Source organism: Falco peregrinus, chromosome 4, assembly GCF_023634155.1.
Source record: "Falco peregrinus isolate bFalPer1 chromosome 4, bFalPer1.pri, whole genome shotgun sequence".
Taxonomy (NCBI): Eukaryota; Metazoa; Chordata; class Aves; order Falconiformes; family Falconidae; genus Falco; species Falco peregrinus.
This window is the reverse complement of record NC_073724.1, coordinates 20,524,726-20,596,814: the sequence shown is the minus strand read 5'-3', so window position 1 is coordinate 20,596,814 and position 72,089 is coordinate 20,524,726.

Here is a 72,089-nt window from a genome sequence, read left to right as displayed (position 1 = left end):
GGCTGCTTTCTGTCTCTGGACTTGCTAAACCTTTATAGATATATCAGCTCTTTCATCTTTTTCCAGTGCCTGTTTTAGAAAGGGATTAGATGTGACCCTGAGTAGGGTAGGACTTGCTGCACAAGTGATAAGGTTATCAGACTCCTAGCCCTTCTCCATGCCATCGCTTACTTTCACCTTGTTAAGTCAAGTTGCTTTTAGTGTTTTTTCTGTTCTCTTTTCCTGCTGTGTGACAGTAGTCAAAACAAAGATTTCTTGAAATATTTACAAATAATGATCTTCAGCATAAAAGCACCCCTCAGGTTTTTGACAGCCCATCTTTAGCATATAGCATATGACAGAATGGGTGGCTTTAACCACATCACTTCAGTGCTTCCCTGCTGTGTGTTCCCTTGCTGCCTCATTCTCCTGCTGCCATAGCTTGGGCATGACCTACTCCATGGTCAGAGAGGTGAAGCAAACAGGAACTTAAAAAAAAAAAAACTGGTAGAGAAAAGCACACCACCACATCCTCTGAGGCTAATACCAGCTTCCTGACGTTTCTGGGGCTTCTGAGGGAAATCTCATTTTGCCAGGTGCTGAGCAGCTTCTAAAGGCAATGATTCCACTCACATCTCTTCATTCACTCATCAGCCAGGACTTGATTTAAAGACATTTCAGTACTATAATCATATATGTATTCTGTATAATTTTATCATCCTTATTCCTTAACCAGGATTTTTTGTCTCATCCTGATGTTTCAATCTTTATTTGTAGTGGGTTTATAACTTATCTAGTTAAAGTATTGGCTTTACCATTATCAAACAGTAACATTGCTCATTTCTTCCATTTGTTTTCCACAGCAATATGTTTTCGAGCTGACAGAGCAGAACATTGACTAAGTCTGTGAATGTGAGGGAACTTATCCTGCAAACAGGCTGAGATGGGGGAAAACTGACCGAGGACTAGTGGGGCCAAGCGTCCACTAAAGCAAAATAATGTATGATATTCAGTACCCCTTGAGGACTCTGCTGCTGCTTACTGTGTCCTGTGAAGTTCTCTGGGAGAGGTTCATAAGTGCCACAAGTACCTTAAGGTATTATCTCTTTGACTTTTAAATATTTTGTACATGTGCTACATTACCATTCTCATTAAATTTGCTTTCTGCAGCACAGAATACTTACTCAATTGATTCTTCCTGTTACAATCAGCATATTTTTTCCATTGAAATCAACTCTAATTGGATTGAATCTCAGTGATAAAAGCCAAATTTAAAGTTGTTTATATGCTGCCAGAGAAAATGTTCTTTAGTCAGTAAATCTGGTTGCACACAGATGACGTTACTGAAATAAATAATCCCTCACAGATGTATTAATTTCATAATCTAAAAATGCTTTCTAAAGTGTTTTACAGCGACAAATAAAGACCAGCTTGATGATATGGTTTACAAGAACAATGATAAACAAAACAAATGTTAGTGCAAGTCTGTGAAATACATTTATATATATAAATATGTAAAATAATATATATAAATATATATATATTTAGAACAATAGCCACTTCCACTTGATCAAAACTTTTAAACACATCTTTTACTATAAAATTTCTCTCTATCCATATTTATAAACCTAGTTATTTTGAAGAATTATGGCTTGCCTCTAGGTGCTTCCCATCCCAATCAAAGCTTAGAAGACCTGCAGGAAATTTTGTTGTTTTCTTGATACTTGGAGTAGCTGGCATTCACCCTGGTGTTCTAAGGTTTTACTGCCAAGGGAAAAAAATATGACATGCATCCTTGTAAAATTTGTGCTGCTTTCTTTGGCATTCCCCTCTTTCAGGGCCTGAGTCCATGTGGTAGTTCTGCTTTGTTTTTTCTAATTACTAGCAGCTGAGAGAGTTTGTGTCCAGGGGGAAGAACTTTAACCAGCTCTAACAGGTGCTCCAAGGCCAAAGCTTTTATGCAATGATGTGTCTTAAATGAGATGTTCGCTGCACGTGACCAACTAGTGATCAAATGAAACAAAAATGGACAAGAAAATACAAGAATGTTTGTCTAAATACCTACATTTTCCAAGACACTGTGCTGAAACAGGCATGAAAGAGTGCTTATCTTTAATAATTTTATTCTTTGTTTTTTCCAAAGTCTCTGAACAAATGAGTTGAAATCTGTTATCTTCATGGGCATGTCCAACACACTGTAAATGTTTTGGTACTCTGGAGAACATGTCTACCTTTCCTGAAATGCATCCTTTAATTGGCTCTTCAGATATTCCTGGGATCATGGAAGTGGGCAGCTTTACCTAATGTTCCTGAAAACTACTTATGAACCTTTTTCCTCTGGAAAATTGTACATCAACATCACTCGTTATGCAATGAAAAAAAAAGTTTGGAAACAATTGAAATGTTTATAACAGATGATAAGAAGTAGAGAATACTTTCTACACTTCTATTACAGTCAATAATACCTATGTGAATTTGAGATAATCTCTTTTACAGTATGCTCTGAGTGAGGTCTTGACTGTGCACTCAGGCATTATTTTCACTTATTGCAAGTTATCCATAAAGTCAAACATGTAAGTGATAGTACCTGCATTTAATTCAACTCTGGAGGACCTTAGTATATCTGTGTGGTGTTTCAGGCCATGTGTGTGCAGTATTTTCATAACTGGGCACAGGGACCCAACAGTTGCCATGATGATTAGAATGGAATGACCTTGACATTCTTTCACGAAGAATCCAAACCCTGACTTCTTCTGTCTTCTTAAAGGAAACCTTTATCTAAGCTCTATGGCTTACCCTGCTCCCTCCAGGAAATGCTGGTGTGGTGCCTGCTCTGTGCTCTGGGTCTGTAGCACCCTTTCTCCCTGGGGCTGGGATGGGAGCCCCACTGGAGGAGGAAGCTCAGAGTAGGTTGCAGCAGGCTGGAGTTGATTTGTCCCTTTGCAATAAATATTTCGGGAAAAAAAGTAGGGAGGACAGTGCAGAACAAATCAGTGTAGGCAACAGAGACTGAGTAATGGGAAAGGGCTGGCTTTTCCATGCTTATATGCTTATATGTTTGTGCATAAGGTCATGTTCATACGTGCTGATGCCTGTTCATAGCTGTATGGTTTAAAGCTGTTGTGACTTCCTGAGCCTGGAAATGGAGATGTAGTGTAAATTAGACAAAATTACAGCAAGAAACAGCAAATTCACTGAAGACAATGTGATTTATTTTTAACATACTGAAGTCTTTGGCAATGTTTTCCCCTTTCATATTAGTGAAGATATGAACCTACTTACTTAACAGAAGAGGTTCAGGAGACCTGAATTCTAACCTTCCACCCAGCTTTTAAAATGTGAGTTCAGTTCTGGTGGTAGAGAACACAGCTGGTTGACTCTGACCATGCCCACTGCTCAGGCACAAAAGGTGAGAAAAATGAGATCTTGGGGGCTGGTGGAATGCAGATCAAGGAGAATGAGGCAGAAAAGAAGTTAACTTTATTTTCTGGGAAGGGGCAGGGAGGGGATGGAAATTATGAGCATCTGGTCAAGTATAAAATATGTTTAGCAAATAACTACAGATTGAATACATCAAGAAGTGCCAGAGTGGCTCATTATCTGTATCCCATTGAGGAGATATGGCAACTGGCTGGTTCAGGATTTGCTGGCAGCACAGTGAAGCTGTGCACCGCTTGAGTCTCTGCAACAGCCAGAAAGAAGTTTTTTTCCAGTGAAATCCTGTCTGTCCCCTAAATGATGGGACCTGCCCTATTCTGTCATCCCCCTTGACTCAAGCTGCAGGCGCTCTATATTTGGCAATTTATATGGGGGTTTGATGATTTCGTATGGAAGCTTTCTGTCATATGGCTGACTAGGGTCTCAATTTTTTGTCTCACAGGTTGATGTCCACTCCTTGACTGAGTATGGTTTACTGCCAATAGAAATATTAGCCTTGCTGTTGTTGCAATTTCTATTAAATTCATTAAAATATTATTAATACTAAACCAAAATATCTACGCAGAAATCACTGTCATGTTTCTCTCAGCAGATGTACTGACTTTGTTAGCATGATAAATATATTTTGTAGCAAAACCAATAATTCTGCAGACCAGGGCAGGATTCCACTGCCATCCCTACTAGAGGTAATCAGTCAACCTAAAGTAGTAGTAGGCAGTCACACCATGAGCACCACTGAGGTACTCTGTGGTCATAGGTTTTGCTGGTTCTCATGGGTGTCACTAAGTCTTTGAGAGCAATTTGCACTGGAAAGTGGGCACCTGTATGGATGTTTTAAATACAGCTTATCTGCCTTTGTCATACAGAGTAATCGTGGGTTAGCACAGGACTAATTCAGTTAGGCGATACATTCTTCATTTTGCGGGGTACTGTCTTAAGTTAATGGTGTAACCATGCCCCACCTGCTCTCCATACGTGACCCAAAGGTAAAAGATTACCTAGCTTGGGTGAAGTTTGTGGAGAACAGAGTCAGAGAAGTGGAAGGGTGAAAAGAAGTAAGAGAAGCAGAGAAAAAGTGAAGAAGACTTGGGAAAACAGCACTATGAAGTTTAATCTGTCTGGGCCAAGTGGTGCAGTTTGCTTCTACTTTGGAAGTGATGTGTGTTAAACCTTTAGGAAGCATGGCCTTGTAATGCAACTTGCGGATCAGAGTGAAGTGTATGAATGGATTCACTTTTGTTCACCTCTTTACATCCTTTGTCACTCCGTTGCACCATAAAGATCAAGAATTAGTCATTTACTCGGGTTTATTCAGTAATAAGAATTCAAGTAGACCTGCTTTAAAAAGAAATTTAAAACATTAATGTGCAAGTAATTCATGATAGGCTGTGTCACATAAATGGTGATTGAGATGAAAATGTCTGGAACAGCAACATGAGGAAACAAAGTAAATAAGAGAAAACCCAAATAAACATAAACAGTGATTGACAGTAACCAAATACTTTCACTTCCTGTCTTGCACTAACAGTTACTAGGATTTAGCTGCAGCAAGCAAACAAGGTAAAAAACTTGCAAGGGAGGGGGTATTGTCCTAAAGACAACAGGGAGGATGCTTAAAGCAGGATATTACACATACTTCTACCTTCAGCTGTGACTGCACCACAACAGGAAAACATGTCATTGCTTGCTCCCGTTTACTCTTACTGGTATATGTCATTGCCTATTCCCGTTTACCATTACTTGGGATTAGTAGCTATTTGACACAAGGGCGTAGCTTATTAAAGAGGATCCTGCAAAGAAAAGGTATCCTGAAGCACTGGTCAACAGACAGCAACGCAGGGAACTGTGAACTATTAGACAGGCATGGGCTGTGTCTGTGTTCGCAAGTATTTTAGAGCAATAGGAGCAGATCAATAGATCAGAGCACGTGGGGCCGAGGTCTTTCCCCTACATGTACCCCGTATGAGGCTCAGGTTATAATTTGGGTTTGATTGAGCCCATTCCCTTTGACTGAACGTCCCCCCACTGTGCATATAGTTTGGAGCTGCCTAAAGAATCAATTACTGTCCTAAACCTTTATGTTTGCAGCATGGTTAGTGCAAACATAAGACATAACTTGTCGATCATGCCATGCCTACATTAGCAATTATTGTGGTCCTGTAGGAGCACATCCATAAAGCAAACAGCTGGATTAAGCCTATATGAGATCTGTCAGTGTGCGGCAGTTATTTTCTCTTAGCTCTGGTCTGGTTCCAAGAACTAAGTGCTGGTTGGTAGGTAAGTGCATGGGATGTTTTCCTGGAGGTCATCTCCCCATGTCTTTTCACGTGAAAGGAATACAACTCACGTGCTCCACGGACCCTCTCCAAAGTGAACCAAAGCACAGTAACCGGTAATATTTAGGAGACAGACTTCAAAACTGCACTTCTGGTCCAACTCAAATGCTAATGTAGAGGTGCCCTTTAGTCTTCTCTGGAAGGAAAGGCATGCACCAAAACTACTCTGTGAGCCCAACTCACATGTGTAAACAGAGGCAATCAGGGGCTTTCTTACAGAATTGCACTGCAGCTCTGAAATTAATGCTAATATACACGAAGACAATGAGAGAAGCCTCAAAGCAAAGAAGGAGAGATCCAGAAGAAGAAAAAATACTGGCTTGTAGGCAGAATTGCTAGTGTTCTGGCAAAGACAAATACAGAAATGACTCTACTGGGGAAAAAATAGGGAACATTTGGAAGAGAAAGCACAATAACTGGGGAAAATTGGCAACAAAAAGCAATCTTAAATTAACTGTAACCTTGTGTTAAATCTTCTGTTTTGTTGATTCTCACTTCAGATCTATGTGATCACCTGAGAAATTTCTTAGTTTCTAAATAAAGCATACTCTTACATTAAAATAATGTAAAAGAGAGAAAAAAATATTTTGTTAAGATCAAGATATATATAGGCACCTGAACTGTGTTTGTGTGTGTTGTATTTTCAGAGTGTAATAACAAATATGCTTTATAACTGTTAACTATTGAAAACTGTCTGTTAAGCAGGATACTGTGTGCTTTGCTTTAAAGTGTACAAACAAAACAAGTGACTACAAATCTTCAAATAGATTTATGAAAGAGTTAAGCAGCTAATAAGGACTAAAGTAATGCTTTTAGAATATTTATGCAGTAAGTTCACCTATTGCAAATGAAAGGAATGCAAAAGGCAGAGAGTACTGGGGTCAGGTCTATGGCATTCTTTTCACTTTTGAACAAAAAGCTTAGCAAGCAGTAGAAAGTAATGTTCCCATGTAGGGTCTCCTCCCACATTTTTGTCTAATAAATGATAAATGAGTTAGCACTTGTCTCAGAGGTGGCATTGGTAGACTCTTTCCTAGGCATTGTCATATTTTCTTCATCTTGTAGGAACTCAATATTTTGCCAGATCTCTATGTGAGACCCCTTATATTTGATTGGAATTAGAAAACTGTGATTAAGGGAAAAGTTCCTACATACATGAACACACACTGACCTCAACAGCATGATTTTCTTACAGAATCAGGTTAAAGTATTGTTCTAAATTACTTATATTTACAGAAACTTGGAAAGGCTCATGTACCTTACTGGCATCCTACTGTACTGTGCTGGGCATTCTGCTTTCTCTTAAAATTTGCCATCTGTATTAGAATACCAACTCCTTTTGAGTGTAGGAGTCTGAATTGTCAGCTAAAGTTTATCTTCATGGTGTACTGACACTCAAACAGGTGGCAGAAAAAGGCTAATGATAATGGTTCACACTGGATTTCACCCTCTACCACAGGCATTTGTTCTGAGCATTTTACATTTTGGAAATCTGTTTTATCAGAGTTATTTAGTGATAATGTCATCAGTGAAAAGTCTGTGATCATCTGCTAGGTATGGTCAAATAATCAGTGGAAAGGACAGGTGTCAGGTAAGGATAAAGGAACAAAAGAGTCCTTTTTTTTAAGGAGATGTTTCTCCTGCTTAAAGCTATAGGAGCTACCTGCCTGCTCCCTTCCTGCCTGCTCTGTCCCTTTGGCACGAGGTGCCCTGCCTCTCCCACCCCATCAGGGGGTGAGCCAGAAAACCTGGGGACATGGGAGTTAGGGTCGCTGTCTTGCCCATTCTTGAGTATCTACCTTGACTATTATAGACACCATATATCAGCTAAAATGTCCTCAGTAGAAGCTCTAGTCAAAATATCTGGATGCACATAAAAGCTAGTGGTTACTTCCACCCAGTTTAAGCCCTATCTCCTGCAGTGTTACTGCACAGAGAGAATGTGAGAGGATGTGCTCATCCCATTTCTTCTCAGTCAAGTGATCAAAATAGTGTAATATAGGTTTATACCAAGTACTATAGAATTTGTTTGATTCCAAGTTCATCTGCGATGCTTCTGTTGTCATGAAACATTTATTGGAGTTGTGCTTTTAGAAACCTGCAGTACCATCAAGTCTCTAACCAGTGTTATTGATCTCTCAGCAGATACAGGAGTATTCCTCTAAGGCCATATCTGACTTCTCTTTGGTGTGCTGAAGAGAGAATATGTGTGTGTGGGGGGGGAAAGTGGATATTTTTTTCCTTTCTTTAAAGAAACAGCTATTGGCAAGCACATTAAACTATTCCTTTCACATAAGGCATGTTTTCTGTGGAGGCCTGCCATGTTTGTTTCATATGAAGAGAATCACACTACTTTTTTGTTGTTGTTGTTTTTTTGTTCAATCAAATGCAGGAAATGTCTGCTCATACCTCCTAAGCTTTCCTCCCACAGCAGTGATTAATCACTCCCTTTGAAGTTCTTACACTTTTACAGTTAGAAGGAAAGTATTGATAACTGATTACATTCCAGTTCTTCAAACACAGCATATATGACAGCAACAACACACATAAGTAATTACTTTGCTTTTAGTGTGACTTGCCTGTAATTCATGTTAAAGTATCTGAATACTTGGACTCTGATGTTACTTTGGGAGTTTGGAGCTATTTCAATCGTTATTATAGAAGACATATACTCAGAGTGGCAGTGAGTAAAATGTTCTTTAAAATATGAGTCATCAAGAGTATGCATTCATTCACATAGTGATTTTAAATGTATTGCAGCCAAGGCCATCACTGTTCAGATGCACTTTTCAATTTTTATTTTTCTGTATGTGTTGCAAGGAATTTTTTGCTTGTCCATAGAACTTTGGGTATGATTTGGTATGGTGCTATATTTGATTCACAAATATAAGTTATGGTTAAATATTTAGGAAACAACAAACAAGCTATGTTGGCTAGCTCTATCACTCTTGAAGGGGTAAATTAATTTCCTACAGGTCAAGATAAGATTTCCAGTTTAAAAGGCACAGATTAATACACTGATAGGCATCTTATGAGTGCTTTGTTCAAAGCAACCTGATCACAGACAGCAGTCACTCAGGTGGGAAGGGCCCCCCGGAGGTCTCTCGTCCAACTCCCTGCCCTGAGCAGGGACAGCTCTGGAATCAGACCAGTCTGCACAGTGCTTTGTCTGGGCAAGTCTCCAGGCTCTTCTCAGTACAGCTGCTATTTAGCCATTCAACCTGCAGCCCACATTGATAAAAATCAACAACCCATCCCAGGTGCTGGACTTCACATTTTCCATTGCTGAATTCCACGAGGCTCCTGGTGACCCATTCCTGTAGCTTTTCTAGATGCCTCTGAGTAGCAGCCCTTACATTAAGCCTATCAGTTGCACTGTCTGGTTTGGTAGTGTCCTCAGACTTGGTGAGGGTGCACTCTGTCTCCTCCTTCAGGTCGCTGGTAGAGATATTGGACAGGATAGATCCCAGAACAAGGTCCTGGAAGAATTCCATTGGTAACTGGCCTTCAATCAGGTGGCCTGGCCTCTAGCCATTACACTTTGAGCCTGATAAATTTTTTTCACTCATCTAGAATTCATCCATCCAGTATGTAACATACTGACTTGGGTATGTCAGTGCTGTGAGAAACAGCATCAAATGTAATGGTGGAAATAAACTCGAATTCACTAGTGCCATCATGTGAACAGAGTGATACTCGGATTCCTATTTTTTTAACAGGATTAACTGAATTCTGTTCTGTAGACTGGATTTCTTAAGGCAGGCTGAAAACTTATTTACATTTCAGTACAATATGTAGTCTTTTTTCTTTACAAAACTTTTGACTGCAGCTGTGTGCGTACTAGAAATCAGCTGTCATCTGGAGGTCCTGTAGAACAACTCCATATCATTTGTTTCCCTCTTTTCATTAGGTAGTATATATCCTACACTCTGGCTTTGTGCCAAATATCATTACTTATAATAATAAATAACACACACATTTCATGAAGAAATACTCCCAACTTTTCCCAAATGCTGAGACTTGTGTACCTCTGTTAAAACTTAGTGGATTTTCCAAGATTTAAATTTCAGTATAACTCATAGCAGAATTTCTTCAGTGACTTCTTGACCATCTATTGCTTGTAACCTAGCTTTTCTTATGAGTGATTTTTTGGACTATTTTTCCTAATTAGAAGAAAGTGCTGAGACTCTATCCTGTAGACTATGAGTTACAGGTGTCTCAGATTCTGTAATAAAGGGTAATGCAGGAAGGATCATGTCTCAAGTGCTCCCTGTGGAAGGGAATGTCTCACCTTTTAGCTTCCTCCATCAACACTTTGGAATTTCAAGTTACTGAATTAAAACGGTGTCAGAAATTCACCACCTCTTTCTGAAATTTCAGGTGTAGCAGTTAAAGTATCTAGCACTCTCTTAACACCCTACACTGAAATAATAAAAGCTCTCAGAAACAAATTACTGATCTCACTGAATATTACTGATTTTCTGTCTTTAGCATCATGTGGGCCAGAATTTTTTTGTGGTGTTTCGTCTGCTGGATAGTTACACCACATGACATCCCTCTGTACAATTTACAAATGTTTATATATATTGCTTGAAATGTTATGTAAATAAAAACTAACTCCACAGCATTATCATGATTTATAAAACTTACACTGGGATTTAGAAGCCTATTTTGCAGCTTTGTGTGACTGCACAATTTGCAGTGCAGTACAAAATGGACCTAGAACTGAGTTTGATCTGTGCTAGCACGGATCAGCTACAGGCTAACTTCTGTCCAAGAAAGTAAAGGAGCTGTCATACTCAGGGTAAGAAAACAGCTCAGAGTCAAAACCTTGCTATTAAAAAGCTGTTCTTCATGCTTCCCTTTTCAGCCCCACCACTCTACATTGGGAGGCAGTGTAGCACAAGACAGATATTACTATTTTAACTTCTTGATATCTTAGACCACTCTACTAGAGAAAGAAACCAGTAAAAGTGAGAGGGAGCTAAGCTATCAAGTCACAGACTTTGATAGCTGCAGCACTCTGGCTTTTCTCTTGGTGGCCTCCTGTCCCAGCCCAAAACAGGCTGCAGATGAATCTTTTCATGAGTTTGTTTATGCCCTGCATACTAATGTAGATAGTATAAGCACTTCTAATATACATTGCTTCTAATGAGATTTAAAGAAATGTGATTTCAGAGATTGGTTCATAGAGAAGGGGAATAAGTGACTCCGAAAGGGTGAATGAAAGGGAGCATAAACAAATGCTTACAGGAGAAGAACAGACTGAGTGCATGGAGCTTTGTATGGCAGTGGGGCATGCTTTCTTCAGGCACCCTAAAATTCTTAGTACAATCTAAATGTGAAAAGCAACGTCGAGACTTAGTAATGTTGTCCTACCGCTCAGCTGTATGCAGTGTAAGACAAACATTAAACATGTTCTTTGGCACCCTGATGTTACTGTCCCATATCCCCAGGATGAGGTAAATTTAAAGACTTCATCTCGTTGGCAAAGAAAACAGATGGGCTACTCGGGAACTTGTGAATTATGCTTGTTCAGTTTTTCCTTAAGACTGATTGGACTAAAAACTGTGCTGCAAGTCTTTACGGTGTGACCTCATGCATAGCCAAGATTTGGTCATTTTGTGTTTTGTTGAATTTCACTCTGGAAAGCTCATACTGTGATTTGATGCCTTGACCATTATTACCCCCCCCCCCCCCCCTTTTTGTCAAATCACATGGAGTAATTCTTGAATTTTGCAATGGTTGTGAGAAAATAAATGTATTCAAAGGGCCAGATATGTTAGGAACTGTAGGAACTGGCAGAGCTCCATTGACTTGCTGGGGTTATGCCGTCCCAGCATTCATAAAGGTCAGATGGTTACAGACTAGTGAGAGTAACATGACATTTAGGGCTTTGGCCATATTCCAGTTTCATGTGGTCAGCTTTGCTTTTTTTTTTTCAGAATTTGGGGTTTATTGGCTTATATCTAATTACCCTTTGTAAATATTCCAAATAATCTTTTAAAATGTGGCCTACTTAGATAGCAAACCAGAACACTTGGCTTGACACAATGTGTCTGCTTTACTCTTGTAACGCAATGACTTTGTACAGAGTACTTTCTCAATGATTTTCAACATGTAGCTTTTATAGTGTGTTGTATTTGTGAATACTAGTCTCACAAGTGTGTGAGCAAAACGGAAAGTCTGCCAACTGAAATCAGTAGTTGTCATGCAAATGGGAACTGTGAGATGCTTGTGAACCATCAGCCAGGTTAACTAATTGAGGATACAAAAGAAATGAAGAAAAACATTCAAAGGAAGATTCTTACAGCTTCTTAGATTCTTGGTTCTGAGACTGCAGATGAAGATTTTCTCTGACTTCATCTGAAATTACAGACAGAGAGAGTCAGGATGATATAACATTCTACAGAACAGCAGCACCTCTCTTAAGGGCCTCATTTTCTTGAAGATGAGAACAAAATTATTAGACTAAATTTGGCTTGTTGCAAGTGTCAGAGTGGCTCACTCTTCCATGATTTCATTCATCTGCCAGGGTAAAACAGCTTTTGGATTCAGTAGCTGAGATGGAACAAAACTAATGATGATTATTTGTATAATCTAAAGCACTTTCTCCTCCTTTCATTTGGGAACACTTGCACTCTCTCTCTCTCTCTCTGTCCCTGAGTTCAGCTGAATAGCAGCCAAACTACATCACTCAGTTATCTCATTAGTCTTTTATAAAGGGCAAGACAAACAAATGAGCAACGCTGAAGTATGAAGGGCTTAATTTCAGGTCGGGGGGAAGGGTTTTTCTGTGCTTGGAGATAAAGTTGAAAAAAATGAACTTTAAATTAATCTGTGAAACACAAGAAAAATATATTTAATATTCCTGACTATAACATGAACAGGAACAGAAGAAATTTCTTTAGTTTTTTTCCTCAGAGTCAAATTAGTAGAGTAGCAGAAAATAATGCATATAATTTTTTAAATTAGTGAATACATTTGGAGCAGAGTTTTCTGGAAAATGGTATGTCTGACTCCTTGTGTAAGGCAAACCTGTGAAGCTTTCTCAGTAGCTTCTGTGTCCATAGCCATAACTTCTGACTTTTTCTCCTGGGTTCTGTAGGATTAACTAGATAGTGAGACCTCAAAAAATGTATATATAAATCTCTCTTCATCTTTCAAAATTTAAAGACTATTTCAGGAGGTTTTTTTTACCAATATCATTAAAAACACTGTAGGAAAACCAACACTATTTTTTTCTGTGCATCTTTTCTCAAAAATCTTCCTCTTATACCCCAAGGAAAAGGATATACCACATAAATAACCCAAATACAACCCAGCATAATCCCAATGGAAATCAATCAATTACCTGCCCCGCCCCCCCCCCCCCCCGCCCCCCCCCTTTCTTTCAGAATATTTTGGCTAAGACTATGTTGCTGCATCTTTGGTTGATTCCAAGTAGTTACCATTACGGTGGAGATTTTGTTACAAAGGCATCCTGTTTACATCTTAATTTTGTATCTAGTCTCAACAAAATTGCTACAAGACTGCCACTTGTGTGAAAAAAAGAGGTGGGTCCTTTAGGCATAAAAGAATAAAAAGGTGAAGGATGATGAATCTTGTGTTATTATGGTCAGTAACTCATGCTCTGTTAATGAAAGTCTTTATGCTTGCCTATTGCACATTGAGAATAAGCATGCTTACGTGTTTTGAAGAATACGTGTTTTATTATAAAAGAAAAAAACCCCAGTTGTTAATCCTTACATGATGATGTGTGCCTACTTCAAATGGAGATGTACAAGTGATGAATTATAGCAGTCTCAAACATCTGAGAGCAGAGCCTGATACTTTTTTTCTAGTTCGGTAAAGCGGTCACTAATGAGAAGCAGGCCTTATGGTACATTGCATCATTATAGAAAACTGTAACATGGGTCCTGAGTACTAAAATACATCCAATATTGAAGTAAAAGTATGAATGGGAATCAAATTCTGTTAAAACTTCAAAAATTGTATGCTATGCTGTTGGTTCACTGACTAGCCTTTTACTCATATGCATATTGTAGTTTCGCAAGAAAGGCGGGAAGAGATCTCACAGCAGAGATTTGCCATGTGAATTAGTGTTTGACATCATTAGAAGTAGCGCTATTTCCATTTCTGATGCAAAACTAGGTTTTTAAAACCTACAGTGTTCCCCATGTAGAGTTCAATCCAAAACTGATTTATGTGATCTTTATTCTGGAAAGATGTAGAGAGGGTAAGTGTGTGTACCATAATGTGTTAGTAATAGATCAAAGCTGTTGCTCTACATGCGTTGTAAATTTGTCTTCTCATTGCTTCAATACGTTGCAGGTACTGTACAAATAACTTTTGGATAGTACTGTGTCTGAGGATAGTACTGTGTCTGATGACACAGACTGTCCTCAGACACACTACTGGAAGTGCAAAGTGGTTTTTCTGGTCTACAAGTTTATTAAAAAAAAAAAAAAAGAGAGAGAGAGATACAACTTGCCATCAGGTGGTTCTTGTTCCCAGTGTGCTGGTAATTTGGACTAATTGTCAGCTGCACATCTGCAGCAGATGTTGTTGCTCTCTGCTGCCTCCTGCTGCCCCCCACCCACCCACCGGGGGAGATGTGACAGGGTATTTATTGGTTTGGTGTCAGGTTTATCAGTAACAGAGGCAAATACAAATGTGGTTACCCGCAGATAAAAAGCCAGACTCGGGCTTCTTCTGTAATAGGAAGCAGAGGATAAGGAGATGAGCTAAGCATGGAAAAGGAGGCAAAAAATGAGACCTGGAGGATCAGGCTTGCAGGTCCTTCTGCAGGTGTAGAAGCGTAAGGGCTGGGATAACCATCACTGCTCCTAAGTGGAGCTGACTTTGCTCCCTAAAAATAACTTGTCATCCTTGGCTGGCCTGAGCAACAGGGACAGCACCCAGCCCGCTTCCCAGTGCTCAGCATAGGTAGCGTAAGTTAAAAGTAGCATGGCCTTTCCTCTACCCGACTGAGGTACACAGTCCCCATCTAGCTGTCTACATTCCCTGCCTCCTCCCAGTAACAGTGAACAACATTTAGTGGTGATAGTGGAGCTGAAACCTTGAGGAACCACATCAAGAGAAGGGAGGACAGCCCACAGTGCCTTGCAAAGTGTGCTGAGTGATTAAGCAGCTGCTTTTGCAATTTCCTACTAAAGTTAAGCAAATTGGGTTGAACTGTGATGTGGCCCAATGTTCTGCTTTTACAATAAAGATTGATAATTTCTTGGTGTTTTCTGTTTGGTAATTTTTTTTAAGTATTTATCTATACTGTTCCTCAACCGCATGCTGTATATCCACACCCATCGTTCATTAGCTCTTCTGTACCGCCAGGAGGCTTTCTTAGTTATCCTTTTGCCAGATTGTTTCAGTACAGATGTGTTTCAGAGGTTTTGGTATGAAAAGCCAAAAGAAAAAAATCCACACTACTTTGTTGCAGTTTTCCAGGCTGTGAATGGCAGCAATGGTGTCACTGATGCCAGCATCACAGCACAGAATGTGTAATTATGGTGTACTTGGCTGTGTTTCCTCTGGGGTTCTCTGTATTTTGGGTCATGGTACCTTACTGCAGACTGCAGGGAGGAAGGGAAGCAGTACTTTTACTCCCTCTTATTTCTTCCCCCATCAAATTGGTTACCTGTCACCGGCTGGAGGTGGACAGCCCTGCCTGCCTGGTGCCTCTCCAAAGGACAAAAACAAATGCTGCCTGTGCCTGGCCATCATGGAGGGAGGAGGGTGCAGAGGGAATACTTGTTTATCAGAGGCTTGGAAATGGCTGGGGGTCAGAATAACTCAGACTTGTCTGTGTGTTAGTGTTCAGCTCTGCTTAATATCAGACAGCTGTACTGCTTGCACAAGGCACAACCTCAGCAGATCAGCTATCTTACTTTACCATGCAGGAAAAGGCCAGCAAGGATATTTTTTTAAAATGGAAGTGTGGTTCTGCAATTTATAAACAAAAGCTAATCAGAAATCTTAAACAATAATTGCACTTTAAGTTGTTTCTTTGTTTTGTTTTCATTTCAGGGTTTTTTGGTATCCTTTTTAGTGCAGGGTTTGTTAATGTCTGGTACAGTGGGCCAAGAAAAAAGGAACAAGCCTGAAAAAAACCACATCCTCTCCTAGGACTAGATTCTTCCTTTGGTTGTGATTCCTATTACCTTCACTAGATATTGTCCAAGTGGAGCTAAGCACAGAACTTGACCTGCTGATTTTGCAAGCCTAAGTTTAAGTTTCATATGTGCTCTTATCCAATTAAGCAAACAACTACTTCTACCGTGAGATAAATGGTCTCCAGTGAGAGATGTCCTAAGCCTGTACTTGGCTGCTGTAGCTTTTCTTCTTTCCCACAAAACCCTTTGTCTGACCACTGGGTGTCAGTGAAAGACTGTGAAGTAATTTTCTGTAATTAACTGTACAGGAGTTTCTCTGCAGCTTTGTGGGTGTTCTTTAGTTAAGGTGGCCTGGGCAATTTCAAGCAAGCTGACTGACACACACCAGGTGTGTGTAGTAACTAGGAAAACCAGCTCAGATCAGTGACTTGCTCCTCAATCACTTCATTATTTTATATGAAATAATTCATACTATCACGGGCAGTTAAGAAATTAAAGAAAAGAAGTTTATCTTTCTTCTTCAAGTAAACCCACTATTCCCACCATAATACAATCACACGGTAGAAAGCTGGCATATTTTACTCTATTGATACTCCTTGTGCCTTAGCCACCAATGTGAAACCGGAGGTCCAAGTTCTGAAAGTTGCTGTCCTCATGCAATGTGGTCAGGAGGAATATGCCCTTATAAATGTATGAGAATTCAGGGTGCTCCATACCTTAAAGTGAAATATATTTTTGAGGCTCTGCTCATTTTCACCAAGGGGAAAAAATTCTGCTGTGGACCCTTCTGCAGACTGGTCTTTGACTGTCTGATATAAGATGAGAGAGAAGTTGAAAAGTCAGTGACAGTTTTTTAAAACTGAGGAGAAAAGAGAGTTCAGTTGAATGGAATGGGTAAATACATGCATCCACATAATAGCATCTCTATTTGCATATCACATTTATTTTATGTTAAAATTGATTCCAATTTTCAATACGTTGAAGGTGTAATGGCATTGAACAGGCTGTTGGAAGGAACCTTAAGAGTTTTGGAAACCTGGCAGGAAACCAGTGGCCTTTGGGAGCTGGGCAGGTGTTGCAAGGGTTGGGGGTTATAGGCACATTGATTGTATACTGCTGTGAAAATGATCTGCTGTCAAATAACTGGGTTTCAGTGTCAGTCTGGTACTCCCTCCTTAGGCTTCAGAGTTCTCTGACCATTGAAATAAGTTAAATAATAGCTAAATGCTTGTGATCTGCTGCTCCATACTGCTGACATGTTCAGGAGGGTTTTGCTGCCTTTGTTTGAACACCACTTGTATTTTAAAGGACAGTTTGCAAAATTAATGGGTGTAAAAGACTCTTTTAAAATCATCTGTTTTGAAGGTCATTCCTTAGAAAAAATACCTGCAGCAAATTCTTTGGTCATAGAAATAAATATATATTTATATAGTATAACTATAAAAGAAGAAAACAAGATTTGTGCCAAAAGTTTTCTTTTGCACACTACAAAATGGAATTTCCTTGAATTGCCTTTTTAGGTATTTTTACTATTTACAGAGGATATTAGAAGGCACAGATACTTGGGGTCTCACTTGAATCATAATTGTGGTAGAGAGCTGCCCTTCAAGCAAGGATTTTTCTAAACTTAAACTACCATAAAAAACATCTTAATTTTGTGCGCTGCATGTACACAGAACTTGTGTTTTTAAATGAGGGAAAAGTAACAGCTGAGCACTGCTGAATTTCTTATTTGTCCCTGTGCTCTGCACTGTGCTTTGCCCACTGCTCAGGGACCGAGCGGTTGCCGCTAGAGGCCCGTCTGTGCCAGCGGGATGCAGCGGAGACATTTCACAGCTGCTACCCCTATCCTTGCGGGCTGAAGTTGTGCACATGGAAAAGAGTTGCAAAGTTTCCGTTATTTTCAGTGATGTAACAGCAGGTCTGTAGGTCAAAGACAAAGTTTCTAGGCAACCCAAGTGAAGAATCAGTGTTATTTTACATGTATTGACAATAACGTACTTTTACTGCAATTAAAGCCAGTATTTTTGCTTTATTCTAGAGCTGAAGTGCTCAGCCTGTACCCCCTTAGGTGTTCTAGTGAGATGAACTACATGTTTCAATTATGAGAATTTCAGTGATACTGAAACATGTTTAACTGATGCTTGAAAAGTCATGCTGTTCTGACTAGAATGCTCACTTTTTTTTTTTTTTTGAGAAGGTTTTTTTTTGGCAATGAAATATGAATATTCTTTACTGTTCTATTGTCATTGATAGCAGTTAGAATGTTAAATATTTTTCTGCTTTAACAGGATATAGTATTGATAGTGTTCTGTGTGTAACATGCTCTCAAATGTTTCAGATCAAAGTCTATAAACTTAATGTGTTTCAACATTAAGGATTGCAGATAAGCTGGAGCCACTGTGCATTTACAAAAGCAATTTTATTAGACCTAAACAAATCACATCACAAGTTAGTTTTGCATAGTGGCAGAGTCCCAGCACTCTGGCAAATGTGCATATTAAATTTGCAGCCCAGAAAGCTAATATAATTCTTTTCCTAATAGATATAATCTAGGGCTAATATTTCTCCATATATGTAAAATATGAAAAATTTGTAAAACAAAAAAAGTTGCTCAGTAACAACATCATAATTTATTATTGTTGTGCATTACCTTAACATATTATCTCCACAATGACTTCAAAGGTGAGCTTCCACCCAAGTGAAATGAATGAAGGTCCAAGCGTTTCAGAAATATATTCATTGGGAAATATGAACAGGCTTCTCACCTGTGCAATGGTACAATACACACCATTCTGTCTGATTTTATTCATTTTTAATAAAAGTTTCAGAAATATATTCATTGGGAAATATGAATAGGCTTTTCACCTGTGCAATGGTACAGTGCACACCATTCTGTCTGATTTTATTCATTTTTAATAAAAGACACCAATGCAAAGGAGGAGACTTGCGGACTTGAGCTAAAGCTGCGGTTTGAGAGAGCTTGTCCAGTGGCGGGGCTCAGCTTTAACTTTGTGGTGATAAGAAAATCAGTGTGAAGGACCACCAGCTGCTGGGACCTGGGGAGCAGCATAGGCTGCCTCTGGGAGCACCCCTCCTCCCTCCAAGACCCAGCCGCCCCCCCTCCCCCCCAGCAGGCAGGGACACAGGCAGGGTGGCTGCAGGGCAGCTGTGGGAGCAGCTTTTCTAGGCAGTGCATCGCTTCATGTGTTGGGTTTTTTTTGTTTCTGGCTTCACAGTGACATGGCTGCAGGGCTTGCTGCCCTCTCCCCAGCCACAGGACCAGGGAAACGTGGGTTTGCTGCTGCTGCCTTCTGACTCAGCCTGCATCTCCTCATTTGTGGGGAACGTGGGAGCCCAGTTCTTGCTACATGTTGGTCTACTGTCCAGTAAGTCAAGACCTCATGCTCTTCCAGGCCTGCAGGCACCATGCTTATGTACCTACATGGGAAAATATTGCAAAAGAAGGGAGCGTTAAGATGATTATCAGGACATTTGCTGGGCTGGGTTCCTGCCTAGGTGGGAAGGAGGACTACAGAAATCAGGACAGTAGCACTACCTGCAGCCATGGTGCAGGTCTGCAGGTACGCCTCGAGGCAATGTCTGAGGTTGCCTCTGCATCGGTGAGACAGCAAGTGTGTTGTCTTAAGCATAATTCTGTGGTAAAGTTGTTGACCACATGAAAAACAGCATCGACAAACTAGAAAAGAATTTTTTCTCACTCTGAATTTGTCGGGTTTTACTCATTTCTGTAGGACACTGTTAAATTACATCAGATTTTTCAGGAAGAACCCATTGTTTCCAGAGAAGGAATCACCTCATGCTATTCTAGACATCTGTGACTGGAGACTTTTACTCTACATTTTATACTGAGGTCAACCATAGAAAAAATCTAGTCTAGAAATGAGTCATGGATTTTAACAATGAAGGCAATTAATCACTGGACCACCCTGACATGGCTTGCGGTGGTCTTTTCATCACTAGATTTTTCTATCAAAGTATAATGTTTTTATAAAAGGCATGCACTTATTCCAACAAGAATTAATTTGGGAATGTCCTATGACCTGTGCTGTAAAGGAGACCAGTCTCAGTTACTCCAGTGGTCTCTTCTGGCTTTATGATTTATGAATGTATATGTTCGCATCTATTTGCTTCAGTAGTTATTTAAAATTTTAATGTTTGTATTTTCAGTGCTTTCTTTCATAAAATTAAACCTTTTGTGGCCGCGGCTCTAGTCATGTTTCCCTAAAAGCAAACAGCATAGAAACAGTTATTGTCTTTGGCTACTTTGAGACTAAATAAATAAATCTTTTAATTAAATCTAAAGTATTAGTGAATGTAAAAGGGAATAAGAACAAACATACAAGTAATTTAGAAAGATCAGATATACAGCCAGCTAACTTCAAAACATAGTATTTACAAAGGCCAAAAAAGTAGCTTAAATTTTAAAAGTGGAATTAAAAAAACCCACAAAATAGCTCTGAATAACTTTCCAATGTTAAATTAATTAAACATTTTTAATTATGCCATGAAACCTGGGGATTACTAAAAACTGACACAGTCTATAGTCTGCTTTAAATAATACTTTGTTGTTTAGTATAAGTAGTAGGGACTAAATGCAGTTTAATATAAATATATATGTATATACACATGAAGATCCACCTTAGAAAAAAAGAGAGTAAATCTGTCTCATAGGAAGTAATCTGATTATTTCTGAGGTAAACTTAATATTTATTAAAAAAAAAAAAAAAACACCAAAAACACTCAAAAGCCCCAAAACTGTATATCTATAAATGTAAATTTTATAGAGCTGACAACCTGTGGCTGATGTGCACGCTTTCTTCCAGGTGAAGAGCAGGCATGGCAAACAAAAGCTGGGACTGGTCCATAACTCTGTTGGGTCAGGTGCCCCATTCCCTGAGGCGGGAGCAACACGTCTCCAGGATGCAATGTATCCATCGTATCGCTTTCTCACCGCAACTGACAGGCTGATTGTAAACCAGATAGCAGGGAGGCTGCTCTGCCGTTGCTGGGCTTGATAAACTAAACCTCCCCTGGGAAGTGCCATTAGCATTCAAAGCATGCAGTGCAGCGTCCTGACCTCACATATATTTTCAGAAGCGCTTCATGGAAAGACGTGGAGCGGAGGTGGCTACCTTGGCCTCTGGCAGAGACCCGCTGCCCTGGGAGCACCCTGTGCTGCTGCTTGTGAAGAGCAGCATCCTGCTGGCAGGGTGTTAGCCAAGAGGTGCCTACCAGACTTGGATGCTCAGGTGGTGTAAGACGGGGAATGACACTGACGAGTGACAGTGCTTTCTGGCTGCCTGAGGTTCTGCCTACCACTCAAGAGCACTCAAGAGCCTTTCTGTGACATTTGTCAACCTCCTTTACTCTTTCAGTGAAAAAAGTTTTGGCACTAGGGTGTGGGTCAGGCTTTCAAACCAGTCTTCAATGGTTCAGTATTCTGTTTCAATGGAAAAGATTAGGTACACCCTAGTCAATACCGCTATATTTACTGATGAGGTGTGGATTGATAGGTAATGTGTAGGGACATAAGGAAGCTGTGTTTTCCAGTTTTTCTTGCTCATTTGCTACCTCTCTATCATTTACTTTCAATTAAAAGGTTAGTGGTATAGTTCAACCACTATGGTATAAAGTTCCTGCTTCTCTAATTGCAGCTGAGGGACTAGGGATAAAGAAGTAATCATGTAGGTTTGGATAAGGGATAGCTATCTTCTAGCAAGTGATCTTTGCCCTGAACCTAGCCATGGACACTGAAGACTGTGCTGTCAAGAATGTGTCAAGAAGAAAGTGCAAATTAATATTTGCATCTCAGTAAAACTTACTGGAATAATACACATTTTAAGGTTTTAATTGAATTTCATATGTTGCCAATGTATATACTTATTTATTTCAGAAGAAATAACATCCTCTGGAAGTGAATATTTGGCCAGTAATACAGGCCTGCCTCTGAGAGCAAATCCTCTGAAGGAGCTGCAGATCACAACACCCAGGCAAGCAGCTGCATGCAGAAGGGTTATTTTCTTGGGCTTTCTTTTACCTTTTTAATCCTCTTTTCTTTGCAGCTCTTTTTTAAAAAAAAACAAACCTCTTTTTTTACAGCTACAGAATGGTCCTTTCTTTATAGGATATACAACTGTTTCTTGAAAAAGGATGTTATGGCTGCAAGCTTTCCAGGTCAGTTTATAAGTAATATGGATAACGTGTGTTTAAAACTTCCCATCTGATTTGGTAAATTCTGTCTTACCAGGCCACCTGAAATTGGGCTAGTTAATTGGAACAACTGGTTCCATAGCCTTATTATATACAATGGGGCTGCTGCTTCTCTCTACTGAGGTAGTTTGCACAGATGTGAAGGAATATAGTGGGTCAGCTGTACTTTTTTGTATAACATGCAGGTGTAGATACAATAGGAAATGTTTTCGCTGACTTTCTTAAACTGCTCAATAGGAAGCCTAGTCACATTAGTTAAATTTAGCGTGTCAGTAGTAGCTCTAATTTTCTCAATGGCAGGCAATTGAAGCATTTTTTTCGATGTTTGGCTTTGAGATTCTAAACCCACTTATTTCCTTGTTTTATCTTACTCATAAAACTGTCCATTCTTTAAGACTGCTTATATTGGTTTCATGGCCATAAGGTTAGCAGCTAGGTTCTCCATGACAACGTGGGTGGCATTCAGGTATCTGAACACCAGAGTGACTTCAGGTGTTCATTAGTGACACTAGATCCCTTCATTCTGAATAATTCAATCACTTCTCAGAATAAAGTATTAAAATATGTAATTTTCATACAAATGCTCATTTGGGGGGGGAAACCAACCAAATAATCAAGCAAACCCCAAAGCAATATCATTAGTCCAATCTCAGCTCAGTGTAACTGAGCTGGAAAAGAGCAGTACATTGCAGAACAGAGATTCTCAGAATTACGTGGAAACTACACAGGAGTTATCAGGAAAGTTTAAATTAATGATGTCCTGTTGAAAAGTGTCTTTTCTTAGAGTGAACTTACAGACCAACTCACCAAGCTGGAAAGTAACAGAACAAGAAGGAAAGATGATAGCCAAAGCTGTTCAGCTGTGGGACAATCAACAAAATGCCTTAAATTCACGCTTTATCTGACGCTTCTCATCTTTGATCCCAGTCTTTGTGCATTAACCCCTTTGGGCAGTCATTCACGAACATTTGCAGAGCAAACAAAACAATGTCTGCATGTTTTCAGATTTAAAAGTAATCCATATAATATCATTCAAAATGCCATTTTCAGCAGGGATTGGTGATTAGCTTACTTCATTTTAAAATAAATGTAAATTTATTTAAATAGTGTTTGAATCTGCAGCACTGATATCATGAAACTAAAGATTATGGCCTGATTTGCTCATTGCATGTGTTCTTTCTTCTTTCAAAAGCATAGGAGCCTATATTATTTTAAGTATCCCCCAGCTATTACTGGACTTTCTGATGAGAGTCTACTGGATTGTCTCTGATGAGAGTCTACTGGATTGTCTCCCTTTAATCAAGTAAACCTATGTCCTCTTTCTTCCCTTCAATTAAAATGAGATTAATCAGTTTACATTCGTGACTTCCTTATGCCAATCCGTCAAAATAAGCTACCATTAACTTCATAAACAAAGTAGCTTCTGTAGCAAATTTCCTCCACCTTTCCCACAGTAAAGATGGATCTGGGAGAGACAGCCTACTTCTAGGATTCTCCATCAAGATATGAAAACTATAAATAGCAAAACAGACCAAAAAGAGAATTCTTAAGGCAGGCTTTTTTCTACTTGGTCGTGGCTAATACTCATCACAACCAGTGTCAAGAAAAATGTAAATAGGATTTAAGGTGAAGAATAGCTCCCCTAAAAAAGTCAGCAGTTGCCTCACAGAGCTTCAGCTTCACTGCAGGTGAGATTCCTGATGCAGATCCTAGAGGCATGCCTTCCAATACAGCTTATTTGTTTATAACAAAATACAGATCTGGATATTAAAGCAAGAATTATAATAAAAATCCTGCTCTACAAATCCCATAAATGTACATCCCACTTGTCAAATGTGTCCCTAAGTAATGGCTTTCCACTTGAGAGCAGAGGTGGCAGGGGACACTGGTCTTGGGAGTGGTGGTTCCCAGCCTGGGGTCAGTCACTGAGCTACTCTGAAATGGCCTGTATCCTACTAGTGACACTTATGCAACAGTTTTCTCTTCTTTTCCATTTATTAAGATCTTTGGGCAGAGTCCGTAAAGACAGCAGTGAGAGAAGAGGGGAAGGAAGCCCCGTTAAACAGTGACAAGACATTTGGCACCTAGAAATTACACTGATTGAAAAGAGTTAATTTCTTTTTTAGCCTGGCAATAAATTTACATATTGCAAACAAAACTAGGATGTGCAGGGGGTGACTCATTTATCATTTATGGAAAACTGAAGTGCTTCTTTGGTCAAAAGTGAATATGCTTCCATGCTGGGAGGCAGCTTGCACACATTTTTTCTGCTTCCTCAGTGGCCTGGGACCCAACTAAGAGCTGCTGTTTCTGTCAGGGCTGAAATGCACTGAAAAAGCTCTTTCGCCCTGCTTCCATCTCACATGCCATGCGCTAACAGCATTCCTGATATATGCACGGCACCACTCAACTTCAAAAAGCCGGGCTTTCTCATGTGCCAGTCTCCACCTGCAATTATTGTGGCAGCGCAGGGTGATGCTGCAAGGGAACCAGCATAGAGACCCTTTGCCTATTGCCAGGGGGAGCCAGGTTATCTATACAGCACAGCCTTGCACTGTGCAGGGCTGCTTACATGGGCCTGAGGTCAAAAAAGTTAAACTGAAGCTTCCGTGAGGAAATGTAAGCCTTCCTCTCACCTGACCTGGCCAGATTGCTGCCCCAATGCACTGTGGCTTTCAGAGCTAATGCAGCCCGTATCAGCTGGTTCATCTTTCCGTCATCCTTCACTAATATTTCAGCTTTTTTTGATCATTGTGCACTTCCTTGTGTAAAAAAGTAGATTGTTAAACAGTTTCTGTTAGCTTTTTACTCAGTAATCTTTGTGGGGTTATTTCTTTATTAGTAACATAGGGTAGTACCATTTAGTCATGCTCCCACACTGCTTTATAGTTTGTAAACATGCAACGTTAAACATGCATGGAGCAGTATAAGCTCCTCTAGGCAAGACCTGCATCCAGCTCTGTTTATTCTAAAAACAACATTTTTTTTAAAAGGGTTTAAAGTTCCTTGAGTGCCATCCTCCCTTGCCAAAGCAAACCCATAAAAGCAAAGAGATGCCAAGCAAAGGGACATTGCTTACCAATACCCTCTCACAGCATATTTTCCTTGACAATGATGGATTACATCTTTTCAAGGAATTTTTACCTTCCTCAGATAAAGAAACAGAGCACAGTGAACATGTTAATCACTTTTTCTGGCTATTACAAACCCTGCCTTAAAACCTTAAAAATGCCAGCGAATACCGAGTCCTAACAGATGGTCACAGGCTGTGTGCAGTGTGTTTATCTGAAGATGAGGTATGAAGTCACATGTGTGTGTGCGCGCCTGTCATGTATCTTCACTGGGCACTGCTTGCTCACCCTTTGAATATCAGCTTCTTGAGTGATAAATGAATGAGAACATGGAATATACCTGGCTGTTTTCATTGAAAATTGTGTCCCGTTAACAATTATTGCATCCATTTTTTCTCTTTGTGGGTTGTTGTGTTCTGAACTCAGGGTGAAATGTGTGAGCACAGGGATTATTTAAATGCAAAAAGGAGGCCCCAGACAAGATTTAAACCTTCAGAGTACAAAACTGTTAGAAATATGTGCAGCCACTAAAGCCCTCAAGTCTTGCTTCTGTTCATGTCTGCTAAAGGTCTGTGTGCCTTCTCTGCAAAAAGGTGGAACACTGAGGAAGCTGACAACTCCAAAGTCCAAAATATATGTTGTTAATAAATACACTATGAACTATCATATCAGGGCATAAACAGAGCACTAAATGGGACTGCCAAAAAAAAAGAACTGCTTTTTATTAACCACTAACAGGACGATTGCCAAAACCAGAAGTCATAACCATATGAGAGAATTTCAGCTCTGCTTTCATAAATTGGTAGTGATACTCTTTTTTTCTTTTTAGGCTTTTGTTTCTGTCAGTTTGTAGCACAAATTATTGCACTTCTGTGGTGCTGTGTTCCATACAATGGATCTTCTTGAACCAGAAATGAGAAGAAACTCAGCTTTTTACTGGGAGAAGACTTGGAATGCTCTGGCCTGTCCATATCCCTTGCTTTGCAAATGATTGACATCACTGTGGCTTCATGCAGTGAAATAATCAGTTATGGAGGAAAATGGTCTCTGTCTGAAGAAACACGGTCTGAAATGATCAGGGTGTAAATAATACTGTGTTTGTCATCAAGTGTGACTGGGAAAAGGTCATGTTATGCCGAGATTTACTGTAAATTGTTAGGGAACAGGATGGGTTTGGATTTACAGTTGGCAAGCTTGACAAGGCTTGGAAAACTAAGGGCAGGAAGCCGCCCTTAGGGCACACAGGTGAGGGGTGGCACAGAAAAGTGAAAGATTTTCTCCTGATCAGAAAAGTTTCTGTAAAATCAAGATTTTGTTCTCTTGAGGGAGGAAGTGTGTTATGTTCTCATTTTAATCAACAGTTAAGTTACTGTTATGAGATAGATTTAAACTGGACAGAAATGTAGTTACTGAAATATTTCCCTGTGGAAGGACGAATGTCTTGTAATGGTGATAACTACCTTCAAACACTGTAATAGCCTTATTTTTTCCGTGCTTCTAATTGTGTATTCTCCAAATGATGACACCTAACTTTCCAAATCTGTTGTCACCCTGAGGAGCAAGGTGTTACTGATAGAATTAAATCCTTGTTCATTCATGTAGAAATTTCTCACCTTCAAGCTGAAAATACAACCCACTGCAGGATGTGGAAGCACCATTACAGGACACTACTGCATGTTGCCATCACTGGCTCACTTTTCTAAACATGCAGGTGAGTTGCATTACACTCAAATGGTAAAGTCTCAAACTATATTTAAGCATTATTTTTTTTTTGGTGTTTTTTTTTTTTTTTAATATTATATATATATAAAACAAACTGCTGTATCAGGGCATAAGAGAAGTTCCAATAAGATTGACTAAAAAAGATGGTGCCTTTTGGGGATTTTTTTGACCAGTAGCAGGATAATTGCCAGATAATTGCCTTGAGATACCTGGTAGATTTTATGAGAACTTGTAACATCGTGCACCAGTAATTCAGATGACCTGTGATTTTACTGTGCAAAACAGTAGTGAAAGGGACTAACCCTATACTCAGAATAGATGCAAAGACTTTCCTGTATTGAAAGGTATTAATTTAGTCACTCTTTAAACTGTTTTATCACCTCTTTAAGTACCTCTGAAGTTACTAAATACTGTGTAACTGTGATCAGCAGTACAGCTTTTTAATTCTGTCTTATAAAAACCCACTGTACATAGTGAAAATTGCATTCATCTGTATTTAGGTATTTGCCCCTTAATAAAGCATTGTAGTAAATTGAGAATTTGGCTCATTGGAAATACAACACTAAAACTAGAGACTATCCAGTTCATTAGAGATACTCAACTCTTACAAGATTGGCGTACTCTGACCTGTAGATCATAAGTTACTCCCAAATTCAGATTAAAACATAAAGAATATATTAAGCAATCTCAAAACATTAATGTTTCCAATTAAGGATCCACTGCAGTTCATTTATGTTGACTTCAGTAGGTGTAGTTATCAGCCATTAAGACAGAGATTCAACTGTTTAACTGATATAATACAAGAAAAAGGTTAGTTGTTGCACAAGTTTAACATTAAAGTTATAAATTGCAAAAGTATACAGTCACTATTCAATGACCACTACTATTACTACATATGATCATATAAACCCATCTTTCAAGTAACATTTATTTAGGAATGTTTATCTCTATTTCCTATTTTTATTAGATTTCTGTTTATTTTTTACTTATTTTATTTTAATTATCTTAATATACCTATTATATTTACTGTATTTACTATTTTTAATCTTTATATGGCCTGCACAATGCTTCAAAAATCACCATGTTAACTTTTCAGGTAAATTGTGCAATGCTTATCTCCTCGTGATTCTTGTGGAATAAACAAGTAGCAGTGTTACCTGTCAAAACATAAAAATAATGGGTGTCTGAGGTTTGTATAAGTACCAAACAGCCAACCTGTGTTTTCCTCAGGTATGAGTTCAATAGAAGTGTGATACAAAATGCAGCAGAAAGCTCTTCGCATTGCTGGCCCCAAGCAAGGTGTTGCCAGCGCAAGACATGTTCACGTCGGAGATAGTCACACTGAGCTCCCTTTATTGTCAGTAAAGCGAAACAGGGACTTTTAGAGGATTCACCTGACCTGTTTTAAACAGTTACTCAAGTGAGATGAATCATGTTCCATTCTATAGAAACTCGTGATAGGGTCTCTACTAACTAGCTGAGATGCAGTTATTGTAAAACTCCAAAGTTTTTATTACAGTAGAGTACCTTTGCACTTGAAACTCTAGGGTACACATTGCTAAACTGTGGCTCTTGATTTTTTATTTTATTTTTTCACCTTCAATCCTGGCTCACCTTCATGGTCAACATGATTCAGCTAGAAAGGGACCTCTGTAGCTAGTCCAATTCAAGTGCTTCTGGGTTATCCCAGTTCCTTACTCTAAAAGGAAATTGAGTAACTTCTCCACCTCTACTGTGAGGAGTTTGCATTGTGCAGTGTGTCCTACAGTACTGGTTTCCTCATTGTCCTCCTTAGAGAATATACATGGCTCCTCACATACCTGTATTGCTGCTCTGAAAAGGAGAGAGAGAAAGAGGGAGAACGAAAGAAGCAAAGAAGGAGAAAAAAAAAAGGAAAGAAGGGAAGGGAGGCCTCAGGGTGTGGTGGTGCATGCTTAGGTCTCACCTTCACTGGCTTTACAATGTAAATAGAATTTCTGGAATAGCTGAATAGTAAACCTGAGCTTGCCATGGGGTCGGAAAGCCACAGCTAAACTATGAACCATTCCCAGAGAGAAGCCTTCCCTTGATCTTTTAGGTTAGGCGGCACTTGTTGGCTGTATGAAGACTTTTGTACGCAGCTCAGAAGGGCAGAGAATCTGGCCGCTCCTCGTCTCCTAATGTGTTGAAATCAATGGAAGTTTTGCTTGGGAGCTACAAGTTTGACCCAATCTAAGACTGTGAATGAAAATGTCTTCTAAAGTATTTTAGCTTTTCCGCTCAGTGAAAACGCAAATTTGTTTAGTAAATACAGTCCTTGTGTGCATACTGCTATGTTCTAACTATTCAAGTAATGAGGGTTTCTCATGATTCTTTTAAATGACTGTATCACAGTTTCTTGTAAGTCAACCTTTTTAGGAAATGTTGTCTAAGGATTCAGCTTGAATGAAAATTTCTTCTGCTGGGGAATACCAACCCCTAGGCCAATGGGGCATCAGAAACCCTGTCTAGACTGTCTTTGAGGCATTTTAATGGCATTTCCTAAGTAACAAATCTGATCTGATGTGTTCAGGTTTTACTGTGAAACATCACTTTTCCTTAGAGAAGTCAGGCTTTTTTCTCAATAAATTTTTCCTCAGGGTTAGTTGTCTCAGGAAAATTTTGGTCAGTCAAGTCCTTGGTGGAAAAGACTTTCTGCTGGAAAAGACGGTCTATTTAAAAAACTGAGACAATTTTTTCAGCACAGTAAGGCTCACTAAAATATTTTGTTTTAATAATGACATGAATTTTCTATATTTTATATTCATCTGTAGCACTTAGACAAAATTGTATATATTTCCATGCTTTCAGTTTTCATGAAATCACTTATTTGGCCTAGCATAACTTTAAAACTTTCCAGCTTCCATGGATGGAGAGATCATTACAAATTCTTTTCCATTGATTTGGAAAGCATTTTATTAATCCTTAAAAAAAAAGAAAAAAAAAAAACGTTTTCATCTTACAATAGTAAAGCTTTTGGTTTTTTGCAACTGTAAAATCTCTCTCTTTCCTCTGCTTTATTCTCCTTGCCTTTGTAAAAGTTCCCCAGTTAGCATGGACAATTTACCACCCAAAACACCTTTCCAACTGCATAGTGATCTACTAATCTGTTTCATTCATTCATAGCGATATCTTGCTCCCCCCAGTGAAATCCCAGATTCCACACAATTCCTGTTTCAGATCACCAGTTTGCAGAATCTAGTCCACTTTGTTCAACGACAACATGCAAATATTATTTTTTTCAGCAGAAATATGAGTGTTTTGCACTCAGTGACAGTTTCTATAAATGCAGATGTGTGTCTCCTTTTCATTAGGTTGTATTCCATTTCCTCTCAGAAGGTGATTTCACCATACGTAACCCAGTGATAAAGCCCTCTCTAGCCAAGGGAGGTAGACAGACTTGAAGATTCCAGCTTCCTTTTCAGTAAGTGTGGAGTTTTTGCCCATTTCTTATTACAGAATATCCTATGCTAGAGCCCAATCAAAAGAACCTTATTAAATTGAATGGGATTTTTTTTCCATAGACTTTTCTAGGTTTTGGATCAGTATCCACCAAAAACCATCTAATAAATTTTAGAATAACTGATAGTCGATGACAAGAGTTTCAAATGCAGACTCGCCACATTGCTGCCAGCACTCCCTTGAAGAGATAGAAGCTATATAAATCTAGGAATAATGAAATCATCCATTTTTTCCAGAGAGCAATGCAATCCAGAATTGAAGCCGTGAAACCACATCTGATTCTAGACAAAGGGAATATTAACATACATATGTTTCCAACTATAGGGGTATTTCTTGAATTGTATGTGATTATTCTTGCATTTCAGCCAGCTTTTTTTTCAAACCCAGCTTTTCCAAGTGAAGCACTGTGCTGCACAGGTGAGAAAAAGCTGATGTAAATATGTTAGAGGCTGTTCATGCAGCCAGACACTGAGGCTTTGCTGATTTCATGTGTTTCTCTGAAATCCAGTGATATCAGAGGCAGAATTTAGATGTTTTGCTGCTAATATTACTTTGTTCATCAACCTTTGTCATATTGAGTCATCATTTTTGGGATACCTGCTTTTCTGGAGTTCATTAGTTTTTTGTTGGGCTGCTACTTTTGAATTCTGAAAATGTTCATTAATAAAATATTTACTCTGAAAGCTCAAATATTTGTGGTTGCATGTAGCAACATACTTGTACAATCAGACAAAAAAAAGTCTGACAGCAATGCAGAGTTGCATAAGCTGTTTACAGTGATAAATCTTGCATATAGGACCAGGGTTCCCATTTTTATACATAGGAATTAATGCAAGTGTTATAATAAGGATGTATGAAAATCTGAAAAAAAATAAAACCTGAAGATTAAGGATACACTTTTGCATTAGAATTGATGCTGATCTGTTTCCATGCCTACTTATGTTGATCTTGAAAGGTTGCTCACATTCCCAAAATATGTTTGCAGAAGCAGGAGTTCTCCCCAGTACAAAAAAAAAAAGAAAAGTAAAAATGTCCTTGGGATTTTCAAAAGGCAATTACTACACATCAGTTTTAAGTTGTAAATGTGCACAGCCACACTTGGCAAGTGTCATGTTATAGACAAAGAGGAATTTGTGGATTTTATTATCATTTAGGCTCTCATTTTTTGAGAACCTCTGCTCTGAGAGCAGGTGAAAGGAGGTGGCTTCTGTTACGTGGTGCTGCCACTGCCCACAGATGTGTATTTCATCATTCAGTAGATGGAAAAAAAAAAAAAAAAAACAAACCCACACAGGGTAAATATGAATGTTGTAGAACCTTTTAATTTTCATTACGATTTTCTGCAGATATTTTTGTTTCCTGTGAATAGAAGATTTACCAATACTGAAATAAAGATGTTCTTTCATAAGCAGAAGACAGGGCTTGATTTATAACTTGTCCTTTTTTTTTTTTTTTTTTACTTCATGAATAGTTGTTTACCCATTTTGATGAAATGATCCAGATTTCTGTGTAGAGCAAGAAAGATGGTCACATCTTCCCCTGCTAAGTACAACAGCCACTCAGAGTTATAGTCCTTAGGTCTCACACAAAGAAAGGGGCAATAGGCTTTGAAGTGACCATGAAGAAGGGAGGGGGGTGGGGGGGGGTCGGATGGGGCGGGACGGTAAGACCATAAATGAAGACCACATACAGACACGGGATGATGCACCAATAGAAGGAATGTAAAGATTGCCCTTTTATCATCATAAGGGTGTAAGCTAAACACTATGATACAGAAAAATTGGTGATAATTTTGGAGCACCTGACCTCCTTCAGTTTCCATGGACTGTTACTTTAACAGAGACTTAAAGCAGCAAACATTCATCTTCAGAAGTGCCTGTAATAAGATATGCATCAAACAATATCAGTTTGAATTAAACTCATGTGACTGAAATCACTGGATATCTAAATTACATCCTATTAATTTGCTTAACTTGTTTGTATGACCTGTAAAATTTATTTTCATGTAAAATACAGTATAAATGCCATGAAGCCCTTCAAAAGGATATTAAGTCCATGCTTAACTGTAAATGCTTTTGTGGATTTTAGACAGACCCTGTAATATATGTGATTTTAAGTTATTTTATATACTATATGATTATTATAGATTGCTAAAAGAGACCCATCTTTAAGAAAATTAAAAATAAATTAAAAGGTTATTTTCTTAGTTGGTGGCAGACGTTCAAAATCTGCTTGTAAATGAGTGTATTTTTAAAACCAAATACAAAGGATCTCTTTAAGTATATGTTTTCATACCTTGAGGCTCAGACTGAAGTTTTTGTGTATGATTTGTTGATACAAAGGTTAGATCTGGCTTCAAAAATGGCAAAGTATCTTTACGTAAAGTCCAAATACGTCAGTGTTCATACACTACCCCTTTCTAAGACCTTGCAGAACCCAAATCAAAATGTTTATTTAAACCTGTTCCCTCACTTCAGAAAGCCAAAAAAAGAAATACAACAAAATTCAAACTGCAACACCTCAGTTAGATTTTTTTCCATGATGGTCAGGCAAAAAAGTTGTTTCCAACATTTTTACAAGAAACCAGAACTCTTAGCTTATCTTGGTACATGGTATATTTCCATGAAAAACTGCAGCCTCTGTAAATTTTGTTTTATATGTGTGCTCTCGGTTTGTGTATGTATATGTAAAACTTCACACAAGCTATGTGAAAAGATAATGCAGGTACATTGTATGGGAGGTGTGTGGAATGTTTGAATTATGACCGAATGGTCACCATAGTGTAGTTAATGTTGTTTTCTGTTTATAAGAAAAATTGTCTAGCTGATCAAAGTTTTCAGAAAAAAATAGATTTTTTAAAGCAACAGAAAAAACCCCTCTGCTCAGCAATTAAAAATGCTTTCTCAAAATTTATCAGTTTTAATTTATACTTTCTGAGTCTCCTAGTACTGTAAGAAATGGCTGAATGAAAACATTTTCTAGGTTATGACTTCTGTCTTCTGTACAAGCTGTGAATGTAGGATCTGTGACACTGCAACACCTCTTTTCACAAAGAGCTTTTTTTTCGGGGAAATAATTATATGTATGCAATCCCCCTAAAAGAAATGGAAAATTAGTTAACAAAAATGTACATTTATGGATCAGTTAAAGTTATTCTACCTAACAGATTGAATACAAGGCCAAAGAAACAATAAAATTTAACATCATCCTATGTTCACCTAGCCAAGGAAAGTATCTCACCAGCAGTAACCTTTATGTACCATCTCAGACCTGTGCTGGGAGGGATAACCATTCTTCAGCAGTGTGCTGTGCACACAGTGTGGTGCAACTGAGAAGGGTGATCTATGGGACATCACCTGTTTGTAATGCAGTTAGATAGCAGTAAACTGTATTTTCCCATTACTTTTAAAGGTAAGAACATCCTGCTTTTGTCTGTCTTCACAAAACAGATTTTTTTGGGGGGAGTGGTGGTGGTTGGGTTTTTCTAAAGGATTGTAGTGATGGATATTTTATATTGGTTTTGGATACTGACTCAGGTTTATTCTGAAGAAAAAAAAAAAAAAAAAACAACAACACCCCATAGCCTAGATCTAAATCTCATGTTTAGATCTCAAAGTGCTGAACAAATGTATTTACTGCTTTGGTTTGGACCTGGCACTATCTGGTACTTTCAGGGAGTATGAAATATTTCTGCTTTTATGTATTGGCTAACTCCTTCCAGAGTTGATTCATGTAAATAACTTCTATCCTCCCCTGCCTGGTTTTCCTGGCTGCTTCCATTCTGTTCCTGTTTTAATTCAGAGTGTAAACTCTTCAGTGCAGGGACTGTTTGCTTGCTGGGTGTTGGTAGAGTGCCTAATCAACAAAATCATGCTAAATCTGGCCTCTCAGCACTCCTGTAATTCAGAGATAAATGAGAATAAGGTACTAACCCGGAACCTCAGAATCTTTAAATTGCCAATATATACCTCCTAGATACAACATCATGAAAGCACCTAGTCTTATAATCTTATTTGGGTTTGTTTTATCTGTGTCCGGAAACTCTGACTTTATGAGCATGACTTCTCTCGGTTCATTGCATTTGTTGGGATTTAACATCATCCTGTAAGAAGTCACTATCTCTCTGACAAGGCCAGCTAAACCACTAAAGTGGGGGCCGTCTCACCCTTCTCAGTCAAAATCAGCCTCTTTGATCTTAAACAGGTGAGATAAGTGATTGCCAGTCTCAGCTATTGACTGAAAGCTGTTCAATAACTATTATAATAGGCTGCTAGTGCAGTGAGCTCTGGGCACACTGGGGATGCTCATGTCTTCTGGTGGGACAGCAAAGGCCAAAGAGATGTCCTGAGATGTATTCAACTCAAGAGCCTTGTGATACCCTATGGCTAGCCTCTCTGCTGGTACAAAAAGATAAATATCTGTGAAAATCAATACACTTTCACCCATTTAAACATTGTGGAATTTGGTCTGCATTTTTCAAAAACTTCTGATATACCAAAAGAGGTTGTCCTCACGCTAGATTTTTAGTGGTATGTCTTTGAGCCTGTGTGCCTTAAGTTTTAAAGTACGTGAAGTTTATTTTCTTTAAAGAAATGCTTATGGTGTATAGCTAAAGCATTTGGCTTTTGACTTCTGGCTTTCATTCCACCAGTTCAATCATGAAGTGGTTAAGTGTTATTTATAGCTCTTAGACATTCTTTAAGGATGAACACATCTACTGAAAAACAAACAGTCTTGGTGCTCGTGGGTAATTTATAGCAATTTTAAAGTTAGGAGAAAACTGTGATCTCATACTACAGGCTAAAAACCTGTTCATTCATTACTGCATGGTAATGGAATTTGGTTGAGAGGTTGACATAATCTGAGGAAGCTGAGATATACAGCATCCAGGTACAACTGAGCAGGGAAAGGCTCAGTTATGTGTCCTAGAGAAATTACATAACTTTCCTTGTTCTTGTTCTCTAATACTAGACACAAACAAAAGATCAAAAAAACTGTATGATTTTTTGAATGCACAACATGCATTCTTTAATTTAATTTAAAAAAATAATTCCAACAGTGGTGGAATGTGTCAGTTTACATAAAGCAGAAACTCAGGGTTTCTTTTCAGTAAGATGATTTTATATTTGAAATCATAGACTGTAGGGTCAGAAGATTTTGGGGTTTTATACCATATTTCATCAACTGTAATTTATGTACACCTTTACATCATTTTGAGTGCACAATGAAATCCAGTCTTGGTCTGATGTCATTAACAGACAGAGAATGCGTCACCTCTGTTATGCAATCGTCTCACTGCTGAGATGCTTCCCTGCCTCTGTTTCAATGTCTGGTTTCAATGCACAGCTACTGGTTTTAATTAGATCTTTCCTCACTAGATTAAAAAGCTTTTCAGTGCATTTAGTATTTTCTTCGCATACTAATACATTGCAAGTTATCTTCCTGTTTGGAAAATAGTAGAGAGAGCTTCTCACTTTCTCTTTGTAAGGCATCTTCTCCAACCCTCAATTTCCTTTTGTGGGTTTTGGGATATTTCTTATGTGTTTGGGTTTTTTTCCCCCTTGTTTTTTAGCTAAAACTGTTATTCAACATATTTTTTAGACATGTGCACAAGACAGCAGAATTTGTCTAACCATTGGTGTATGCTGAGGTGAATTAATCCTTATTTTCTATTTCTTCTTCTCATGCTGCCAAGGATTGTCTTCACTCACTTTGCCTCTTTCCCTTGTAGTTGCAGGAAACCACAGGTCTTCCACATAGATGGGCAAACAAGGAGTTTAAACAAAGAGTTTGTCACTCCCATCCTGCTTTGTCCTTAAAACACATTTTCTTGAAGCCACAGCTCAGTCAGTGGCCAAGACTGGCAGACTCCCCCATTGGCAGTTCCCCCTTTTTTAGGCAGGAGAGTGCCATTCACTGCTAATGGTCCTTTGATTGCTTTTTCCATACTTTCTGGGCTATTTCCTACACTCCAGCCATTTATGAACAAATGGAGGGTCTAATTCACATTGCCTTTTACAAGCTTGGTGTCCATAAAATGAAATGGAATTATTAACTGGACACACATGCATTGCTGAAACTGTTACTACCCTCAACTTCAATTTGTCGGTCCCTGACCCCTCCTCCATTTATGTCCTTTCTGAAGAAGCTCCAAAGTCTTCTCACTTTGCTCTGTCTTATTTCTTCTCTTTAGTGTTTGGTGGGTTTATCAGTGAAGGCTGACATTTTGTGGAGAGATTGATTTCAAACAAACAAACACAAACAAACGAACTAACGAACAAACAAACAAACAAACAATATGAGTACTAATCTAAATAAAAATATACATAAATACAATATATTTTGAAAAAATAATTTCTGAAGGAGAAGCTCCTGATTTAGGCACAGATCCAGAAAAACACCTAAGCGCACATATAACATCTTTTTTGAAAAGTAATTTTGTTGGCTTCAGTAGGTTCCATATACTTTAAACTAAGCACAGGCTTCCATGAAATTTCCTCTGAAATCTTTAGTTGATTAACTCTACATTCTAACCTGGACTTCAGTACAGTTGTTCAATAATAACTTTCTGTATTTAATGATTTCCACATTAAAATAATATTTTAGGAGTTTTTATACTTGAATAAAGGTTGGTTTTTGGTTGGGTGTTTTTTTCTTTTTCTTTTTTTTTTTTTACATCTCAGTGGTGCACTGTGATCTGGCAGCACCTTGCATTTAGAGAAAATTTTTTAAAGACATTATAAAGATGAAAAGTAATGAACATTTTCATCCTGTAGTGAGCTCTGTTTGCATGACTGAGGATATAAACTTTATTCAGTTTAACTTAGGGTCACTTTCTGATTTTGTACATAGAGTTTTTAGCATAATGAGGCCTTGTTCTTGTTAGAGTCCCTAAGTATACTTTTAATGTGAATAATAATAAAATATATGCTTAGATAATTAAATTATTCTTTCATGAATCAAGACAGTGTATTTATATGCTCCTAGAAGTCTCATTGGACAATCTTATCATACTTTTTATTATTGCTTATTTGGTGATAAACCCACAGTGGGTAAAAGTGTGATGATGCGAAAACCTGCTTTGGCTGAGGTCATAAGTCACTGAATGAAGAAGACATGACCACACATAAAAAGCATATTGAACTTTCATGTGTATATAGATATGCATAAAATAAGAAGTTATGTTGTTTAGCAGTTCCTACAAATGACATATGTCAATATAATTAATATTTCTTGTTTCAGCTGGGGACTGCCTTTGAAATTACATAAGATTCCTAATTCTCTGAGGCTTTGATTATTTGCACTTTCCAACTTAAAACTAACCTACTAATATATAACATAATTACACAGATTACTGTGAATGGAATGCTACCCAAGTCTTGATGTTGCTTTTGCATCTCCTGTGATATGGAAACAACCATTGATATTTTGATATCTTGATTAACATTAAAATTAAGTTTTGACCTCTTAGATTTGTTGCTGATAATGGTTTAAAGCTCTTTCTGATTTGTAATGAACAAATACAGGGAAGTATTAGAGTTTTTTAGGAAGAATAAAGTTCTCCATTTCAAACTATGCCACTTGGAAAGGATCCTCAAAGGATACATTTTACCAGTGATGATGCACTAAATTGCATTTTGTTTCAATTATCAACCCTTTGTTATTGAAAAGCAAATAAATCCTTGAAGGGAGATGTCATATTCTGAACAATAGTATAGCACAATTTCTTTTATATCCTCCTCTGAATTACTTCCATTAAAACTATACTTCCATTAAAGCTACCTGTTTTGTTTATCTTGGAACACTGGGATCTATCTGAGGTTAATAAAATAACCTGGTTTACTACTATTTTCTTTTCCTTTCATTTGAAGTGTCTGAGGGAATTTTAATTACCCTTTACATTAATGTGCAGAGATTCTATTTACAAGAGAAGGTACAAACTTATCTATTTATATTATATAAGCATGTATGTACAGTACATTGTATAACTATTATGGTCTCAAAGGAGGGCACCAGGATTCACTTTAGTGCTTCAGAATCCTTTTATAATCTTTTTGGCCTGTGCAGCAGGTTTGATGCTACTAAACAGATTACATGAGGTGTCCATGCTCACTGGCAGCCTGCACTAAGTTGGATCTTCAGCTGTTGGTAGGTTGACTCTGGATCAAATTATCAGTTTGGAAAACATGTCATGAACTACTTTCTGAAAGAGACTCTCCCTTTCATGTGATCTGCTGAAACTTAAATTCTGTTCATTCATTAATTACTTCAGTGAGAAATCTTTTGAACAGCACATCCAATACTGGGAGGTTGTTGGAAATGCTTGCAGTCAGGAAGCTCATGTGGCCTTGACAGGCCTATGTGGTCAATGAGAGAGCTCACTAAACTAAAGAAAAATGAAGTTGCTATGTTCCTGTGCTGCTGTAGGGTTATGAGACTCTCATGTTGTGCAAAAAATACTCCTGCCAGATGGAGAAGTTCCCTCACACACATGTGCAGAGCCAGACGAGAGGAATTCTGGCCAGGGTTGAAGTTTTTTGGTGTGTTGATTACATGTCAAGTAAGACATTGACAATGATGGCCTAGCTATGGTAGATGCATGGTCAGTATAGCTGACAAGTAAATTCTGAGCAGATCATGTTTCTAAATGGAGAGAGGAAAGAGGTGTCTTTGTCAAGACAGCACTCTAGGAGCACCCAAAAGGCATGTTTCACTGCGTAGTTTAGCCTGGCATTTCCTCTACTCTCTTAGCTGAAACTGGAGGGTGATGAAACACCTGCACAAAGGGAGCTGTGAGTTGCTTTGGATATCTGTTTGATTTTTACATCCATATATATAACTAATATCTGTACTCAGTGGAACCTGGCATCAGTTCCTAGTCACTGAGACCCAGGCAGATGCGCTGTCTGAAGTCTGACTCCACATGGAGGTAATATATAGACAAACCAAGAATGTCTTCAGCCAGGGATGGTCTAAGCGAACAGTAACTTCAGTAGGGCAGTGCCTCAGTCACAGGTGATGGTATGGGATTACCTGATGAAAGCAGCTTGTAGCATGTTGTCCTGTAAAAGCACTGGTCAGGCTTGACCAGGTGTGGGTTCCCTCAGCTAGAATAAAATCAGCAGGATAACAATCAGTTATTCAGAAAATTGCTATTCACAGTTTATTTCAGAACAATATGCTAAATTATATGAAAGATACGGAGGAACTGACTCATGATAAATTATGTGAAGAGAACATCCATTAAAAATTATGCATAACTTAGTGATAGTTTTCTTGACTGATAATTGTAAATAAGAACATAGTGTAAGAATGCGCATGCCAGAACAACTCAATGATCCATGTAAACTGGTATATTGCCTCTGGTGGTGTTGCATAGCTAAATATTTACAGAAAGATGATATGGAGACATAATTATAATAACTACCCATATAAGACTGAATTCTGCCATTGTAGGTTATAGTGAATAGCAACATACCTCTGTGAGTAGTCTGTCTAGTTCTAAATATGTAGTGCTGTGCAATGCAAGAGCGATAGTTTTGCAGGAGAGGGAAAGGAAATACCTTTATGACCTCATAATATCCATTTATATTCTAAGTCATTAAAATGATTGGTTCTTATAAAAGTTATCTTTGCTAGGAGAGGAATATGTGGGCAAATACTCCCTCTGACAATCAGTGTGCTTTGGATCAGACTCAAAACATACATATTATTCAAACTTAACTTTCCTTGACTCTTGAATTATTTGTCCCCCAAAGAAAACATCTGACTCTCCATAAAACTGCAGTCAATGGTGAAATTCCTGTCAAGTACTGCAGGTCCAACATGCTCCTCAGGTTAATTGTAAATTACAGCGTAACATGCAAAAATAAGATTCTGTTCCAGTAGTTTTCAACCTGTGGCCCACCAGTGAATAGGGAACAAGAGTTTATTGTCAGTAGGTTAAATTTATTACACAGTGTCCCTTCCATCAATGAAAAAAAATAGATCTACAAAACAAAAATTATTTCAACAACACTCCAGTGTGTGCAAACATGCAGCATCTAAACAAGTTGCCTTACTGCTTGTTGGTTTCAATTGTACAGTAACATTATTCTTGACCATCTGAGTTATTTTTTTGTAAATGTTAAGGGCCTCACTAAGAGAAAATGAAGAGGAATGAAAGAGAAGTATGAAGAATAGATGAATTTCATAAAGCTGCGGTTCACTTGTTCATGTCACATGTGGTTCACCCACATGTCTAGGTTTCCTTTCTATGGAAATGAAGTTACAGTAGGGGGGTGATTCATAACAGGGTCTTGCTCTGATGTGGCAGTTGGAATGTGACAGGACTGTATTCCCTGATCAAGGGAGTAGGAATTACTTCCAGGTCCTGCAGTTTAGATTTAGAAGAAAATGTATCTTGCTAGAACAGTTAAGACAGTGAACTCCATCATTTCATCCAGTTTAATCCACTTTTGCTCAAATATTTTGGTGGCTAATCTGATTCAGACAGTGTGTCATTCTATTTCTCAATAATTTTATTTCAGTTAACCACATTTTGCTATTCAGTATTTGTTTTTGCAACCATAGTGATGAAATATGTTTATTGGCTATGGATACAAAAATTCTAAGCAGGTGTCTAGCTTTGTCAGATTTCAGTAATTCAGAACATCTCCTATCCATGCTACTAATAAGTGACATTTAAACACTATAACCCTTTGTTTCTCTGATATAAAATCATAAATCTCTCAATTTAGAATTGGCCAAGAAGATATGAGAATATTTATCTACAGTTCAATATCTTTTCCAGTATTTTACTATTAATTTTGTCTGATTTTTTAGAAGATTGTTGTCAGTTAGTAAATAGCTACTTTTCCTCTGCTAGTTATACCTCCATTTGATTTGGTGTCTTTTGGTATAGGATGGTATCAGTGTAACCTGTTAAGATATTGTTATGAGAGTGACATCTGATACTTAGTGACATTGATGATTGATACTTAGGGTATATTTGTTGGCTAATTTTTAAGGTGGTATTGTCCTTCAGTGTTGTTGAAAACATCCTTGTAACCAAAGTTATCTCGAGCTCAGAGATGTTTACATTCATTACAGAAAACAATTATCCCCTATCTTGTGTTGCAGCAGAGATCAGGAAGGAGCAGTATTTGGATTTTAGTTTTCATTTTGAAAACATGGTTTTGTCATTCTTTGGTTATATCTCTTTCTACCTCCCTGTACTTTTTCCCAAATAATCATAAGCCCATGGAAACTGGTTCATTTTAACATTTGTCTTAGCCTTGTATAGTGTTGTAAAATGTATAAAATACACTTTTAAAAACTGATAAAGAACTGTAATACCTTTAAACTGTGTTGCAGAGGAGAAAACATTTTGCTCTACTCCTGCATGTATACATAATCCAACCACCCACAAAGTGTTTAGACACAGAGAGTATTCATAAACCCACAATAATGATCTTTCAGGATCCTTTCTTATTCTCATAATGTACACTGGAGGTGTTCGGATCAAAAGAAATTAATTTAAGGGAAAAAAAAAGATCATTACTGTATTGCATACTTTCCTTCCCCTTTATCCCCGCACTCCCATGCAGATTAGTATCATGCTTGTCCTTCTGATTTTGACAGAGAATGAGCTGACTGTTTTATTTAGGTACCTGTTGGTGTTTTAGATTATTTTCTTCCTGAAACTCTAAATGTGGTTGATTAATACTTAAGAATTTTAAACTTTTCTCGTGTACTGGCAACTTTCATGGTTCACCACATCAACTGTTTACCCAGAGTGTTGTGTTTATTGTTATTTCTTAGACTTGTTCTTATGACAGCCTCCATGGGTTTGCTAGTAAATACTGTCATGATGGTGATCATGGCTTTTAAATCTCTGTTAGCATATCAAATGATCTTTGTGCCTGTACTGGGGCTTGGAACACCTCCATTCTAAACTCTTTCCATTTTGAAAACTGGCTATTTATTTGTACTTTGTTTTTCATATGACATAATCAGCTTTTAATCTATAACAGCATTCCACCCCATGGCTATAAATGTTTTGACTGCCTCAAGTGGAAATGTCCATATAATCAAAATTCTAGATATTTAATATCTCTCTTGCCTTCAGCAGCCTTTCTCAATAGTGTTCCCGCTGACAGAAATTTGGCCTATGACCAGAAATAGATACTGAATTCTCAGAAGGAAATTTGTATTTAAAAGGAGGAAGCTGTGCAACAGAGATCATCTTGCTGATACGTTTATCTTAGAATGCTTTATTTCCCTTTGACTTTCCTACTTCACTGTAAAAAGTTCAGAATATAGACTATAACATCTCTATGTATTTCTGAGCAAAACTCTGCAAAACTACGAAGCAATAGGTGTATATTGTGAAACCAGCCCGTAGCTAATAGAAAGCAGTAAGTGAATACACAGGAGTTTGCATATGCAAAGGTCTATAGGTAATCTCTTTTAAAAGCAAACTAGCAGTTAGTATTAGCTTGTTAGTATGTATTATCAAGGAATTTTATTTAACAAATTCTTAAGTTATAATCACTTAACCCATGTCCCTTTCCTGGAAAAGATGATAAGAAACTAATTATAAATATTCTTGATGTTGAATATTCTTAGAGTACAGTTTTTATTGAGTAAATAATGGTTACATGATTTAACTGGTCATCCTTATGGGACATGGAATATTTGTAATATTGGATTAATACAGGAATATTTTTTATTCCCTGAATCATATTTAGAAAAAAATCCTGCCTAAAAAGATTTTAATTTATTTGTAGCTACTTTATATTTATGAACAAATCAAAACAAGAGATGCTGGAATTTTGGTGTTCAGAAGAAAAAAAAATCTAAATGACATTTGGAAGCACGTTTGAAAGCTGAGGCATCTGTGTTTGATCATCTCAATATGAACATTGACTAAATAGTCTTCAGCAGATATATGTACACACATACATATATATAGGTATATATGAAGGTCATCTAATTTCCTTTAGCTTAAATCCACTGTGTATAAAGGAAATTAGCAAAGAAAAAGTTATTTGGAATAGAGATATCTTCATGATTAATTATTTGGTATGACTGGCTATTCGCCTGTACAAATGACACAGTGGACACTAACATGGAAATGGGCTGTACAACTGCCAGATATGGCAGGGACAAAAGTAAGATTGTCTAACCAGTGTGAAAGTACAATGAACTCCTAAAATGTTTCAGATGTGTTAATGTATTGGTATCATTTCTGAATTTCTAACTGCTATATTATCATCAGTGTACATACAAGTGTCTTACCACAGCATCAAATCAGCATTTCAGAAAGCCTTGACTACCTTTTAAGCAGGTGGGGAGAAATGAGAGGTAGGCTTTTGTTTATGTCTAAATATTTTTACAGTGGGTATCCACAGCTGGCACTCTTGCTTCTGGTCCTTCATCTTAGTAATTTCAGCTCTGTTTTCAGTTGGTTTATTTACCTTTTCCTAAGCAGATACTGAGAGGGAACTGGACTTGGAACAGTGGCTGATTATACTATCAGCTTGGTTTCAATTTTTGGCAGCTAAATCTGAAGACTTTTGGGAACCCTGAAAAAATATATACAAAGGAGGCTACTAAAAACATTAGTCAATTGGGAAACATCCCCTTTTCCCTACCACATATAATGAAACAATGAATAACATGGACACAACTATCAGTGATGTAAATTGTTGTCACTGCATTGAAGCTGATGATGAGACAATAACTTAAATTTATGATCTGAACTGTTGTTCATCTTAGTTTCCCATAAGTAGATATATTAAAAATCTTGTTAGAAGACATTGAATTTAAAATAGGAATGACTTATGCCCATGGAATTGACTGTAGCATATTGAAGAAACTACATTTGTTATTGAAATTTCATTGGAAAGATAAGATGCCAGTAAAATGACTGGAAGAATATAATTTTTTTTCTCCCCAGAAATATTATGAAATACTTAGAGTGTAACAGTCCACTTGGTAGATCCCTAAAGGATAATTTCCTTTCCCTGTCTCTCTACAGTTCATTCCATTCCAAGTACTGCATGCTTCTTTTATTTATTTTCCTTTTATACCATAAAACTTGACTGTCACTGGTTATATTTTGTTAGGATACAAAATAGCCCATTCAGCAATTGTTTTGCATTCACACCTTGCATTTCAAAAGAGGGAAAGAAGTTACAGAAGAAAGTGCATCCGAGGACAGGCAATATAATCTGTCTTACTTGTATTGTATTTGACTCTATGGAAACTAACTGGCACTATTAATGAAGTAAGCTGCACTTCATCCTAAGTAAAGATGGCACAATCTGAGTACTTTTAAAAGAGAGAGGAATGAAATTGGATAGATTTTATTTATGAACACAGCATTTTGAAGGTAGAAGCTAAAGTAGATTTTCCTCTAGTTTTGAAAAATATTTAGTCTGGAAAATATGATAGACAGATCATTTCCTATCTCAGGGAGTGACATCCTTACAGTATGCTGAAAACTCTCTCCAGTGCTTATCTCCCTGAATCATAAAGAAGATTTTCATGACATATAAGAAAGTATCATCTTAGACATCAAAACTGGAAACAAGCATGATCCCTATGTCCTTTATATCAAACCCACATATCTTTATCTGAAGGAAATTCTTATACACCTTTTCCATTTTTTACTGAGCAGTTACCAAGAAATTCTTTATTTATTGCTTTGATTTAAAGGACTAACAGATTTTTATAGACACGTTCCTACTGTTGGCTGTTTCCAGAAACCACAGAACTTTACAAGTGGTAATACAAAATATACAAATGATGCAAGTTGATGGGGGTTATAGGACACTCTGAGTCACCACCTGTAATAGTGTAACTCCCAGAAAGTCCAAAGGGTTGCTGGAGACAACTCGAGTTTGTGCTAAAGTGACAGTACCAAGTCCTCCTGGCATTCAAAGTGGAGGCCCAGACATGTGAACATCTCATATAACAACACTGGTTCTGTTAGTGACTAATAAAATGAACACAGACCAGTCATTTGATCTTTTAAACTTTGTTTGCATTGACAGAAAATAAGGCAAACGTATGTGTGTGTGGATATAGATACAGATGTAGATATATGGATAAAGTTGAAAGTCTTGGAGTTTTTGGCTTTTAGGGGCAGGGGGGGAGAATAAAGTCCTTAAAATCTTTTGTGAACAGGCTTACATTTATCAGGGAAATAAATCAGCCTCCCAAGAGCAATTTCCCAGTAACGTAGCAGTAGTCTACATTGGGTGGAGCTAGCTCTGTTAATGCAAAGCTCCACTACACTTTTCCTCAAAGTAAAACTGCCGTTATTTTTTGTTGGCTGCAGTAAGACCCCAGCAATACCTGCTATCATGTGTTTGTTTGGGTTTTTATCTTCTTTTTCACAGGAACTTAATTAACTGAAGTTGGAAGAAAGATTTAACTAGTAAGCTAAGATCCTTGCATTACTGGATGTATACTACTATGGGTGACTAGTAGGACCAGTCTGGGGCAATGATGCTGATCCAATGGTTACTAATACATTCAAAAATGTTACATTCGATTTGTACTATTAACAGTGGTAGTGCAATCGGATGAATTCCTGAAGGCTTACCACAGTATAACTAAGAGATGTACTTGGTCCTTATGATGCTTATCTTTTCACTTAAAGAGAGAGAGAATGTTGGAGCAGCAATCTAAGTATCAACAATATATCTAGTTTTCGTGGGGCTTTATCAAGTAAGCATTTTTTGTGATTTTCATGATTTTTTATGTTATTGGACAGTACACCACCCTCCATCAGAATTATATTTAGGGTAACTCATAGTATGAAATGGCCCTGAGTAGAAGTCTCATCCATATCCCCAACTGCATCAGCACCAGCAAGGGACAGGCAGTTCCTCTGTGTGGCAGACACCTGGCAGAGGCTGAGTGGTGGTGCTGGGAATGAGCCCGTGCACCAGCATCTCTGATGGGACTATGGCATGCTTGTGATGTGGGTGGTCAGTGAGGTGCAAATGGGTGGAGCTGCCCATGATGCTGAGATGTAATGGTGTGGACCTGCTGTTATGTCACAGTCTCGCTGATGTCCATTGCCAGCCCACTGCCTGGGCTAGTGCACTATTCTGGGGCAACTCTCCAAGGCAGGTAATAGGTGATCAAAAGGGCACTTGTTCCTGTTCTGGAACTGGCTCCTGAAAGTGTTAGTTCCTGCCATCAGCACAGATGTCATCTGTCACATGAGGGTCACTTAATCTTCCTAGTTCTACCTGTCTATTTCTTTAAACCACCACCATTGTGTGGAGGACATAGAATCCATTACGTAATAGTGCTTATACTCTGGTTTACATGTGTATAGGTGGAATATATATGTCTGCAAGTTTTTCAATGCCACATATATATAAGGAGTCTTACAGTTAGCATTCATTAATATGTTCTGGGATGAACTTCTAGCATACCATGCTCTGTTCTTTGTCAGCATTTAATTCTCAGTTTTTGTCTCACCTTTGAGCAAGGAATGCTATTAAACACCATTCTTTATGGCAGATTTCTATGTTTTGAGCATCTGCCATCCATCTTACATTGTATTTCAGCTATGTCTTGACATTGTTTAATATGATAGCAATCTATTTTTTTGATCCTTGGCAGGAACAGCTGTTTTTTATTATACAGAGAGAGGCAGCAATTCAAATGGTTATTCTATCTTTGATTTCTAGCTTTGTTTTAGAGGCACTTCATTCACCTCATCAGTTCACTTGCTCCTAATTAATCCCTTAGAATCATCAACAGAGGATTTCCCTTATTAATATATCTCATATGTGTGATTTATGGCCAGTATTAGTGCTATCACAGTCATGGAGGTAAAAGATTATATCTGTCTTCCATGGACATTTAGTTTGCCTCATCCACTTTACGAGCAGCTTTTATCTTACTCTCAGGTGGACTGCAGGCCTGATAGCATGATGTAACACATGACTCCACACACGCTGCTAGTGCTTCTAGTTCGTTGTCATTTGGCTAATTTGGAATGTTCTAGTCAAGCAAAATGTAAAGAACTCCAGCTTGCTTTGTTTAAGCAATTCTGTAATGTTGAATTGATAAAAAAATGCTACTCAGAAGAATTTTGGATGTAGTCACGTACCGTGATAGACGAGTGCAACAGCAGTAGCATAGTCAGATTCTGAGGAGTGGATAAATGCTGTAGGTAAGTTTGCTGAAGAGAGATGAATTTCACCTCTTTATGCATAAGCATTATGTACTGTTTTGATTACTGATAATGTATAGATTTTGTACTTTATGTTTAATTTTTTTTTCCACTGGGAGGAAAGAATGAAAACATTTTGTCTTCTACTTCCACATCAAGCCCCTTACTAGTGGTAGGACTGAAATCCTTACAGCTACAACTGCAGATATAGAAGCTTCTATTTCCATCACCCATAATATATCTCTATATATAGATTAATTATGAGTTGTTCTTATACATGATTACTCTAAAAAAAAGAAAACTTGTAGGGTTAGATCATAAATCATTATAAATGATATATTAAGGAGATTTTTGACTGCATGCCAAAAGACTAAAAAAAACTTATCACCAATGAGTGGATGGAGGAAATGTGCTCAGAGCAAAGAATTTATAAACAGGTTGTGTTTTCTCTATCAATGAATTATCATTAATGCATCATCAATTCAGTGTATTATCATTAGAATGTGGAGTCCAGTTATTGAAAAGAAGGCAGCATCCATGCAATACATGCCTAGCCAAGAAGATAAGTTTCCAAGTATCATTATAAGTAATGTAATTGGCAATATACATTTTCACAGTATTTTTTATTTCTTGTACTTTACAGAATCATGTCAGCATTAACAATGAAACACTGCAATAAAACAACAGAATTAGTTTTAAACAATAAAGTCTCCAAGAGTCAACACAAATACTCCATTAAAATACATAATAAAGTGAAACTGTGGAGGAAGAGAGGCTTCAGTTAGAAGCTAAATTAAAGAGTTGATGTGTTCTTATGTCAGCCTCAACAGATCTGCAGTCTGGAAGGTTCTGTATTTTAAATGTTAGTTTTGTTTTATTCATTGTGAGTGAAGTCTTACTTACATTAGAGCGAAAAATAGTATATGCAAATTTTGAAAAGTATAAGTAAAATAACAGCCTCCATCCCAGATTAGAATTCATAAAGTCCCACTCTTGTGTTTGGCCTGTTTCCTGCTGACATCACTTGGCCTGTATGGAGGTAAATGAGGTGATGCAAGATTGGAGCTTAACTGGGAAACTAGACCTAACTCAGCCATACTTTAAGAATGTTCATAGTTTTAAAAATGACGTAGGATCTTTTCAATGTTGAACAATTGTTTAGAGCAGAATAATCTTTGGGGGTTCCCTGGCAAAGGGTAATATTTTCTTTTTCAATGACATATTAAAAATCATTAGAAGTGAGAAAGGTAGTTGGTTAATGTATGTTGATAGAATTGTAGTTTCCTCTTTTGTAGAAAGAAATATTAGGCGAATGGTAACTACTGAACTGAGTTTGTTAATGTGAATAAAAGCACAGCTTTTACCAAGGTTCAGAATTTTGTGCAGAAACTATGCCAATGTTCTTTATATCCACATATAAATATTGTAATTTGGGAGGTGATTATTTTACTGAAAAATGTGTTAGAAGCATCTGCAAGGTGTTGCCATAGCACCTAGACAACTTAAAATAATTTTCTGATCACAAAGATCAAAAGTGGCAGGAGGAACTTGTCATACCTTTTCTGCAATTTCCAGACTTATCAGGGAACTGAACTGCTTGTGTGTGCAGCGATCATTTGAGGGGCTTTTCTTTGCCCATCATTCACACTTAAGAGAGAAGAGGGAAACATTTAGCATTTTTGAATCTTAGTCATTGCAGTAGGTGATGTACATACATGATGTCATGGCAATGGCATGCTACTGGATTAAAAGACTGGAAACATAAGATATGTCAAATAGTTCAGTGTTTGTAGAAGCATCATTATGTTCAGAGCAAAAATGTATTTTTTTTTCCTGTGAAAAAATACAGTGAAATTGTCATGTATAGGTTGCCTATAAACACCAAACACTACACACACACACACACACTATACCACAGCAATACACTTGTTCAGACCTGGAAGTGGCAGTAAAACATGAAGTAGCAACCCCAGAATTGTGTATTATGTTAATTCTTATAAAACATGGGGAAAAAAAGGTTATGTATTACATATGTTGTTATACAGCTCTCTTGTCAAATTCAACAGTACTAAAACTGTTCTGAAATTAAAAACAAAATTGTACTATCACCCCTCCCCCTACTTTCCACCCTAAAATCTTAAATGATGGGAAAAAAAGTTACAGGTTATCAAAATATTCAAGAAACAGGGTGCGGAAAAGACTTTAACATGCAAGCATCTGTTCAAAGTAGATGTTTTGACCAAACATGGGATCCCTTAGGGCAGAAAGATAGGTCACAAAGTCTTCCTCAGGCACGTAGTTTGCTCTGCAAGGCAAGATTTATGATTTTGTTGCCTGCTCCTCTAACAAGATAATTCCTGTCAACATATCAAGTTTTTGGATGAAGCAAGATCACAGCTCAAATACTGTGTTCTTGTGCCAGATGACAGCTGATCCTAGAGACGTGGCTTCTCTGTGAGAGGTATGCACATACATCCTGCTTCAGTCAAACCAGTATCAGAACAAACCATGGCCACAGTGGCCACGGCAGTGTCCTTTATTTTGTATAAGCATATATGAGAACATTTAATAACATTAAACTCATAATGTGAAACTCCTTATAGCAAGAGCTCTTCCTGATTCAGTTTCAGGGAAGCTACTGCCAAGACAGAGGTGGTGTCTTAAGCACCTCTGCTCTCTGATAACTGCATAGTTCACTCATCCTGAAGTTGTCACTCAATAACTCTCACTGTGCCTATTTAAGTAATTTCTGACCCGTACATTCCTTTGCTGAAGATTGATTCCCCCACTGTAAAGGCTGTCATCAAAAATGCAAAACACATTGTTTACACCATGGACGAGAATGGGTTTGTGCTGTGAACTGCAACAGTCAAAATGCAGAAACTTGGTCTCCTGTTGATTGTTACACAGAGGCTCTTGCCACTGGTCAGAGTGATGGTAAAATATAGGTGGTGGGAGGCTGGACCCACGCTTGATTTGAACAGACTGGATTAGAGCTGGTGTCCAGGTGAGAGACCAGCATGAACTGAGAGAAAGCCTGCTCCTGCCCAGCTGGACACATGGGCAGGGCAGCATCCTCTGCCAGAATGGCCAGGGCTGGGCTGGCAGAGCTCATCGCATCCCTGCCTGCATCTTTGCAGCTCTGCCAAGTCTTGAGGGGGCAGCCATACCTTAAAATATCAACAGCTGTTCCTTAGGAGAGTGTGAGTCAGACCCACGTTTCTCATATGCAAAAAATTGCAACAGAAAGCCTTTCTTACCATTGAAACCTTTTAAAGGTAAAAGCCAATATACTCCAGATATTTATGTATATACATTTATGTACATGCATGTATTTATGTACACATATTATTCTTCTGAAGTCTTTTTGCATGCCATCCATACTGTTTGACTAGCAAGAAGCAATGAAAGTATGTTTTGTTCAGAATGGGTTTATTTTTCTGTCTTTACACATGAAATATGTATGTTCTCCTGATGATGTGAGACCTTGGTCACTTTTGTATACGAGGAAAGGGTGAGAAGAGACTTCCTCCAGATGTTCAAATTTTTTTGACAACGTGTTGTCTTATAGTTTTAGCAGGCACTGAAGAATACAACATGCCTTGTAATACTGGTCAGTGCGAGGTTAAGAATTGCATGTTCAGCTGTTCTTGTTTTGCCCCATGGTTATACGCTTTTCAAATTCTGGAAAAGAAAGAGTGTTAAACTACAGTGACCCCAGCATGTTCAGACAGGAATTTTAACCTCACATGCCTGCCTTGTTTCTCTTCTCCTTCACACTCCCCTCCCCATAGCTTTTTCTTTGAAATATTACCTAAAATTTAATAATCGTCTTTGGTCATGAGTTTCAGATAAGATTACTAGAAAGTTTCAAAGGAAAAAAAGAGTATTCAAATTAATTTAATTTTAACTTTACCTATTATATTGTGGTTTAGAAAATTAATTAAAAACTTCTTTCAAAGCCACAGTGGCATTCTTTTGTTCTTCCAACAATGCAGGTTGTTTTAATGCACTCCAAAGCCTTCTTTATATGGCACATTATGCTAATTAATGAAATGATGCTTGATAGCATTAATTTCACTAGTGATTATAACAAAATAAACTCACTTGGCAAGTAGGCATGTTAATAAATCTAAGTAGATCAAGAAAGAAAAATAACACACACTTTCCTGAACATTTTTATGTAATTAATCTATCTTTATTTATGACTTTTACCTCAATGTAATCAGTCCCTTAATATCTAATTGTCACTCCACGCTTAAGGTAGCAACCATCTACCCACTATTGACTTTATATCAAACTGCCATCAACTTTTGCCATTCGGTTGAGCAGAATTATTTTTTCATAGGGGTTTCAACTAGAGAATGAAGGCTAGATGCAGATAGAGACTTGTCAGTGTTTAGTATTGCAGGAATGATCCTCAAACTGTTTAACACTGATACTGAATTCAGAAAACGTGTTGGTTTCCCAAGCTCTTTACCCCTACAGAGGAGCATTAGATGCCTCAGAAGGGAATGAAATAACTCAAAAATGGAAAGAAAAGATGTGCAGAATTTACCCCTTGGAAGTGTTGAGTCCGACAGGGATGTCCCACTTCTCTCCAGAAATTAGGTACTGTACCTCCTGTCACAGGGAGTACAGAACTGTACCTGTAGGGCAAAGTTATAGATCACCTCTTTTCAAAATAAGGTTACTGTTTGCTGTTAAGACATCATTGGAGAAAGAGATATCTCTGCTTATTGCCATTGTCAGTCATTTTTACACAGCAGCCTGTGTAAAAATGTAACAAACAAACAAACAAACAAAAAAACCCAAAAAACCAACAACTGGAGAACATTAGGTGGCAAGAGAAACTAAGGCTTATATATTTCATTGCTTTCTGAGAACAATACTCATTATTGTGTTTGGGGAAGGACCTGGTTTCAAGGTCTTACAGTGCCTATGAGAATGCTTCATAAACACAGGAAGGGGACATACAGGGAAAATTAGAATAAACTAAGATACAAATTTATACAAAACAATGGGGAAGACTCCAAATAAATTTTCAGTTAAATCCTTGGTTTCCCTAGGTGACTGAGCAACTCTCCAAAATGTAATTATTTTTTCCCAGTAGTTTGGACAGTCTAATACATGTAGTGAATTTTAAATAAAAGTTTGCATTTTAGAATGATACTATAATTGCACAACTGTTTTGTAGACAGTTGTATCAAATGCACATTAACCCTTGTTCCTGGATGAAATGGCCTTTGACAGTTTGCAGCTCAGCTGATTCTTTCTCACATGACTAGATGAGTTTAATCTTTTGCTAAGCACTCAGCCCAAACATCTGTCAGTCAAAATGGGAAAGAGCTAATAACTTAGGAGAAAATGTTTTATGAGAGAGTAGGTGACCTAATTTATAGGAAAAAGGTGCGAGGAAGACACGGGTGGAAAAAAGTTTGCAGGACTGGAGATCAGAGAAGACAGTGTATCTGGGTCCTTCCTAGGCTGTTGCCTTGTGAAGCTGAGACACTGAAGATGATGACTTTTGAGAATGAAAGAAGCTGGAATTGAAACTGCTAGGGAGTGTTAGCATGGCAGTGAGATTGGGGTGGGGGAAAAGACAAATCAGGGGCAGAAGGCAATAGTTTAATCTTCTGCTTTGTGTTTGGTCACTGGTGGCCTGTGAGGGTACTACCTATGACCTACTCACAAAATTATTCTCAGATGAAATATATTAGCAGAGGATTGGCTGTAGATCTCTTCCCTAGTCTTCTTTATACCTTCATGTTTTGTGGTAAGGAAAAATTACTGTTTTTCTTAGTTTCTTTATGGTAAAAATATTTTTTTATCTCAGTAGCTGTGATTATGCACCAGAACTAGGGAAACTGAGGCAGGAAGTGATGCTCAATCCAGGCAGGTGGTTTGCTGCTGTTACTTGCAATTGTATTTCTCAAGACAGTTTTCTGATGTACGTTGTTGATTATTCAACTATTTCTTTTTATAGAGTGGTAAATCAGGCTGCCCCTTAACTCTATGGGTAATGAGGCTCATCTTAATGAACCTGTGACAGAAGGTAGAATGAATCCAAGGGAATCTGGTTTCTGTTTTCCTCTTCCTCCATAAAGGTTTAATGGCAGAAGTTTAATGAACTCATAACTTCAATCTCTTTAATCCATCCCTTAGAAAAAGGAAAGATTAATTTAGCAAGGTAAACTGGCAGAGTTGGAGGGTTTTTAGCAAGCGATATTGAAAGCTGAAGCTGGCCACATCTTAAGCAGAAGGAAAAGCTAACTGAATGGCAGCATGTCTTCCAAAATAGTATAAAATCTGTACTTTAAGGCTTAGGTTGTTTTGTTGTAAGTAACAAAACCCAGAAACCATGAATTATGATTGAATGTTATAGGACAGACTGAGATAATTTTGAAGTCACAAACAGTTTGGTTTTTTGTTTTTTTTTTTAGATATATAAAAAAAGTAGCTTGTTTTTTTAAAAAAATCTTTTGGAATATGTCGATGTAGAAATGTCAAATTGAACTTCAGAAGCAGTCACAGGTAAAGGAGGGGATCTAACATATTTTCTGCACCTGAGCAATATCCTCAGATTAACTTCTGTGAGTAGGTTCTAGGGTTCATGATCGGTAACACTGTCTTTAAAATTTTTGTGTTAAAGCTGATCTTGTCAAATTAATCCTGTAAAAAGAATAATGTAGATAACAGAGTTTTGAAATATCTTTGTATTTAATTCACTTGCATCTTACTGTCCTTATTGTGAACTGTAACTTGGGCCTTCTGGGAACATTAGCTAATTAGAAGGCATGCAATGAATTCACTGACTTTGAAAGTCTGCAAGAGGGTTATTCATATCCTTATTCCTACAAAAAGATTCCTTGGAGTTTTGATTATCTGCTGTCTGTAAAAGGAATTCTTATGCATAGCAAGGTTTCTAATGACAATGCTCCAATACCTATCAATAGGAGGAAAAACATTTGGCTGGTTTGAATAGATGTGATGTACTTCAAAACAGAATACTGAGGACTTCAGAACTGCCCATATTGCACAGTTGCACAAGGCAAATAGAAGCACTTGAAAGTAAGGCACTCTGATTGTACAAGATAGCTTCAGCAGACATCTTGGCCACTTTCTTCTTCCCGGTGCAGTGACATCAATGAGACAGCATTGCTTTTGGTGAGTCTGTGTTCTCCAAAGAGTTTGTGGCCCAGACCATAATTGTACACTCAAATGATAACTAATAGCAGTGAGTGATGAAAACGTTTTACATAACTTCAGAACAAATGGAATTGCAGAAGGAAATGAACTAGTGATGCAGAGAAGATGATGGAGAAAAGGAAATTGTGTAGATAAAAATTAAAACTTACCTAAGAGCTCAGTACTGGATCAGGTGAAAGGTCTATCTAGTTCAGTGTCATATCTTCAGTCCTGGCTAGTACTGAATTCTTAAGAAAATATATATATAAACCAGGCATGTTGAGATTATTTAGTGTATGGATTTGTTTTCTCAACTTCAAACAGCTAATAGTGTAAGACCTTTATGAATGAGAAGTTGTATTTGGACCAAAATACTCAGTAGCTATTGACAGGCTCATCCTGTACTGGGCTAAAGCTTTGAATATTTTTACACTGTTTGCAACAGCATGTTGGGAAGGCCGAAGGCCATGAATTTCCTGAACTAATTATATACTTGTGTGAAAGACCATTTGCTGAAAGCTTTTAATAAAAGAAATATATAAAATAAAATAAATAAAAAGAAAACATAGGGAAAACTCCTTGACAATTCAGGTCTGCCATCAACTGTTTAAGCCTGTGCTACCTGGCTTCTTCAAAAGCTTTGACAGAATTTTGAGACACAAATCCAGCATACTGCTAGAGGGAATTACTTTTACTCAGTTTACATAGAATGCAGTTATTAACACACTGATGATGTTGCATTTCAGTATAACATCTACTAGTTTGCCTAGGGGTATCAAGGTTTGAAGTTTAAGACTGCTGTCATATTTGCCCTCTTTTGTTATTTTGGTAACAACACAAGTTCTGCGTGTGTTTTTCAAGGTGCTAGACTAAATGCTTGTCTCACATTTTATGTTTTCTGGGGTATTTTATCTGGGAAAATCTGTAACATTCTGTAAGTGCTTTTAAATTTCAAAATTCATATTCATCACTTAAGTAAGTTGTAATTCAGTCAGTTATTCGAAAATGTTTTTATTGGTCTTGACATTGAATCCCACTGAGGAAGGTACAACTGATGGTACCTTACCATGCAAAGTACTTCCATTCACAGTTTGTGATCTTTCTTGCCAACCTCACTTAGCTAGCCTTTGTCCACTATTAGGGAAATACACTGTCATAATATGAGGATTGCTTGAACAGCTCATTGAAGGTTTTCTTATTCAAGATTCACCTGAATATTTTCCCGTGAGAACTACGGGCAGCATAACCAACTATATGATACTGACCATAGACTGCTCTGCACTGCTCTTCAAGCAGATAAATGACTTCTTGCATTGGTCCACGATGGGTGATAATTTGTAGAACGATAGTTTTTTACTAGCTTACAGAAACACCTTCTAGCAAAACGCGTTTAACAGTTGTATGTATCTTACACAATGACATGCTTAGGAATCATGCTCAACCAAAAAACTTGAGTGGGTTTTGTTTCCACTAGGTCCATTGGTACAGTACAGAATTCTGAATTACCCTGTTTCAAGCAAAAGAGCTGCAGCCCTAAAAATAGTAACAATGAATGCTTTGGGATGTATCAGATATATGACTTAGCATATTCTTTAATTTGAAAGTATTTATTTGCTATAAAGTTAAAGAATTACAAGCACTTCAGTATACGAGAAAAGCTTTGCAGTAGTTTTATGGAAGTTTAACGAATGTTTTATTCCATTAAGATACTGTGAATAGCTACATATCAAGTACCAGGTGGTCTTGTGGACTGCTTCTCCCATAGACTCTCCAGCAGTCTATGCATGTGATCCATGGCTGACTGTCATACATGGGGAAATAGTAGAGCTGGGAGAAAAAGTAAGAACTGTTATAAAAAGCCGTTTAAAAAGGATGTCTCAGCTACAAAATGTGCGCACTTTAGAGCATTACTAGTGGGTCATTTAAGTTACTGTTTCACACTTGCTGGTAGATATAAAAAAAGACAATGTAACAGGTAATACCTATATTTTCAACTATTTTCTGAACTAAAATGCCTTTGAAAACTTTCTGCTAGTGTTTTGTAGGTAAAGTTCCTTGTTTTCTTTCTTCTCCTTGCATTTCAGTTGGGTGGTAAGAATGGTATTAACAGGACTGTGTTCATCCGGCAGTCTGTTCTCAGATGCTTGTGATGAAAGGATTAAAATATACTGTTGAATTCAAGCACTGTTTTCATACAATAAAAGCTTTATCTCAGTTACCTGAAGACATGAATTATCTTTCCCTATTGGCAGAATGTAGGGTGATGGTGATGACAGTCACACACACGGTAGTCTAACTTATGTGAAAATGTTATCTGGCTGTATAGATGTATGTACTAAGTGAAAAAGAAAACAATCACCTTATCTTTACCTTATCCTTTGAGATAGAAACAGCGTGAAGCAAAATATCATGCATGTGGCTCTAAGCTACCACTGCAGCTACTACTGCATTTACCAAACATCTCAGTGGGGGGTTGTCTTCAGCGGAGCTACTCCTACTTACACCAGATGACCCATTTTAGTGCAGCAAATGTAATATTTGATGAGGTCTGAAAAAGAATAAAACTTAGAAATATGAGCATAGTTGATGTAAAACTAGAAAACAACACAAAAACTGAATAGTGCAGCATACGTATAAAGGCTGGACGCCATTGGAACTGTAAGGTTAAGAGTTGGAAGAGCTTTCCAAGAGGAGACACAGAGGCAGTCCCCTCACTTAGGGGTGCAATTTTGTACAGGGTGCGGGTGCGGAGGGTCTGTCAGGGGTTGGGGGCGGCCTTTGTGGGGAGCGGCCTGGGCTGCCCCGTGCCAGGCACAGCCGGTTCCAGCCGGTTCCAGCCGGCTCCAACGGCCCCAGCGCAGGGCACGGCCGGGCCCTGCAGCCGCCATGGCCGCCATGGCCGTGGGGAAACCTGCGTGAGGGAGGGCAGCGCTGCCGGCGCTGAGGGGGAACGGGTCAGGAACAGCCCGGCCGGCCCCGAGGGGAGAGGGCAGGAGGGGAGGAGGTGCTCCAGGTGCCAGAGCAGAAATTCACCTGCAGCTCATGGAAGACCATGGTGGAACAGGTGGATAAGCCCTGAAGGAACTGTGGGCATGGAGGACCTATGCTGGAGCAGGTTTACCCTGAAGAACTGCAGCCCATGGGAAAAACCAACACTGGCACAGGGGAAGAGTGTGAGGAAGAAGAAGAGGCAGAGAGGAGCCATTATGGACTGACGATAATCCCCTGTTCCCCATCCTCTTGTGCCTTTTGGAGTGAGGGATGTGGTAAAAGAGTTGGGAATGAAGGAATGAGGTTGAGAGCCTCAGAGAAAGAGGTGGTAGTGGAGGGTGGTATTTCAATTTATCTTGGTTTCTCATTATCTAAACATATTTTAACTGGCAATAAATTAATATAAATTTTCCCAAAACTGAGTCTGTTTTGTCCATGATGGTAACTGGTAAGTTACTTTGGGTCCTCTTGACCCAAGAGCTTTTTTATCTTATTTTCTCCCCCTGTCATGGCTGAGGAAGGAGGGAGTGAGACAGTGGCTGGGTGAGCATGACAGCCAGCCAAGGTGAACCTACCACAAACTTTACCAGTTTGTTATATCATAGCAGTCAGAGGAAAGCACACTGTCTGGAAGGACTTGTCCCTTCTGAGCTTTTCTTTTGGTGATGTAAAAATGCAGACTTAGAAGACAGAGCTTTCTTTTAAAGTCTGGGTTTTTTAGATATGCTATAGCATGTTACTCCTTGGTGGGATAAATGGAAGAAGACAGACTGGTTAAAGACATTTTTGTTGTCTGATTGTTTCAGGGCTGTTTGATCAGAAAATTAATTTTTAGTTCTTTCCATCAGCTGATGGAGAGAAATTCCAAGAGGGCTCATTGTAGAACCTGTGAGGTGTTATCTAGATTGTAATACTACACTCTTTCACAGCTGACCTGGAAGTTTAGAAACTATCCCTCATTGAAAGCCATTAGAACATGACTTAAAAATTATTTTGATGGTATCTTGCATTATTTTAATGAGAAGTAAGCTACTATAAACCAAAAATGTATTAAAATATGAACTATGCTTCTGAAAATTATTTCCTTTCATTCTTCCACATTAATCTTTACATATTTATATTACAAAGTTAATGCTTCTGACAGAAATCCTCGGCTTCTCCCTAGTTCCCTTAAGAAGCATTAACTTGGAAGCAGCCCACCTGAGAAAGCAAGCCATCTCTGTCACCATCATCTTGCCAAAAATTGTTTTGGCACTGACAAGGCTGACTGACTCCTCTCTTGCAACATTTCCCTTCTAAATGCCAGTTTCAGACTGTCATGGGGCTTGTGCAGTTCTATATCAAGGGACTTTCTGTGATGTGTTTGTCATAAGCAGTGATCTCACTCAGGTTCTTTTGTGCATTCTTATCACCCTGGGTCTTTGGAGAGACAACTGAAGCCTAGTTGTCCTCTTGCCAAAGCTATGGATGAACCTGACCGAATTATGCACTGAATTCTGAGCCTGTTTTGTTATGCTTACTGCTGCTTTGAAGAGTCTTCAGGTTTAGAGATGTTAGGGAGAACATCGGTGTTCATAAAGCCTCAGCAGAAGACCAAATTGTGTCTCTCTGTGTAGGTATGTTCTCTGTCCTTATGTGTCATTGTTATGAGATGAACACCATTAAGTACAAGTGTAGTAAGACAAATAGCAGGAAAAACTGCCAGAAAATTGAATATGTCAGACCACGCAACGGTGTACAAACAAAACGAACAGAGCAAGTCCTGTATACATGTTTTCATCCTCCTCTGAAAGCCTAGTTCTTTTATCTTTTCTGTCCTTGTTTTCTTTCTCAGGTTACAAGGTCTCTGTACCTAAGTCTTCTCCCCACAGCAAAGAAAGGAGCTGTTCTTAATCTAATGTAGTTTTGATCACACACAGGGCAGCCAGACACTGTCCTGTCCATTAGTGGTGCTTATATCTGGTGCGTATGATTCCGTGTCACATCCATAGTTGTGAGTCAGTATCTGTCCATCCCTTGGTCACATAATTTCTGTGTTTGCCCCTTGTTGTTCCACCCTCCCCACTCCTGAATCTGCAAAGGCTCAGCGCCCCCTCTTCGTCTGTAGCTGAGCCAAGAAAACTTTGAAAGTGAGATATTATGATTGATTCATCAATAACACCACTACAAACAGTAAGAAAAATTAGTTGAATTTCATGCATGATCAGGTAAAGAATGCTTGCAGGTAACATCAAAACCTTGATGTTACCCAACTTTATACAGTTTCTTAGGTCAGGTATGCATTGTATTTGAAGAAAGGAGAGGGCAAGATGCTTTGCAAGTCATCCAGAGATTAAGACATAAGAAATAATTATTGGGAAAAGCAAACAATAGACAATAGATGGGCAAAACCCACTGATGGCTGAATAAGATTAGTAATTGTTTAATAAATGTCAATGGCATATGACAGAACAAGATATAAGATGTAAAATAATAACAAAAAAAATCAACTGACTGCATACAATTCAGTTAAATTTTTTGACAACTCTGTTAAAAAAATATTCTAACTCTGGTGGCTTTGGAGGTGGTTAGAAATGTTAAAATACTTCAAAAACATCTGTCTGTAGGAAGACAGTAGTTCCAATGCTGTCCTAAAGAGTAGGATTGAAAATTGTACCAGAAAGTCTGTTTTCATAATATCTCCAGACCTCTTTTTCAGACCAACGATATGTTTATATGCTTTAGTTAGGATAAGATCCAGATAAGACCTCATTTTGAGATATTTCTTCTGACAGAACTGACATGTTTTGTAATTTGCCTGTTGCTGAAATGCTTTGTATGAAGATCAAAAAAGAAAGCTTTTTTTATGTATGAATGTAATGTTTCTGTGTGAATTTGTAGTTTTCTTCTTATGTAAAATATGGGGGGGTTTAAATGACACTTCTAGAACTCTCTTCTGAATGAACAAAATACTATCATATTTTTTTAGTACTTGTAAAGTGAAAGGCAAGCTAGGCTGTTATGCTGGTTCTACATTTGCACTCTGATTATAAACAATGTTGAGATAATCCATCATCTGTCTTGAACCTCAAAATAATGACATCTGGACTACATCCTCACAATGGTGCAGCACTGACACTTCAAACAAACTTAGAAAATGGGAAGGAAAAAAAAAGCACTACTTACAACCGTCCCATGAGTATAATCATCTGCATGCAAAGAAAAGACTAAAAGTCTCATTTTTGCTGGAAACATTTGAAGTTGAAGTTTATTCTCCACCCCCCACCCCCTTTCTCTTTTCCTGACTTTAACTTATTGAACTTTTTAGTTAAGGCAGCCTGAAGGCACTGAATTCCAGATGGTGCTCACTCATACTAAAATTGAAAACTTCCTCTTTCAAAAGGTAATTGTTTCCAGTCAATAAATGCAACATGAAGTGGATAAGTCAATGATTTCTAGAATGAAAATAGCTTCTATATTCCTGAGAAGGGAAACTCCCTGAAAAGATCTCTCTGTCCTAAGAAAAGATATTGCATTCTCTTTCCTTCACATATGATCTAACTTTGTCAAACCCACTCACACTAACTTTAGCAGAAACAATTAAAAGCAGCAAGTGTTCCTTTATTATTTATAGTTGATGAATGCAAAAAAAATTGGAAAAAAGCAGATTATATATTAGAAAACATAAATATTGCCTTTTAATATTTTAAAACTTTCTTATAACAACTGGTCTTAAGAGTTCTAGAGACTGTAGCCTTTTTGAAATTGGAGTATTTTGAAGAGAAGATCATGTAGTAACTGCAAGAATATGCAAACGGAATACATCATTTTACAGTGCACTTGGTTATGTATCTAACCCACATTGAAAAAAAAATCTCTATTCATAATATCTATTTCAATAAACACTATTACTGTCAGAAGAAGTATAAGAAAGTTAGGTTGATTTTGTAACTTTTGATAAGCTTGAAGGCATGCACACTAACAGGGATTTTTTGATTATTTAGCAGCTCCAGATCTAGAGTAGGAAACAGCTTTTTGTCTTTAATGTTCAACACAGATGTGAGCTCAGACCTTAAAGGGAAATGAACTGTGCCTTTTCTCATTGAGTTTCATAAATATATGCTGATAGTAAAGGCATGCTGAGCTTCAGGAGTTCTGCATCTTATTTCAGCTCTGAAGAAAATCTGCTTTAGGGTTACAAATTCTATTGCCTTTACACAATGTCTTGTTCAGTTTCCTGCTCACATTGACTTCTTCTTCCAGCCTTTTCTCTCTGTCCCCTATCCTGGTCTTCTAGTTTCTTGTCCCTGCTTGCCCTCTTGTAAACAAAACAAAAGGATCAACAACTTATATTCATGTCTTTAGAATCATGACTTTGAGCTGTTTCAGAGCACTCGTCTTACAAGTAGAAAAGCTGCCATGAATGCATACTTGCAAGTAGTGTTGCATGCAAACTATCTCAGGATAGTTTTTGCCTGTGTTTCTGTGACTGAGATATGAACATTGAGGCCTGAATGCCCGGTGCTTAATTTGAATCATCCAAGTGAGCTGAGCTCAATCAATAGACATGTTAACCTTATTTAGGAAAAAAACATACTCCAGCTAATTACTGTTCCAATGAAAACAGCTATTTCCAACTGTCCGTTTGCACCTTTATTTTCTTTAGTTGCATCAGATAAGAGGTACTAGTTTAAGACATGTGAAATTAACAACAGGTCCCTTAATTTTTGTTCTGTGTGGATGACTTGCCTCTCTTGGGGAAGCCATGTTGGCCTGATGCTCATATGTTCCCCTGGAGACTAATGTTTTCAAGGGGGCAAGGAAGAATGAGTTATTTTGTACACACAGACTAGGTCCACATACAGCTTGGTAAAATTATTACAATGTTTAAGGTAAGGCATAAGATCTATCTTTCCGGTGGGAGGGGGGAAAAAAACCCTTGTCATCCTAAACAAAAACAAACAAACAAACAAAAAAGGCAAAAAAAAAAAAAAAAAAAAAAGAAGACATGAACTATGAATATGCTCAGTGAGACAGGCTTTCCTTAAGAAAGCTTAGCCCCTGGGCAGCACAAAGCCTCCGTGCTCCCTGATGTTTTCCTGCCCACCTTCCTGGCGGCTCACTGCCAGCTGCAGAACCTGCTTCCAGAATGTGGCTGCTGCTGCTGTGCACACAAAACCCCCAAGTTCATAGAACATCCTTGGGGTCCCAAGGTATTATGTGATTTTTCAGACCATCTAAATGCTTGACCTAATAAAAGTAAACAGAGCATTCCTTCTACTTTGTGAGACTCCTGCTCCTGTTTCAGAATTAAAAGGCTTGGATGATGAAAAGCTTTTTCATTTTTTTTCTCCAGCTGTGCCAGCTGGTCTAGAAAAAGCTATTATCTCCTGCAAATCTTGCTCCCCAGAAAGAATAGAGCATGTACGTTGTTTGGTGATTTTTTTTTCACTTTCAGGACAGATTCACGCAAGTAAAAACCTGATTTCTGTTTACACTGTACTCCAAGAGATACAAAAACATGTGTAAATCTCTCTCCTTTCTGAAAAATAAAGACTGACTGAAAGTTAGAGGTAGAAGTGGCCACTTAAAAAAAAAAAAAAAAAAAAAAAAGAGAGAAAAACGCAGCATGTGCCTAAGTATTTTGCTGACTATGATGAAATTAAATTAAGCATAAGCTTAAATGAAAAAGGGCAATAACATCCTCTTTCCCCCTGCTGGAAGGTGCCTGTTCTTGAGGGGGTGGGTGTGCCAAGGGAAGGTTTTTAAACAAAGCCATGTCAAGTGAGTAATACCAGTTCCCAGGCTCAATCTGTTTATCAGGCAGGGAGCCTGGCCCATGGTAGTTGTACTGCGGATGAACTCTTCTGAATTCTTTCATACTTCCATTGCCAAATTTGTGAAGAATACCAACATAAACCATAAGTGTTAAGAAATTACATGTAGTTCTCATTGTATATCTTCCTAAGATAATGAAAAGTATTCCTATCTTTTAATTAAGACTTCTTTCTGCTTAAACTAAAAGCATGATGCTTAACCTAATGTGAATTACAGTTGAAGACAACGATAAAAGTGAGAAGTGCTTAACTAAGCTTTTTGACCTGGGTGCTGATGGTCAATAAGCCTGGGTTTAAGATCTACTCTAATCTTGGATGCATCATACGGTGTTTAGCAAACTGTCTGCCAATTGGCACTTCTAAAGGCTATCCTTTAATAAAGTGAATGCTGAAATTTTACTTTCTCTGCTCTGTCTGTAGTTAAAGACAGACTAGGCAGAACTGTGTTAACTGAGAATATATTGTTCTTTGTGGAAATTGGTGGTTGAAATGAATACAGGTGTAGCTAGGCAGCATAATTAGGCAGTATATAGAAAATATGCCCATGATTTACAACATATTTGTAAAGAAATTGAAAATCAATTTCAAACCAACCAATTTAAAAAGTTGTAGTGAAGATACTTGGGCACTTAGCACATGTGGAAAGTAGATCTTACCACAATTTTTTTCTCCCACATTTGCTTTATGGAAAAAAGAGCTTGGAGAAAAGCTTGTACTTTTGCATCTCCCTTCTGCTATTTTTTTTCTTAAACTTCCAAGGTGCATCCAAAACAGCTAATCATTTGGCAAGACAAAATAAGAGCTTTTAAAAAAATGTAGCTCTATTTAATCATTAATAGGGAATGAAAGAGTCCAGAGAAATTTTCTTATAAAAATGGCAATAGAAATCAGCCTGGTAGATTAAAAAAGCAGCCTATTGAGGGTGGTGAAGGGGAAGGAGAGAAGGTGATCTCATTAATAAAACAAAGCATGGAGTGTCTCTAAAGAAGGATGTATTTATTATGTTGGAAATCAAGTGAAGGATGCACTTGAAAGGAAAAGGTGCAGCTTGGATATTTGACCATAGTTTTTTGAGACAAAGCTTGATTAAAAATTGAGAGAACAGTCAATCCTTCATAAATGCATAATTGTATACTGCTGCTTCCCATACAATGGTTCCTTTATGGGCTGCCTCCTGTTCTATGCTCTGTACTAAGCTCCATCTCCGACAGTACAGGTATGACTTGGAGTCTTGAAGATTTTGAATGTTGGGATTTTTTTTTAAGCAGACCTCAGATCTTCTGAGTAACACAAAGGCTTACCTTGTTCTGAACCTAGTTTTTTGTTGTTTGTGGTTTTTTTTTTTAATTCCCTGCAAGTATAAAGAGGAAAAATTACTACTTTACTACCTGAAATGCAAATAAAACATCCTTTGACTACAATTATTGAACACTAGCAAAATATTATTTTAAGCTGGGTAAACTGATGCTGGTTCCATGCTAAACAGCACTCAAATCCTACAATAGTAATGTGGAAACTGACTGGCTGAGGGTGTGTGTGTGTGAGGGGGAATTACCACTCAAGATAAAAGCAAAGAAATGCAGCCAAGCAGCAAGTAAGGAAAGCATGAAATTGATGGATTTCCCTTGTTGTTTTAACGAAGCCTGTTTATTGTGGAAGAAGGATTTCAGATTAGGAAATCTCATTGTTGGATTAGAAAAAGGTCTTTCTCACATCTACCAGTTTTTCCCAGAATATGTTGTTATATGTAAAGGAAAAACTGTAAATTTGCTTATGCTTGAATGCTTCTTTTCTACTACTAAAGAACTGCTGTCATACATGAAAAAATATTAAAAGATTTCAATGACAGGAAGAAAAAGTATGCTTAGAGAAGTTTTACCATTGGTGTGAATTAGTAGCTTTGGTGTCTGCCAAGACACTTGAGCAAAGCTAACTGGTGCTGTCTTAACACCTGATGCCTGCACTTGCAGTGTGCCTTTCCTAAACTCTCCCTGCAGAGATCTGGTAGAGGTCCCTCATCAGCTGAAGCCACCAGCTCTCCATTCTAATGCAAGAGGAAGCATCTTTGTTTATGGAGTGGGAGCTATGCTTGCTGTGCATCTAATGAAAATTGCCCTTTCTTGGTGTTTTTGTAGAAACAGTCAAGTCAGCTCTAAGTATAAAGTGCTTGTTAGTTTTCTCATCCAATATTAGATCTCACTCAATGAATAATGAATCATGGGTGTGTTGTGTTTCCATCCTTTTTCACCTTTACCACTTACTAATTTTGGAACCTGAGATTTATAATGACAGCACTGAGGCAGGGCTCTTGGCTTAGGAAACAAGAATGTTTTAAAGGGAAGCATAGCCGCATCTTGGTTGAATACACCATTAAGACTTTGACCTACATTACAAACTCAGAAAACTTTTCAGCCTGCAAATGAATAGAGAGATCTAATACTGAAAAAAATCACACAACAACTTCTCTCTAAAACACTAGGATACACAGAAATAAAAATGGAAGACTTATTGTGGAATTTACCATTACTTGTTTCAGCAATTATGTGGCAGTGCAGTCGGTCAGTGTTTGCTTTAGTGTGTAGTGCAGTAACCTTCTGTAGATTGGACTAAGCAGAAAATTTCATTTGTCCTAACATGTCTCCTGAATGCCACTAAATTAAAGACCGCTTCTAGATTGTGTGTTAAATTAGTAGCTAAATAACATAGGTAAAAGAGCAGCTCATTAAATTATTGGTAAAGTTTGTCAAGAGGCTTTTTTCTGATGCTGCATCAGATAGTTCCATCTTTTAAGTGGATATGGGACTCCTACAGCAGTATGAATAAACTGTAAAGATGATACATATTTAGATTGCTGTTGCATATATAAAATGCACATATATGCTTTTTAATTACTGTTATTAACTATGGCTTTGCTCTCTCAAGTAGATGAGTAAAAATTAGAAAGGAAATTGTCATCCAAGACACTGGTTGTGATATAATGTGTAAATGTCTTGTCTTTTTTTATGTGCTCCAGGAAGGAGGAGGTCAGGAATTCAGACAATAAAGTTTTGTCTGTCATGTATAATTTGCCTATTACATAAACCTTATGCCTAAACAGTCATTGGATTTATTTATACAGTAATTTTTGTTGTTATTTAAACATACACACACATGCTTCTCTCCTTCTCTGCTGTAAAGCATATAAGGGAATAGCCTCACTTAAGTGAATGACTAGTTTATATATTATAATCCAATTTTTATAAGCCCCATAAAATGTATTTACTTATTTGAATTTCATTGCTACTGCACTGATAGCAGTTAGCCAAGCTTCAGACTGCTGTTCTGCTGCCACACACAGTGCCTCAAAAGTTACTTGTGTAAAAGCTGGATCTCAAAGGGAGAAGCTGGAGTGCTTAGGGGCTGCAAAATTGTTAGCTGGCAAGGTGCAGAGCTAACGGTTGTGTCAAAATGGCTGAGGCCATGCTGCTGAAGCCAATAAAACCCGTTGTGAATCTCACAGGCTTCTTACAGTGTCTGACTGTCTGCTTGTTTGCTTCCTGACTGTAGCTGGCTTTAAATACTGAAGAGAAAAGGCATCTTTTTTTCATATAGAAGTAAGTTTTTTCATCAAAAACTTCTTCAAGCAGGTTTTAAGCCTTCGTTTCCTTTCACTGGATTGCAAATTGTTGTGCTGCAGCCATTAGTGCCACAAGCAGCAATGCTAGTGGTATGAACTGGGAAAAAGCAGTCAAAACATTGATCAGATTTAAGAAAAAAAAGAGGAAAGACTTGATTTTAAATTTCAGCTAACTAAAACCCCGTGTGTTGATAGTTGACGTTCTGTAACAACTGAGGAGGAATTATTCATGCACGTTAGGGGGTTTGTTTTTACTTGTTTGTTTTGGTGGGGGCTCTGAAGCTGGGCTGAGGATCCAGTACTCTAGCAAAACTAAACAAGTCGACAAACAGAGGAATTATCTGACATTATCAACTTTCCTGGCATTAATATTAAAGGGTCACACCAGGTTTTAGTCACGATGTCCGGATTTGGAGGAATGTATTCATGAGCAAGAGAAAGGATGATGTTGCTGCCAGGAAATGTATAAGATTTCCCAGTTTCTAAATATACATTTTGAACACAGAAGTCCAGTTTCCAAATGCACAGTGATGAATTTTCAGGCAGTTTAAACTTACAGCAAGCAGAAATCTACTTATATTTTGTAAGCTATTCCTCAAGCCTATGTCAGGGCAGCAGCTTCTTCCTCCTCATGAGAAAGCCCAAGAAATATCCCTGTAAAGTGATTTTTCTGTTTCATTAATTTCTAGTATTGTGTGTGATCAAATTCCTGTGTACTAGTGCTGTTTCCTTTATAAAGAAGAGTATCTTCCTCCTGGTATCTGCCGGTGTGTTTGTTTTTCTGGTTATGTTACAAATGATCAGCTCAAAATTCAGTAGACTTTTTTTTCAGTAGGTCAGAGTCTGAGAGATGAAGTTTCTGAATTCCCAAATCCAAACACTGAAACTGTGTGCTGAGCTCTCCTCTGCTTGTTGGCAGGGTGCCCTGACTGCAAACTAGAATTAAAGATGAGGAATAGAGACACTGTAAAAGCAAATGTACTGGGGTTTTGAAGGTTGGATCAAAGTTAAGCTGTTTAAAGCCAGGCAAGTGCACTCTGATCCAAACAAAAAAGTCTTCCCCCTCCCTTCCTCTCTGTCCTTTTTGAGATAAATTTCCTTTCTTTATGGCAATCCTGCTTGGAAGGGTGCAGCACTGTGTGAACATATTTTTTTTTACACAGAAGTTCTCTGATAACATTTCAAACCCAGGTCAATTAAGTCAGAAATAAGGTAAGCTCAGTTCCTTAAAACAATGCAAGCCTTTGTGCCTAAATTAAAGGGGCTACATCAAAATCCCTGCATTTTATGTTTGATCCACTTTTAAATCTTTGCTGTGATATGTGCAGTTTATTGTGCATGCCTTCTATGCTGCGTCATTTAAAGAAGAAATGTTTTTTATATCTATCGGTGGAAAACTACACATGATAAAATTATAGTAGGCCACAGTGAGTAAAGCAAGATGGTTTTTTACTATCTGATGTGTGCATGTATGCCAGAGACTCGGAATATGCAACTTGGAATAGGTACAGGTCGTCTTCTCCCTAATTTTGGCCTAGAGTTGAATCCCCAAGCCACCGACATTTTTGAATTATAACTGCCCTGCAGGTCTATCTGGGAAAATTAATTATTAAAGACCCTTAGTCTACAGTTAGATCTGAGCGTACATAACTTTATGCTTCACAGAGTTCTAGCCAGGCTTGGGGGGAAAGGAGTTGTCAGTGCAGATATGAAAACAGCACTGAGGTCATAGGCATCCTCTCTAATGAAGAGTTTTGGCAAACAGAAGACCCTACTAACTCAGTGTCTGATGTCATCAGCCTGCAATTTTAGTGAAAGGACTGTTGATGTATTTGGCCTGTGTTTAGGATTATGAAGCAGACTTGATTCTGCACCATGAATTATTCAAAGATGAACAAGGCTAAACTGCTCGTATTCAGACTAGATGCCTTTTCACAGCCATACAACCGATATGCTTAGTGGGATTTATTAAGGAATGCCCATCAATTTTCTCAAGATTAAGGATCTGTTTGGAAAACTTTCTTGCAAAACTCTGAGGTACTTGGTCACATGATGTGTTTAGTCTGAAATAATATAGCACATATAAACAAAATCTCTTAGAGCAGGGTTAATTTTGAACACAGAAGCATAACACAAAAATAGCACACCACAACACTTTTACATATGCTAAACATCACTTTGAAACATGGAGTGTGTAGGGGAATGATTTCTGAGCTCAGAATGAAAATAATGACCTTATCACTGCAGTAAATTCCATTATCTTCAGATATTACTATATTTTCATAATGTTTTAATGGACGCAGCCCAAGAAACAAGAAGCATCAGGGCAACTCCAGCAGGCACTATAAAAAAAAAAGTGTATTTAGTGTCGTGTTAAAGTGCATTCCATAATACACACAGGCTATTTTTCTTAAAACTGTATCTTCATCCTAGATGGTACTTTGTAGAAGAGAATGACCAAAATAATAATAATAATAATAATAATAAAAAAATCTGTGAACTTTCTGTACTGATGTTTAGATTTTTAGTTGGTGTTTGTGCCATATTACAAGGGAAGTAAGACATGCCAGTACTGGTATAAAACGAAAAATTGTTTTATAATCAGGTTAGGGTTTGTTGGAACTCATCTGAGCAGCAGTGAGCTGCAAGCAGTTGATGACAAAAGTGTTTGGGTAGATCCAGGCAAATTCCACATCGTACAAAATGAGACGGGAGGACAAAACTGACTGAACACTACCTTCAGTGTCCTGGCATACTCTACCCCAGCATACTTTGGTATAGGCTCAGGCCTGCTTCAATTTACATCCAGCTGCAAGAGCCCTCCTGTAGGCCATTTTAATAACTGAACCTCTAGAACAGCACTTGAGGTATGTTTTGGTTTTTGTTGTTTGGTTGTTTTTTTTTTTTTTCATTTAGTTGTACCTTAAAAACAGCTTGTGAACTGCCAATACCTGGGTAAAGGCAAATCCAGGGTAAAGATGGAGAGATGCTTCTTTGCCCAGGGTACCAGTGCTTTAAGAGTCAGAGACTCTTTCAAAATGAGGGAAATTTCAGGCACTACCAAAATGTTCTTTGAAGTGTCTTTGTACTCACAGTCTGGCATGGAGCAGCCTTCAGAAGGAAGCCAAGACTCAAGCCTTTTCTCTGGCATGCTTGTAGGTTGGAAATGAGAGCACACTGTTTACTTCAATCACTGCTGATGCCCTCAGGGAGATTTAAACAAGGAAAGTGCCAGAGCTGGTGAGTTCCACATAAAACAGCAGGGAAAGGATGGGAGGTTGCAGAGGAAGCACCAGTCGGAAGAGGGATGGCCCAGACCAGCCGAGATAATGCTTCCTGAGGTATAATCACTGGGTGATATGCAGGCATGAGCACTCCACCTCTTATTTCCTTGACAAGAATACATTTTTTGCACTGATGGGTTAGTAAATCCCATTAACTCTTTCAAGCTTAAAAGGAGCTTTTCTTACTTTTAAACCTTCTCAAAACTATGACACCTTTCCCAGATAAAAATCACTACCCATCTGTCTTAATTTATTAACAGATACTATTTATGACTTGGTTTGGATGCTGTTGGGGGCTGACCTTACAACACGGCAGTTAATGTGAAATCCAACTAAGTCCTGTTTTACATCCAGAAAATCTGGATGCCCCAGGCTACTGTTCCCTTCTCTATTTAAATTATAAACCAGTGGAGAGAGACAAAAGAAAAAGGGAAAAAAAAGAAAAAAAAAAAAAAAAGAAAAAAAAAGAAAAGCTTCTGAACTGGATAAGCCTTTAAATGTGGATTCTGCTCTGGTTTATGACTGTTTTAATGATCTTTGCGAACATAACTTGCACTTTGGGTCAAATCTTTGCTAGAGTATCTAAGTCCAATTGGCACCCATTAAAGCTGACATTAGTCCTGCAATACAAAGGGACACTGGTGACTATATGGACAGCGTGAGTGGAATGAATTACTTTCATTTCATACGCTTTCATTTTTTGGCCCGATTTACAATGTTACGATACTGAACGGGTCTACCCAGCCCAGTTACCTGTTTCTCATTTCACCAGCACTGAGGGGAAACCAGTGGTTTAGGCAGCAAAATAACAATTGCTCTGTAATGTATACTTAAGCAACAAAACTTATTTCAGTATTAAGTTACTGAAATTCTTTCACTGACTGAAGGATATTTTTGAGTCATGGACGTTAAGAAGGTATAAATTGGACTAGTGGATGTCTGTATAATTAAGATTAATTGCTTCATATTTATGGTTAATTCACATAACTATTTTTCCTTAGAAAATGGTCAAATTACACATTAGAAAGCAAAGTGAATACATGGACCACATGGACAGAGGCTTCGCTGGGTGTGTACTTAGCCTAAAGAAGAGATGATTTACCAAAGAAAAAAAGGATAGAGGAAAACCTTGAGAGGACTTCAATATGTTTTCATCTTACAAACAAAAATAAAATTAAAAAGTCATGAAAATTAAACAAAGACTACCTAGGGGAGATATCTTACATGTTCTTTGCATATTGTGAATTTTTCTAGACTACTAATTTATTTTTTACATCACTAAACCATCTTATAGACATTATTCAGCAGGTGATTAAAAAATCTGAATGATCAGTTCCCAGTGTTTTTTCATATGCTCTCTATGTTAAAATAATAGGAGCACGGAGCAGCAGTCTGTCAGCTTGAACCTTTCCCAACTGTAAAGGTATGTGTTGGGTTTTCTTTTTTTATAAAATATTTTATAAACAAGATAAATAAGCATTTGGTTTTCCACTTTCAAAATCCTACTGTATTCCTATGTTTCAGATTCCTACCTAAAAATTCCTACGATTAAAATGGTGAGTTATTCCTTATAATGTTTTTCAGGGGGAATCAGCACATGTTTCCAAGGCCAGATC